The following is a 60,948-nucleotide window of genomic DNA, read 5'->3' as shown; positions in this document are numbered from 1 at the left end:
GAGACGGAGGCCGGAGCCTGGAAGCTGTCAGAGGGATGGAGTGCTCAAGGGACGGCAAGTCCAGCCACGACGGTTCCTCGCCGGATGTGGAGGCCAAGAGGCGGCGGGGACGGCGAGTCTAGTCCGAATCCTACGTGGGGTGCAGCATCTCCAGGAACAGAGGCAAACCCAACAGGCTGGGAGGGAAGAAACCAGGAGGACGTTCTAGAGGCAGAAAATGTCCCCAGGGGGACGAGGCCCCAGAGGCAGGTGCGGAAAACAGAAAGAGTGAACATCTCCACAAGGATAAGACGCTATTTGTCTCCTCGAAAGCCTTTAAAATAACTAAATCCTGAAAGCAAAAACCAGAACATCGTCTGGGTGACCCCCCCCACCGTGTGCACATGTGGCACGGATGACAAATGGGGGGGTCCTGCACGGCTGTATGGGTTCTGGGTGTCACTGAAAGTGGTAAATCATTAACAGAGACTGTGCAAAATCAGGTATGTCTACTGTAATCCCTAGAGCAATCGTTAGAAGATTAATACAAATAAATATATTTTAAAGCTAACAAACTAAATAGAATACTAAAAAAGATTCAAATAACCTAAAAGAGGGCAGGAAAACAGGAGCAAATACCCCAACCAGAGGAGCAGACAGAAAGCAAATAAAGCTGTAGACCAGATCCAAACACCTTGATGACTTCATTAAACAAAAATATACTAATTAAAAGAGAGATTGTCACATCGGATAAAAATAATAAAAACAGAGAAACAAGACCCCAGGACATGCTATCTATAAGAAATCCACTTTAAATATAATGTTATATATGGCTTAAATGTTAAAAAAAAAAAATTCCCCAAAGAAACCAACAAGTCCAGATAGTTTAACAGGTAAGTTCTACCAAACTTTCAAGAAACAGGTGATCCAGTAAGAAAAAAGAACAGAGACTCCCCAAACCATCCTTGAGGCCAGTCTGACTCTGATGCCAAAACCAAGACACAAAGAGGAGAAGCCAACCCACTCCGTCTTGAGTGTAGCCAGAAACCCCTCAGCCAAACGCTGCCAGTCAAGTGGAGCAGACAATTTCAGGAAGAACACACTGATTACCCCACAAACACAGGATGGTGCAATTATAGAAAAATCCGGAAACGCAACTCACTTTACGGATTAACAGGAAAAGGGTGCTCATGGGTGTAGGTGGGTGGCAGGGGCAGGGCAGGCATCATCAGAGCAAGTGAAGTCTGAGCAGCGCCCCGAAAACTACCCGGAGTGGGGGCTGCATCTCGCATGGGGAGGGGGTCGGGGGGCAGGCTCTCTGGCCCGTCCTGTCCTCCAGTGACCGGGAGCCCTCCAGTTTCATAGCACAGGGGCCGCAGGACTCAGCTTCTGCTTTGAAAGACGAGTGATCTGGGGGGAGCTTTGCTTTCCCTGCGGCGACTGGCAGCCCCACTCCGGGTCCCCTTGGCCCTGGGTGGCAGCGTGATGAACACCCAGCGGGCACCTCACCGTACTCATCCACCCTGATTGCACGTCCACAGCGGGGAGTGCTGACGCGACGGGGTGGCCCCGGCCGATGGGGGCGAGAGGAGACCCAGAGATCTGCGCTGAAGGGCAGGCTGCGTTCTCCCCAGAGGTGTTCCAAAGACCCCCCGGGGCCCTGGCCCAAGTACACACTGTGACCACTCTCTCGACCACCCACGGGTCCCAGCCCAGAAGAAGGCCGGCCCCGAGGCCCCCCTGCGCGCCCCACCTGCAGGGTGCGCTGAGCCCCAGGACCCGGCCCACCCCTCCTCCCTCTGCTACCCTGGCTCAGGCTCTGCCCTCGGGGGCCTTGGGCCAGGTTTGGCCGAGGGAAGCTCCAGCATGTGCCCGTGGCCCGGAGGAGAGGGGACAGATGGAGGATTCACTCCCACCCTCCCCCGTTGCTGGGCCCTGGTTGGCAGGGGCTGGGCCCTGGCTGGCGGCCGGTCACAACCCGGTGACCTCAGCTCCGGCGCAGCAGCAGGGCTAGGACGCCCTCCATCTCTCGCCCAGGCCTCAGGGTCCCTGTAGGACTGCCGGGCTCCTGGCGGTGCCCAGGGGCTGCAGGGGCGGGACGTGAAGGCCGAGCTCCACCCCCCGCCCCACACGGCCGGACCTCGGGTGGTCTCATCCCCCCTGGACACCGAGGCTGCAGTGTGGGCACACGTGGCGGTGGGGGGGGGGCACCGGCCTTAAGCAGACAGGGCCGGCTGGGCAAGGTAGTGCCCAGGTCTGTGGGTGGGACCTCCCTGCCACCCGCCGCCCCGGGGAGCTGCTCCACGGGCGGGAACTAGTCCAGGAGGGAGACCCCGGTGAGAGCCCCCAAGTCGGCTCTGCCCTGAAGCTGCAAGTGTGTCCTGTGGTTCCAACGCGTTTAGTACATCACCCAGGATTTCCAAAAGCCACCGGCAAAATATCCTCGGTCTCTCATCTCCACCGGGTCGGTTCCAGCGTCAGGTCCTCTGCCGGGAAGGTAAGTCCATACGTGCGCACACGCTCACGCCCGCTTGAGAGGGACGTGTCGCCACCGTTCCCTGGAGCGAGCACGAGTCACAGGGACGTCCAGTCGCTCACACACAGCTCCGCCAAGCCGCGTGGGGTGGGGACAGGCCCAGTCCACGGCCCCCACTCAGCAGGCCCGGGCGCCCTCCCAGTGGTGCTGCCAGGGCCCAGTGGGAGCCACTCAGACAGGGCAGCCCACAGCCACGACCTGCGCGGAGGGATGGAGGCGATGCGGTCTCACCGCCACCCACCGCCATCCCCACCAGACCGTCCCCCGCAGCCTGCGCCCCTCCACGGGCCGAGCTCAGCTCCGTGCAGGGCTGGATGCCCAGGCCTGGGGCTCATGAACACGTCCACCCTTCTCTGGGTCGCTGAAAGGAGATGACACCACCAAGACGCGCTGGGACTCAAGGGAGGACCTCCACCGCGCAGCTGCGCCCCTGCTGGCTCCGCGAGCGCCCCTCGGTGTCACAGCAGACACTCCCCGCCCCGGGGACCTCTCCCTTCCATGCTCCGTGCGTTTTACACGTCGTCCTTCACTTGGCAAGTGTAGTCAGCAGAGAAGGTGAGGCCAAGGACGCCCCACGTGTCGTGTCCGAAGGGCTGCAGGTCGACTTGCCCCAGCAACGCTGCGTCCGTGGGGACACAGCGGAACACGCCCCATGGGAGCCACGCCCCACGGGAGCCACGGCTGTTCAGATGAGGAGCCCGGGGCGGCGGGGGCCTGCCAGCTCACCGGGCTGATGAGGGCCGCCGGGACGCAGGCCGCAGTGGGCTCCGGGGCCCCACCCTGGCACGGAAGGAGGGGAGCAGCCGGGCGGAGGACGGAGCACCGCTCCCCCGAGGCTGGCGGCGGCGCAGACCGCTGCGGGGAGCCTGCGCCCAGGGCACGCGCGGCGGCCCCAGCAGGGCAGGCGCTGTGGAGAGAGAGGCTCAGGGTGACAGGGCTGGGGGCCCAGGCCGATGGCGCTGAGGGGAGGCTGGAGGGGCGGCCTCGGTGACCCGGCCGGGCTGGCATCCTCAGGAGCTGGGCTTTGCTCGAGCGGGGAGGTGGTGGGCCCGGGGTGAGGCCACACCCAGGACACAGGCCAGATGCCGCGGGGCCCGGGCAGCGGGGGCAGGGCTCGGGGACTCGGTCAGGGGTGGGGAAGGCAGACTTCTGCCTCTGCGGGGACTGGACCGTGGTTCTGTGCCCTCTACAAAGGCCAGTCCAGTGCCCTGCTGTGCTCTGAGCTGACTTCCAGGGCCGGGGCATAGACTTCTGGCCACATGGCCTGCAGTCAGGCCTTGGGGGGCGCGGGGGAAGTGGCAGCAGGCGATCCTGAGCCTCCCCCATGTAACCAGGGTGGGTTCTGTATTCCACCCAGGAGCCCTGACTGATGCACAGGACGAATGCATCACACCAGCACGACCTCTGAAAAATCAGCAACCTGACCTGTACAGAAACCAGACGGAAGGCAGCCACAGCCACACGTGGGAGGGGAGGGCAGAGTGGGCCCCGCGGGCCCCGTGCTTCCAGTCATCCGGGGCCGCAGAGCCGGCAGGGACGCGCCCCTCCCCCAGGACACGCCCGGACACCGCAGTGGGGCTCCCGTACCCAGAAGATCAAACCCCAGAACACCCCCTTTGTGCGCAGAACCAGACTGGCAAACAGGAAAACAAGGGTGGACATTCGCCTCAAATATCCAAACACCTGCAGAAGACCAGTGCCACGGAGAAGGGGCACCAAACGCATGAAAAATGAAACACAGAAAACCTAACGGAGCAAACCAACCTTCTCAGGTAAACCTACTCAACATCCCCAAAGGGGAAAAGTTCAGGAGACCTGGGCAAGAAAGAGCACGGCTGGCCTGGGACGGCCGTCCTCAGGCAGCTGGGGATGTGCGCTTGGGGAGGGGGTCCCACGTGGTGGGACGGGAGCGCCTCACTGGCCTAAACGATCTGCACCACGGTGTGGCGTGCACTGCACACCTGCTCTCCCTCGGGGGGGCTGGAGTCTTGGTGCCAGGCAGAGGGTGCCCACGTGACCAGCCCCTGATAAAAACCCTGGGCGCTGGTCCCCCAGGAGCTCCCTGCTGGGGAGTCAAGCGCACGCCGTGTGGCTCCGCTGGGGGGTGCTCGGGAGGCCTATGCCTGGTGCCCCCCGACCCCTCCCCACACCACGTTCCCTGTGGCGCTCGAGTCCCTGGGCCTTTGGCTGTAATAGATCTCAGCCGTGAGGCCTCCCAGGGAACCACTGAACATGGGGGTGGTATCGGGGACCCCAACTCACGATCACGTTGGAGATCTTCAATAGTAAGAAGTATGCTGGAAACTCCTGGGCAAAAGGCAGAATGAAGGCTGCTGGAGGGCGGGCCGAGCCCCTGGCCCGGACACGGCACAGAGGGCGCTGGGGGAGAGGAGGCCGAGGGACATAAGCAGACTCACGTCAGCAGCCGTGACGAGACTGGAGACTCGAGAGCAGGACAGAAGCGCCACCTCCGCACCTGCTGGTCTCTCCTCACCCGACGGCCATCTGCTGCCAACACTCACAGCTCAAGGAAAGGCCGAGGGTCAGTCGAGGCTGGTGAAGACGTCTGCCGACCCCGACAGGGACACCCGGGAATTCCAGGGGAGACCAGCGGGCGGAAGGAAGAGAGAAGAGCGAAGCTTCCCAAAGCTCAGGTGTCTCGGGAAGGAGGCGGTAGTGGGAGTCCTGGCGGCTGTGCCACCTGTTGGGGGGCGCCCCCGCCGGCCACGGGGTTCCCATACGATTGTATTAAAACACGACAGAGAAAACACTGCTCGGGACAGGGGGAAAATATAGCTTTATTTTACCATAGGAATTAATAAACTCCGTCACAGAATAAGGACACCATGGGACTCCTTCTCTTTTGTTTCATTTAATAAATACAAATGAATAAAAATACTTTCTTTTGCAAAAAGACTGCCTTTCTTCCTTCTCCAGATTTCCTGAGCCCCCATGGCCACCTGCTGACGTGGTCACAGGCCCACACTCCACCACACCCACCTTTTCCTCTCTATGGAGAGGGCTACGTCTCATCCAACACGCCCGCAGATACTATGTAGGTACAATACCTCTCCTTTCCCCATCCCCTTCCGAATACAAGTCCTCGTACTGAATTTCAACTTCTAAATGATTCCCTTCTGAGAAGGCAAGTCTGGTTTCCACAGAAGCCCTTTAGCCAGTACCACTTAACACCAAGAAATGAGCGAGGTTTCAGTAAATCAGACTCCTGCCCGCGGGCACATTGTGAAAGGGAAAGGATAACGTGAAGTAAAATGTATTGTACGCCTTGTAGACCGTCCCTTATTTCAAAAATAGAAACTCCTGTTTAAATTTAACCTGTTCAAAACAGGCCAAATATTTAACTGCATGCAACAGATCTGTTATTGCTTGAAACGGAGCCCTGGCCCCACGGCTGAGCTACCCACGCCGGAGGAATCCAGACCACCTCAAAACCACGAGCCGCAGCTGAGTGCCCCCCACCGACCCCGAGACCCCGGGGACCCCGTGTGCCACGCTCCCACGAGCGCTGGTCAGGTCTGGGATGAAGCACACCTCTGTGCTCTGCGCTAAGACGGGAGGGAGCGTCCCTTCCCAAGCTGTGAAGAACGGTTCTGTCCCGATAGTCGAAGGTCCTGCTGCAGGCACCACGTACAAACGCTTAGCACTTTCCCGTTTTCAGACTGGAAAAGCAAAGCTCCGACACACCCAGAAGACACTCTAACATCTCAGTCTCACGTGCCCCTGCTCTGGTAAATGCACTAGGAACTGAGACACAAGCGTGAACTGTGATCAACACCAGCAGGGAAATCGCCGGTCTTCACGGCCAGGAGAAAACTTCTTTTCTGTGTGCCCAATTTTTCATTAGTCCACATTTTAAAAAAGTATTTATTTCCTGAAGTATTTCTAAATGTGATTATTTGTAACATACAACAAATGAAAAATGTGACTAGATTGCAAGAAAAAAATCTGCTTGTAAAACAAAGTCCTGAAACAAAGTCATGTCCTCCTCACGGGGGACAAGGGAACCAGGAGGGGCCCCCAGAGACATCGGCCGCCACCCTCCTCCTGGTCTGCAAGGCCCCACGTCTTCGGAAGGAGCGCCACTGGTTCTAGTCCCTGGGGGCCGGCGCGTACGCCCCTCCGCGCTGCGCACTAAGCGCTGGGTCCGCAGGCACGTCAGCCGGAGAGCTAGCGGTGACAGCTCTCATCGCCCCCCTGGGCCACCGCGGCAAGGACGAGGGGCGTGTCCCTCAGCTGCACCCAGCTGTCACCGTCCGACAGAAACCGTCACTGCAGAAGAGAAGGCTGTTTGGGGTGGGAAAGGTAGAAGAGAAACAGATGCTGTGGTTCTGCAAGCTTGCCTTTTTTGGTACCAGCACAGAGTGTCACTGTCACTAAGTGTTTTGGGGGAGAAACTCCAAAAACTGCTCGGTGGTGTGCCTGCACGCACGCGCAGGCACACGGCTGTGCACACGTGGGCAAGGCTCAGAGCCCCAGCGACTTCTGCACGATCTGCTTGGCGATCTTGTAAAACTGTTCGCGGTCATCCCGCCACATTTTGGAGGCATCCACGTTGGCCCCACTTTCATCGTTGGGCTCTGAAAGAGAAGGAGAACCTCCAAGTGAAAGGGGCTCAAGAAGGAAGGACCTGGCAAGGCCACCCACCCCCTGTAAGAACATCACTGATCTTCCCAGAGAGGTAACCACAGACAAACCAGAAGCGCCGAGGGATGTGGAACTCCGGGCAAGGACATCAGTTCTGTGGAGACGAGAGCCTTCTCCTGAGGGACGGGGCTGAGCAGCGACGAGAGGGCAGCGGACAGACCCACCCTCAGGGCTCCTCCACCCGAGCCTCCCAAGGGCCCACACCAGCCAACTCGGCTTCACTCAGGAGGCACCAGCCGAGCCGATCAAGCGGCCATTGTGGGCCTCCCCCTCGGGCCTCCTGTTTCGCCACCAGCTCTCTCCGTTCGAGGCTCCTCCGTTTCATGGGCGCTCTCTTCCCCCAGGGCTGCCGGGCTGTTCCTCCCTCGGCTCCCTCCCACCACGAGCCCTGTCTACCTGGACAGGGCACACACCCTCACCTCCACGGCCAGTCCCCGGAGAGCCCCCGTCAAGGTGGCCACTTACACAACACCCCGAACTCTTCTCTCCCCCAAATCCTGCTCCCTCTGGAGTCCTGTCCCCAAAGTCAGCACCCCTCCACCCAGCAGTGAGGGCAGGAGCCCCCCCCAGGACGCTGAGCCCTAGAGCCGGAGTCTCCAAGGTCCCCCCAACCTCCCCCATCCTCTTGGCCTGGGACCCACCCCGCCTGTTTCAAGCACGTGGGCTGCAAGGGCGATCCGTGGTCTAACAGCCCCACGAGCGAGCGTCAGCTCCAGGCCAGTGCAGGTCCACAGGGCGCCCCGCCCCCAGCCGGGCTCCAGCCATACCTATAGTCCTGGCGACGCCGCCAGAGGGTCCGTGCCCCCCCCCCAGCCTTGTTAACTCCCACGTGTTCTAAACTCACCTCGGGAAGTGGCCCCTGTACCCTGATCTCAGGATTTATCACAGTGGCCTGCAATAGTTGGTGGCTGTGAAAGTTCCCTTAGAACGTGGGGCCTTAAGGCTGGGGTGTCACCTGAGCTTTACACCCCAGGACACGGTGTCTGCAATATAGTGCCCACTGAATGAATGAAATGCCCACGGATACTCATGGCCAACAATGTGATACACACAAGACATCTTTACATCCGTAATTATAAAAAGCAGCTTACACTTGGAAAAGTGTGCATGAATAACATTACATGAAAAAGCACAAAAGAAAACAGTATATATCGACTCCTCACGGTGGACAGGGAGTTATAAGACAAGGGTTAACGAGGAAAGAGAAGCAGCACCGAGTGTCGGGTCTCCCCGTCTGGACGTGAACCTGCAGCGTGCCAGGAGCTGGCGGGGCGGGCGTTACCTGCCAGCATGCTCACCACCGACAGGAGGATCTTCTCCACGCTCTGCACGGGGCTCCACCGCTCGGCACTGCTCTCGTAGCCCATGGGGTCGTCACCGGGAGCGTGCAGGATGGAGATGCAGACTCTGCCGTCAGGGTAGACTGCGGGGTCAGAGCACACCCGGTGAGCCGAGGGAATGGGCCCGCGATAGGGCGCTCGGTCAGGCCCACAGAGAAAAGGCAGCAAGCGGCGCAGACACCGAGACGGAGCTGTCTGCACGCGGCACCACCTGCGGCCCCAGCGCCGCGTTCACGGCCATGCTCACGTCCACGCGCTCCCCGCAGGCCCGGCCGGGCTCCCAGGGCACCGCTCACGCACCGACAGGGTGCTGGGCCGGTCTGAACGGCTCTAGTATCATGGGGTGATTCCACCTTCATATGGATTTTAAAAGCATTATATCCAAAGGGGATAAATGAAAGGCTACCTGGCAGCCAGATATTCCACCAAAATATCTCATGTAATTAGACTCTTCACAACACTTTTCATAAAAAGTTTCCTAGATATCCCTCGTTCTGCCATTAAATCCCTAAAATGGACTGTGTAAAATATACGTTGCCATAGCTGGGAAAAACGCTACAGGAATTACTTAAATATCCGGAGAAAGACAGATACCGAGATTTCTCTTGGTAACTTACTGTAACAGAAAAACGACCGCCTGTCTTCTCTGGAAATCAGCTATGCCTGAATCTAAATGCATCTCCCATCAACAGCATCACTAACAAGACCCTCAAGATCTGATTCAAGAAAAATAAATTTTTAATTCAAAGTCTAGGGTTGGTCCTGTCAGGAAGGTCAAAAGCATCTGTTATCTTTCTTTTACACATACTTGGGGAAATTCTCAGATGATTTAGTATATGCTCAGATATCCAGGAACCACTTGTAAAACTGTAAGGCTATTAAGTTATAATAATAAGAATACCAGACAATTTTAAATGAAGTTATTTAATTCACCCTCACTCATGAACTCCGCATCTCGTGACCATTTGGCAATGTGAGTCGTTATAAACAGCCTTTCTTTTACACCTGGTCCCTCATTTTCCCCATGCATCCCTTGTTCTAGTGGTTTCTGCGCTTTGAAAGTGTAACGCACACTCTCACTGAAGGGTTAGGAAACCACGTGCGACCTGTCTCAGACACCAGGATGTCCGTCTGAAGTCCACACACACGGGACCAGGGCGCCCAGAACGCTTTGAACAGTTCTCTCTGCCACGGACAGAGAAGAGGTGTTGCAGAGCTTTCAACTTCGGTGTCACTTCCTCAAGGTGACACACCACGTGATGACACCATTGTCCCCAGAAACATCAAAAAGCAGCTGTGTCCCTGTCACCCCCCCCACCACACCACAGCAGCGTCATTTCCTAACCCTCCCAAGTCCCCGCCCAGCCACAGCGCTTCAGCGCCAACAACTCCCGCCGGTGCCAGGCCGGCGGTCTCCCCTCCAGGCCACGGCAGCGGCCCAGCACGCGCTCCGCTCCACCTCCAGCCTGCACCACAGTCACCCTTCAAAGGCCATGCTGGTCATGCCGCCCCTCACGCTCACTCCCAGCCCCTCAGTGGGCCTCCACTGCTCCTCGGATAAACATCAAAATCCTTAATGTTGACCAAAAGGCCTGAACTGGGTTGGCCCCTCCCCCTCCCCTCCCCCTCCCTCCTCACACTGGGCCTCTGCACCTGCTAGACCCCCTCCCCGCCCCAAACAGACCCCTGGGTAACTCCTACAGCTCCTCCTGCAGGTGGTGGGTTCAACCACCACCCCTGCAGGGGCCTCCCTGGCCTCCCACGTGGTTTCACATCTCTCTGTATGATTCCTTCATCAGAGTCCATCGCTGCCCTCAGATTGGGAGCTCCTGACCGTCCAGCCCCCCACCTCTGACGGTCTGCTCACCACCCCATCCCAGCAACTCTCAGTGAATCTGCTGGATTATTTTTTTAAGTATTTATGGACCGACCAATTTTTATGACATTGGTAGACCTACTGAATAGCTCTTCTCAAAAATAATTTTTACAAAATAAAAGTAACACATACCCACTACAGTAAGGCCAAATTTAAAAACTATTTGCTTTGGGGCTTCCCTGGTGGCACAGTGGTTGAGAGTCCGCCTGCCGATGCAGGGGACACGGGTTCATGCCCCGGTCCGGGAAGATCCCACATGCCGCGGAGCAGCTGGGCCCGTGAGCCATGGCCGCTGAGCCTGCGCATCCGGAGCCTGTGCTCCGCAATGGGAGAGGCCACAACAGTGAGAGGCCCGCGTACCGCAAAAAGAACAAAAAAAACAAAAAACCAAAACTATTTGCATTGATTACCTGAACATCAAAAATAATATTATCAGGCTATTCTTAGTACACACATAATTCAGTCAGTTTATTGGCCGTATTTGTCTTTAAACCACATCACAGGTATCGTTCTAAAGAATGTATTTATCTTCAATATAATCTTATTATTTACTTATTTATTTTTGCCGCGTTGGGTCTTCGTTGCTGCGTGTGGGCTTTCTCTAGTTGCTGCAAGCGGGGGCTACTCTTCATTGTGGTGTGCGGGATTCTCACTGTGGTGGCTTCTCCTGTTGCGGAGCACGGGCTCTAGGCACTCGAGCTTCAGCAGTTGTGGCATGTGGGCTCACTAGTTGTGGCACGTGGGCTCAGTAGTTGTGGCACACGGGCTTAGTTGCTCCGTGGCAATGTGGGATCTTCCTGGACCAGGGCTCAAACCCATGTCCCCTGCATTGGCAGGCGGATTCCTAACCACTGCACCACTAATGAGGCCCTTATCATTCATTTTTTAATTACCCACAATCCTCTTCATAGTCATATTTCATGGTTAATCGCCTTGAACTTGTTGACTTCCTCAATCAACTCTTCTGACCATAATGAATTTTTAAACTTTGTATTATGGAAAATTCCAAACACAGAGCAAAACAGCAGTATACCATGAATGCCCACATGCGCACAATCTCTAGGCCTCTCCTGGAACCATCGAAACTACTTCAAAAGCACTTACTGTTGGGATGAAACATCTCACAGGTAAATCTCATCTTTGGAGGACTTAACGGGTAATCAAGTGGGAAACTCAGGATGGCAGGAAAAACCCCAAACTCAAAACAGGTGTCTTCTGGGCCCCTAAAAGATACAAAATACAGAGACAGAACTTCAAGGTAGATTTTTTTCAATGTCTACCACACTTCAGAAACGAGTTAAGGAAATATCTATTGCTTTACAAATGTGCATGAAAAGACTTATCTAAATATTATAATAACGATAAATTGGTATTTTTTTATGGTTGGAAAGTAACGTGTCATTGTTCCGTTCCAATGAGGTTTACATCACAAAGAGCGGATCACAGGCAGTTTTCACATTAATAAGGTTGCGGGTGGGGCAGCAGGGATTCTGTTTTCTCTGTGGTACAATTACACGTCAAGATAAAGATACAGATCCTGGTACCTGTTAGAGCAGGACTCTATTGTACTAATGAATGAGGGGTTCAGAGTTGTTACTTCAAAGGCTACTTTTAATTTTTAAATGTGCCTGAGAAGTGGTTTCGTAACCTTCAAGAAACAGATACAGAGAACAGACAGATCACTGATGATGCTCGTGCGCACGTGCGTCAGCCGCAAGCCCTGACCTGCAGGCCTGGGCTCGTGCCACATCCTGGGACGACGTGGTCACCTGAGTCCTCACCGTCACCAGGCACATGCCTGCCTGCCTGCCTGCCTTCCTGAGTTCGCGTCCTCCTCATGTGGAAAATGGTAGAAACGGGCCAAACCACTTCCAAAGTCCTGTCAAATTTTAAAGCTCTGTGTGTATAAATTAACACTATCTTGACCAACAGACAAGACGTGAAGGCCAGCCAGAGAGGGAGAGGGAGAGGGAGAGCAGCTCGCAGCTTAACAGAGAGGGGAACGCCTCCTCCCCTTACAAACGTCCTTTATAAAACACGCACAACAGCAGTTTAAAATCTCGTTTAAACTCGAAGACCATCTTTCCTCCGTACATCTTTATCAGGAGGGCAGAGCTGCTGAATGACAGCTACATACAGCGACGCCAGACAAGCACTCTGGGAAGACCGGTCAGTTCAACAACGAAGAGGAATCCCGTTCTCTTTCTGGGCGCGGAGAGGGCAAGGCCCCAAGCGCGTAACACACGAGCCCCGACGACCGGCACAGGGGCCGAGACCCCGCGCTACAGCAGCAGTTCAAGTAGACAAAAACTTCTCAAAGAAACTGTGCAGGCGGCTTCACTTCCACCTGGTGACAACGCCTAGGGATTTCGATGGCACCTGTGCAGTGGAGGCCAGGACTGCATCATGGGGTGGGGAGGGGCTGGTAAAATGGCCAAAACAAGAACAAGGCAGCAAGTGTTTGGTGGAGCCACAGTTTTTTCAATTGAAGACACACATCTGGATTCTGAAAACTGTGTCCTCGCCACTTCTGGGGAAACCAAGAGTGGAAAGCTAGGACTCTGTCGTGGACGGATGAGCGTCCCCGGACAGCGGCACCAGAGCCCCGGCAGGAAGCAGGGACAGGACGGCCACACGGAGAGGCGGGCTCGGGGGCCGGGGCTCCCCGACAGCCGCCCTCCCCTCTGGAGGGGGTCAGCGCCGACGGCAGGGGACAGCCTGCGCCCCCCGCCCCTCTTCCAGCCTACAACTCACAGGAGAGGACAAACCCCTGCGCCGGCTCTCACACGGCCTCCCGAGGGAAGGTGCCAGGAAGCAGCGCTGTCACCTCCGCGAGGGTCACCTGACTCAGGCCAGGTCCCAGATCGGGTGGCTCAGCGGAGGGCAGAGGGCAGCTCAGGCTGCTAACCCAGGAGCCTGTAAATCAGGGCTGCGGCCACACCAGGAATGCTCGCAGCGCCTCGGTATTCCTGGCACCTCCAAGTTAGAACAGAAAAGAATGTCTGGGTAGTTAAGTGTTTTTGGACTGAGCCAAATGGTATTTTCTCAAGACTTTGATATTTGCTCAGATCTTTGTTTCTCATAACAGAGCTTTCTTTAAAAAAAAAAAAAAAAAACAACCCACTAGGTCGTCCACAGCTTCAGAAGCAAGATCAAACATTTCCTAAAGTGCTCGCACACCTGAAATATCAAAGCCATTTTCAAATGCTCTGGTTTGCTACTAGTTTGAAACAGGGGCTTCTTTCTCTTCCATAATGCCCAGTGCCTTGGCCCAGCACACAGGTGCGCCCACGTGCACGGGGGCCTGTCCGCTGGCTTCATGGAAAACGCTATCGAGTAAATTCCTGGACCGAGACGGGAGACATAATTCCTGTTATTTTTGGACAAGCTTTCCTGTCATACTCAGGACAGCCTCACTCCTCTTTCACCAAAGAAGGCCTCACCTCAAAATCAAATTTATCTGAGGCAAATACAAACTCTTCAAAGCCTGCAAGTTATTTTCTATCTTAATTGATTAAAATAACAGCCTGAATTATTTCAGAGCTCTGAGGTAAGTGTTTTATTTCTTTTCTGAGACTCGTATTAAGAATAAAGCAGAACGCCCTTGCTCTCCTCTGTAAAGGCAATAGTGCACTCTGACTTCCCGGCTTTAGGGCAACGAGAGGCCAGGAAGCCACTGGGAGAGCTGCACCCACGGTCCAAGCCCAACCAGGACCCAGCAACGCTCACTCTCCCCAAAGGACAGCGCTGGCTCAACACCTGCAGCCACGCGCCATCACTGGTGACCGGTCGGTCACTTGCAGAGCAAATAAAAACTGGAGACACGCTTGGTTAGTCTTTCAACATTAAACTCGAGTGAAGCACCGTTCTTTGCCTTTCATCTCTAAAACTGTACGGAGATGACAAAAGAAGCCCACGGCCTGCATACGGAAGTCGGCAGGGAAGCCAGGGTGCTCCACCGTGGAAGCTGGGTGTGTCTGGGCGTCAGTGAGCCATCTGCCCGCCAGGCATGTTCCAGGACCGCAGCCTGCACGTCACTCCAGCTGCAGCAGGTGTGGAAGAAGCTGTTTTTGCGCTGTTCTTTTTCAAGTTTGTCATAGCACACAGACAAAATTCTCAGACATACATACGAGGCTTGAAATAATGGAGACCGTAAACCCATTCACTGGCGCACACTTGAACTGGATTACCAAGGGACAAGTATCCTCCAAAGCCATGACCACCTGAAGCATAACAAAGCAGGGCCCACAGCTTCACAAACGCCCTCCACTCCAGGCGAGGGTGCCACTGCCCTCGCTCTCTCGCTGCGGAACCCACACAGAGCACCCGGTGGTGGCATGAGGGCGCCTGGCGTCAGAGCAGGGGCGCCGCCTCCTTCCTGCGCCCCTGGCTCCGCAGCTCGGCCGAAGCTTCTTGCCAAAGCCCCCACCTCCCCAGTGCAGGTGGGCTGCAAGCACAGCCCCCAGGCCAGGGGCTCTAGAAGCCACGACTCCAGCTCCAGGGTGCCCTGCTGTGCCTCTAAGCCCCCAAGTCACTGAAGGAGCGCCTGCTGCGTGAGGGTCACCCCGCCAGCAGCGAGGCTGCACAGAAACTGACCAGAAGTTCCCGCTCACAGGACCTTCACACCTGCAGGAAAGCCAGGACGAGCTGCAGGGAGCTGTCGTCCCCGAGACAGTGCCCTCACTGCCTGTCTCCCTGGGAGCCTGGTGGTCTCGGCCGGACTATGTGTCTACACCCATCTGGCACCAGCCCTGACTCAGCGCACAGTCTCTGGGGATGGACCCAAGAGCCGCTTTCCTCTTTTGTTGTGTGCTAAGCACCCTAGCGATCCTGATGTAGAGAACCAGCGCTGGTTTAATTGTGAGGGAGGAGAAGGACAGGGCCTTCCATCTCAGGAACGCACGTGGTGACAAATACAGGCTTCCTTCCATATAATTATTTTCGCGATTAAATCCGTCTGAAAGGAGCCTACGGTCATCCCCTAATTTTTGCTTGCAACAGAAATTTCTGAAAACTTTAACTCAAATATATTTGAACTATATTTAAAGTTCACTAAGTAAGTTCGTCAATTACAAGAACTTCGTAGTGAATTCTGACATGGACAATAACTTCTGCAACATAAACTTTGACTCTAACTAGAAAAAATATGTGTGTTAGAAAATACTCAAATACATAAGTAAATAAAGTAAAAAGCAAATGCCTCCTTGCCCCCTTCCTGAATCAGCTCTGAGGCAGCCACTACGGAGTCTGGTCACCCTCCCAGGCTTCCCCTCCGAATGCATCCACTCACATACCTTCATCAGCAAAAACTGGATCTTTTTTTTTTTTTTTTTTTTGCGGTACGCGGGTCTCTCACTGCTGTGGCCTCTCCCGTTGCGGAGCACAGGCTCCGGACGCGCAGGCTCAGCGGCCATGGCTCACGGGCCCAGCCACTCCGCGGCATGTGGGATCCTCCCAGACCGGGGTACGAACCCGTGTCCCCTGCATCGGCAGGTGGACTCCCAACCACTGCACCACCAGGGAAGCCCCTGGATCATTTTTTATTAAAAATGTATCATGGCATCGCTGAGAGGAATTTTTAAAGGCCTGAATAAGTGGAGAGACACTCCATGTACATGGATTGGAACACTCAAGATTGTTAAACTGTCAACATTCCTCAAACTGACCTAAAACCTCAAAACAATCCCTGTATAAGTGGAGAGACACTCCATGTACATGGATTGGAACACTCAAGATTGTTAAACTGTCAACATTCCTCAAACTGACCTAAAACCTCAAAACAATCCCTGTATAAGTGGAGAGACACTCCATGTACATGGATTGGAACACTCAAGATTGTTAAACTGTCAACATTCCTCAAACTGACCTAAAGCCTCAACACAATCCCTGTCAAATCCCAGCTGGTTTCTTCACAGAAAATGACAAGCTGATCCCCAGATTCCAATGGAGACGCAAGGGACCCAGAATAGGTAAGACATCTTGAAAGAGGAGAACAAAACACCTCCCAATTTCAAAACTTACTATTGAGCTGCCATGACGGAGTGTATGGTGCTCATGGAGGGTCAAGCACAGGTCAACAGAACAGGATTCAGAGTCCACAATGAACCTTCACACTTAGGGAACTGATTCCGACAAAGGTCCAAGGCGATTCAATGCAGGAAGAATTTTCTTTTCAACAAACGGTGCAAGACAACTGCACAGCCACACGCCAAATAATGAGCCTGGCTCCTACCTAATGCTATACTCCAAAATTATCCAAAATGGGCCAAAAACCTAAATTTAAGAGCTATAAGTATAAAACTTATAGAAGAAAACACAGGAGAAAATCTTTTCAACCTTGGGTTATATGACATCAAAGGCATAATCTATACAAGAAAAAACTGCTGAACTGCATTTCATTGGAAATGAAAACCTTTGCGTTTCAGAAGACCCCATTAAGAAAATGAAAAGGAGGGACTTCTCTAGTGGTCCAGTGGTTAAGACTACACGCTCCCAATGCAGGGGGCATGGGTTTGATCTCTGCTCAGGGAACTAAGATCCCGCATTCCGCACAGCTCGGCCTAAAACGTAAAAAAGAAAAGAAGGGCTTCCTTGGTGGCGCAGTGGTTGAGAGTCCGCCTGCCGATGCAGGGGACACGGGTTCATGCCACGGTCCAGGAAGATCCCACATGCCGTGGAGCGGCTGGGCCCGTGAGCCATGGCCGCTGAGCCTGGACGTCCGGAGCCTGTGCTCCGCAGCAGGAGAGGCCACAACAGTGAGAGGCCCGCGTACCACAAAAAAAAAAAAAAAAAGAAAGAAAGAAAAAAACAAATGAAAAGGAAAAGGAAAGCTTCAGACTGGGAGAAAATATCTGAAAATCATATTGATACATCTGATAAAGGACTTTGTATCCAAAATCTATAAAGAACTCTTAGGACCAAATAAGAAGACAACCCAATTAAAAAATGGGCAAAAGTTCTTAAGTTCACTAAAAAAGATAGGTGACTGGCTCATAAGCCCATGAAAAGATGCTCAACAGCATCAGTTACTAGGGCAATGCAGTCCAAACCCACAATGAGACCCACCTCACACTCAGCAGGACAGCTGGCATTAGATACCACCAAGAGGGTGAGGAAATGGAGAGCCAAGAACTCAGCACTGCGGGTGGGAGTGTAAAATGGTGACACTATACGCCGGGAGGCCCACTCCTGTGCATCCAGCCGAGGGAGGTGGAAACCCGGCTGCACAGACTTAGGCCCCGTGTTCGCAGCTGCACCGTCACAACAGCTGAAGAGGGAAGCAGCCAAATGCCCATCAACGGGTGAGTGGGTCCATTCACGGTGGACAGAGCTCAGTGGTGACGGGAAGGGGCCGCTCCCGCAGGCTGCGCCGGGAACCTCGGAGACACCACGCCCAGAGAAAGGAGCCAGACACCGAAGATGCTGCATCGTGTGACCCCACTTGCAGCAGAAGCCCAGAAAAGGCAAATCAACAGAGTCAGAGGGCAGATCAGAGGGTGCCCGTGGCGGAGGGGGAGTGGGGACTGAGTGCACAGGGGCATGAGCACGTGTTTGGAAATGCTCTAAAAGTGAAGTGTGATGACTGCAAACTCTATAAATTTAATTTACTAAAAATCATTGACCTGTGCACCTAATACAGGTGAAACTCTGCCTGTAACTTCTACCTCAATGAAAGTATTGAATGCGCCCGGCCACGCCGGGGTCTCTCGGCCCAGCAGCACTGCCACCTCGGGCGTCCTGGGCACGGCGGGGCGCTCAGCGCTCTCCCACCCGGGGCCGGTAGAGAGCTCCTCCTGCTACCCAGCGTGACAGCCACAATGTCTGCAGACACGGCCCGAAGTCCCTGGGGGTGAGGCCACACGTGGTGACAGGAGTGGTCTAGACGCGTCGTCCAGCGTCTGCCTGAACCACGGCCGCGCTGCCGGCATCCTGCTGATTGGACGCCCGTAACCTGTACTGGACAATGATGTTTCCACTTTCTTGTATGAGTGCAGTGAATGTTGTAATAAACTTCCTCACACAGAGGTTTTCCTAACAGAATGTCTGATGAAGACATTCCCAGGGTGGGAACCGCTGGGTCAGAGAACATACAGTGCAAATCATAAACATCTATTGCAATATCTCAGGTTTATCTGAGCAGGCACAATCCTGACAGGAGCCAGGCTGCTGTAAAGAAGAAAGCCTGGTGTAGAGGGTGGTGCCGTGACCGTGGCCTGGGCACCCAGCATGAGCCAGGCACAGCCTAGGAGGAGCCGCAGCCGGGGGAATCCTCCCCGCCGCAGGTGTGAACCAGCTGGGACCCAAGTGCGCCAGCAGAGATGCGGGGATGGGGTCAGCCAAGGGCCCCCAACCATTGGGGAAGGGAAGGGCCTTCTCATCTCACCACAGCCTCGGGGCCCTGATCTGGAGACGGGACAGCGGCTCGGCCACAGACCAGGCAGGGAGGTCACCATGCGGCTGCTTGAAGAAACCTGGGGCAGGACAGAAACGGGGCAGCAAGACGCCAAGGGCTTCACACCTCTTCCAGCCACGGAGGATAAACCGCCGTCCTGCACGGCAGGGCTCCTCCTGTCCTGCAGAAGCTCGCGTCGACCCTCCACAGCTGCCACGCCGCAGCCAAGGGCCAACGAGGTTGCACAGGCCAGAGACCCCGGAGCTGGAAGAGGTGGAAGTGAAGCCACTGGTCTAAAAAGGTGTCGAGGCTCTGTACTGATCCAAATAAGTGAAGGTCAGAGAGGCAGAGTGACTGCCCAAGACCATAGAGCCAGGCCAGCCACACACAGCTCAGGGGCCCGCAGCCGTCACTGTCACTGACCGGAAGCCCCAGCCCTCTCCCACTGGGTCACAGGTCAAACTCTGCCCTAAGCTCGGCCGGGAGTCACTACAGTTCTGTCTCCTTTTAATCAGAGAACAGGCTGTGGTGATTTTATTACTGTTGGTTAATTTGTTGTGTTCCCCAGCCTAGTCCCTTATTCTTGTTCTTTCAGGGCAGAGATTTGGGGTCACCTAGGACACGCCTGTATCCTCAGACGAGGGCCCTAATATATAACAGGCACTCAGTATTTGTTGCCTGAACATCTGAAAAGATGTTCTCTTCATTGCACAGCTGAGGCTCCGTAGGTAAGCACTACTGCAACAGCAGCGGACTCCCAGAAACGGAGGCAAGTGTGGTGTTTAGAAGCACTAGGGTACGGAAGAAACTCTGGAAACAATCAGAGAATAAAATGAGAGAAGAGAAAACCTATCACTAAGGAGTGAAACTCAGCCAGCTGGCTGCCAAAACAGCGGAGTGAGACAAATCAATAGGAGGACAGTTAATTCCTTAATAGATGTTTTAAGTACATTTGTAAACAAACGGCCTCTTGTTTGTGAAAGGATCTGGAACAGGACCAAAACCCACAAACTCACCAGATCGTGAAGCAGGGGAATTCCATACTAACGCAAAAGCCTTATTCAAACATAAAAGTGTTCTACATAAAAACAGTTCTAATTACTTTTTAAAATAAGTTTTCAAAATATTGGTTTAATTTTACTTTATTTATCTATAATTAGTAATATTTATCCTAACAGATTCTTAAGAATAAACCCTTAAAAGGAAACCGTACTGGAAGGCTCAAGTGTCCCTGGAAGGGCTTCTCAGTCGTCTCCTGTGGGTGCGCACCAGCCACATCTTCCAAAGACAGAAAAACCGTCAGGGGCCCGCTGACCTGTGCCCTCACAGAGGCCTTCCAATCATCTGTGCACCCCAGCCAGGACAGCTGCCCTGGGGTGTACTGTTTCCCTAAAGATAAAAAGCTATAGCTGACCCGAGCGCACAATGCCCTGTTACATGAAACGAAGGACACCGCTGACCAGGAGACCCACCACGCAATTTCTAAGTGCTTTAGCGGGTGAAAGACACAACACCAAAGTAGATACAAACACAGACTGTCATCATCATGACAGAAACATTTAAACACAGGAAAAAAAATGGGTATCACAGGCCCAAGCAATTAGGGTATAACAAATGATCAGGAAATGTTAGGTGCACTGTACTTTCTCTGGATAGTGTTTATTAATGATTTTTAAAACAATTTGCTTATGAAAGAAACTCATTTTCACACCAATTTTCATGTATTAATCTAAGCTCCACAGACAACGTTGAGCAGCAATTTGTTTTTCAGACTAAATGGGAAACAAGCACAGGGCAAATGCAGAAGGTCTGATGAGGCTGACACTACATACCCCTCACACATCTTCCAGGCCCACCCCACTAGAGCACGCCTCAGCCCAACGAAATCCCACCTGAAAACTTTCTAGCTAATTTCTCATTTTACTAACGAGACTACTGAAATGGATTATAAATTTCAACTTCCTGAAGTCTACCTAACCACATTTTGTTAAAAGTACAGTCTAAGAATGGCCAAGAATTGTACATCTAAGGTAGAAAGATGAGAAAAAAAGGGCCTGGGTCATAGGGCCAAAGAATACTCTGGAATCAGGGGTCCATTTGGCTCTTTCCAAGCAACATCACTGTAAGTGAAATATGAAATCCAGTCAGGATCTTTCTAAAGTGAGGTCAGGAACCACACTGCTCACCTCAGAACGAAGCCAAATGTCTAAGTCAGGGACAAGGGAAGGCCAGACAAGGTACACAGAAAAGGAGCAGCAGCAGACGAGCTGAAGAACTGGGAAGGGAAGGGGAGGGGGAGGAGGAGGGGGACGAATCCTGGGCAGGGCCCAGGCTGCACCGATAGGCCTGGGGCGTCACCCGCACCCTGAGAACCCCTCCGCAGCGTCAGAGCCCCAGGCTCACAGGGACTCCTTGAAGCCAAAGCCCATTCTGTTTGACGCTCTAACCCAACACGCAAACTTCATGATTTCGAAACTCTACAAATACGAACACTTACAACTAAACCTTTTACTGGTGCTAAGGAAGTACTTTCATTTCTTCTGGACGAACGCACGTGTTCTCTGCTTTCAGATCAGCAGACACAGAAAAGCTCAGCGCAAGAGGCGCACTTGGCCTTTTCTCCCCATTGACGCTCCTGATCACTCACAGTGCAGCATGGGATTCATGGCTCTAATTTCCAATAAAGGCTTAAAACCAAACAACACATATGATTAACTTACATGATCAATGCCTCCCATTCAAAAAAATTCTCTTCATTCATGGGGCCTGCAGGAAAAGAAGAAATTCCACAACTTTACTTTGAAGGAAACTTGGCAATCAGGAGTAAATGATAAAGAGGCGAACTTCACACTACCTTACCTGCCACAATTCCTTCCGGAGGATTCAGTGTCAATTCTGCAAGGTTAAAAAGTAAAACCATTATGAAAAAGAATGAATATTGTGTTGCATTTTAACAAAAAAACATTAAAACGTATACAAGGCTATAAATTATATGGCATACATATTAGCAGATGAAAATTAAAATTCTGCTTGTCCCAAGTGAACACCTGCTGCAGTTCCATTTCTGATCAAGACTATGTCAACTGTTCTTTACACCAGCAAAAAGCAGAATTCCAGAACTGCCAACACATTCAACTCACAATGCAGAAACAAACAAAAGGTGTTGTTAACTCTCTTTCCAAAATACTCCTGCTGGTTATTTTGATTAAAGCTCATAAATCAAACACGGTATATTATTTCCTAACTGAAGGGATTTCCTGTCATTTTGAGAGTGGGCACAAAGCTTTCTGAATGCCACAAGGTAGAGCTATGAGCCCGCGCCGAGGTTTCAAAAGGCTGGTATTATCGAGTCCGTCAGCACCGTACAGGCTGGCTGTCGACCTCCGACACCACGCTACAAGATCCATGAGCCCCCTCACGTGCGAGGTCCCACAGAAGAGCAGACTGCGAGCAGAAACAGGAAGAAAGCATCAGCAGCAGCATTCCTCAGCAACTGAAGGCTAGTAGTTGTTCTAAGGCTTTGCCAACCCGGAAGCTGTCCTTTGCACTCCTGGCCTCCTCACTTTGTATGATACCCGGGAGGCTACAGAACGAAACCACACCTGTGGGCAAATCTGGCAAATCTGGCAAGGCGAACACGGGGAGATGGAGGAGGACTCGGCAAGAAGGCCGGCCGAGGGAGCAGGGGGTCAGGTGGCAAGGGCACCCTCGCTGGGCCGAGTGCAGGGCTGGGACGTGACTGAAACAGTGAGACACACACAGAAGATCAACAAAACAAAAGCTAGTTCTCTGAAGAGACATAGAACTAACAATTCCCTGCCAAGTAAACATAAAGCGTAAGGACTGAAAAGGAAAAAATAATCATTATTCACAGATGCTCTGCTTACCTACATAAAGTCCAAAAGAGTCAAAAGATAAATTATAATAAAAAGTGAGTTTGCCAAAGTTGCTGAATACAAGGTCAATACATACAACTGAACTGTGCTTCTACATATCAGCAAGTTAGAAAAGTCTAAAAAAGACACCAATTATAATGGGAAACATGCAGAAATTAGCTTTTCAAAGATGTGCAAGATCTGTAACAGAATAGAAAACATTAACAAAAAATTTTAAGAGACCTTAATAAACGGAGATTATATCACGTTCATAGACTAAAAATTCAACATTATCAAGTGATCAATCCTCCTCAAACTGAACCTACGGATCGAGCACAACCTCAGCCAAAACCCCACCAGGTTTTCTTGTCTGACTCTGACTAGGTGAACATACATGAACATGTGAACGACCAGAACAGCCAAGGCATTCTTTAAAAAGGGTAAACTGAGAACCATCCATGGGCCAGCAAAACTCATTACAAAGCTGCAGTAAGCAGGCAGTAGACACTGGCACAAAGTTCAATAGACGATGGAACAGAAGTGAGCACGCCCAGCGCAGGCCAGGCAAAGAGAGGTCCTCCATCTGCTAGGAAGGTCGCCCCACAGGAAAGAGGGGAAAGAACAGAGGTGAAAAAAGAAAACCCTTTTCCCTATCTCAAACCACATACAAAAATAAAAGTATACAAGGAAAAGGGGAGAAGGGGCATGAGAACTAGTAGAAAATATACACATGGGCCTCTGCCCCAGTTCCCAGCAAAGCTCCTAAGTCCCTCGTGAATTCCCAAGCGACAAGAGCACCAGGAGCATCTCCCACTCTGGGTGGCTGCCGGCCCCAAGACCGAGCCATGGTTAGAAGGTTGCAGGCCCACCCCCCATTCTCCAGCGTGCGAGGGGCTGGAGGTGGAGTTACTGGCGAGTCAGGCCCCCGTGAGGAAGCCTCCACACAATCCCACCAGCGTAAGGTCAGGGAGCTCCCGGGTTGGTGAGCACGCGGGCGGGGCTGGGGGGGAGAGGCGCCCAGAGAGGAGGAACCTCGGCCTCCTCGCCGCCCCTGCCCCCGGCTTCTCCTCCAGCCGGCTGTGCCCGAGTTCCACCCTTCTACAATAGACTGGATGTCACGCATGTAAAATGCTTCTCTGGGTTCTGTGAGCTGCTCTGGCAGGTTGACCAACCCCGAGGAGGGGGTCACGGAAACCTCCAATTTATAGCCGATCAGTCAGAAGCACAGGCAACACCCTGGATTTGCAACGGGTGGGGGAGGGGGAGCAGTCTCGTGGGACTGGGCCCTCAGGCTGTGGGATCTGACACACTAACTCCAGGTAGGTAGTGTCAGAACTGAGTGCAATCGTAGGACACCCAGCTGGGGTCACAGAAGTGCCAGGTGTGGGAAAACCCCCATGCGTCTGTCGTCAGCAGTGCTGTGAGTGTGGCAGTTGAAAGAACGTACAGGAGAAATGCAGGACAAGCGAGGTTTTCTAAACAGGGCAAGAGAATGCAACAGACCCATCACCAAAGAGGGCACGGAGGCAAAGGAGCACATGAGAAGATGCTCGACATGGTGAGTCAGAGGGAAATGGAATTAAGACACTAACACACACCGCTATACAGCCCTATCGGTGAGAGTGTCTTCACTCAGTACAGAAGAGCTAACATTTAAAAGCCTGCTAATACCAGCGTTGGTAAGTTCGGCAGCTGGGTCTCTCACGCTTCACCAGTGGGAATGCAAAATGCTTGCTGCCCCTGGCAAACAGTTTAAACGTGTACTCACCCTGAGACCCCCGCAACTCTACTACTGACTGCCTACCCAAGAGAAATGAAAACTTGTTTTCTGGACTACTTTGTGCACACACAGGAGCCCTGTCTTAGTGGTCAGTGAGCCCCTTCACAGCAGCGAGCAGAGCTCCTGGCATGAAGTGGGTGTTCAGGAAATACTTGACTGACTACGCTGTTTACAGAAGAGGTTTACACTGTACTTTCATTTGCTTGCTTTGGTGCTGTAAATCTGTAATATTTTCTTATTCTTGATTCCCAGGGATTAAAGACTGTGGACAAAGCAAAGTACCTCCTTCCCCTTCCCCAACAGAAACGTGTATTATTTATCTTAACACAAAATGCATACGTTCAGTTAATAAAAATGATACAAATAATAGTTTTATCACCAAAATGGTACTGCTGCATTAAGGATCCTGAGATCTCTTGCATTCCTCTCTGGGATCTGACCCCCGGCTGCACCAGACCCAGTGTTCAACACCTGCCGCTAAGGTAGATCCTGCCACACTGCTCCTACCGCGGAGCCAGCGAGCACGAAGCCCGAAGAAATCCTGGAGCCTTGATACCAGCTGCACGGCTGCAACCAGACATAACAGACAGCGCGTGCCGAACTCTGTAGGCAGCTAAGGACCAGGAGTCAGGGATGCAGCTGCGCGTCTAACTTGAACCACAGGGAGAACGCGTGCTAATGAGTTGGAAAACCCCACCAGAGAAGCATGTTTCAGAGGGAAGAAAAGAGTCTAGTTCTGAAAACATCAAGTTAAAGATGCTGGTAAGTCATCTAAGTGCGGACGGTCAAAGAGGAAACTGGACGTGAGACTAGAGCCCTAAACAGTAGTCCAGGCTGGACACATAAATCAGGGTTCCTGAAACAGGATGGTACCTGAAAATAGGAATGGAATACAAACAAATAAAATTCAAACTTTTGTCCCCACGGACTCGTATGTGAATGTTCCCAGCAACTTTACTCACAACAGCCCCACAGTGGAAGCAACCCAAATATCCATCCACTGATAAATGAATGAGGGGTGACCCTTCCACACCAGGAACATTAGGCAGCAACAGACAGGAGCAAACCACCAGCACACGTGACAACAAGGGTGACTCTCAAAGCACTGGGCTGGGTGAAAGAACCTGACACACAGGCTACACGCTGCGTCTATTTATACCAAATTCTAAAAGAAGCAAGCTATAGTAATAGAAAGCAAATCCAACATTGCCAGAGACCAGGGGCCAGTCCCTAGGGAACTTTCCAGGGCAATGGAAACAGTCTGCCACGATTGTGTTGACAACTATACACAGCATACACGTGTCAAAGCTCAAAGAATGGTATACTTGGGACTTCCCTGGTGGCGCAGTGGTTAAGAATCCACCTGCCAATGCGGGGGACATGGGTTTGAGCCCTGGTCCGGGAAGAGCCCATGCCGTGGAGCAACTAAGCCCGTGCGCCACAACTACTGAGCCTGTGCTCTAGAGCCCGTGAACCACAACTACTGAGCCCATGTGCCACAACTACTGAAGCCCACACACCTACAGCCCGTGCTCCACAATAAGGGAAGCCACCGCGATGAGAAGCCCACGCACTGCAACGAACAGTAGCCCCTGCTCGCCGCAACTAGAGAAAGCCCAGGCACAGCAACAAAGACCCAACACAGCCAAAGATAAATTAATTGAAAAAAAATGGTATACTTGAAACTGACACATTTTATAGTGTGTAAATTTTATCTCAATAAAGCTGACCGCTCCAAATTAATATTTTTTTATGAACTATAAAACAGTAAGTCTCCTAGAGAATAATGCAGAAGAATCTCTTCGTGCTCTTGGTGTAAAGACTTCTTAAACAGAACTAACTGTGAAGTTAATAACCAAAAAGCATGAACATAAAGGAAAAGACTGATAAAATTAACAGGACTAAAATTAAGAACTTCTGGGAATTCCCTGGCGGTCTCGGGGGAGGGAGGGAGGCAGGCATGGGTTCCATCCCTCGTCCGCAAGCCGAGCAGCGCAGCCAAAAACAAAAGAAACAAACAAAAAGTCTGACGTCAAAAGATATTTTTGTTTTTAACATTCAAAAAAGACAAGGCAAGGCCACCCCCCGCCCAGGGCACAGTCACAGAGCCTCGCTGGAGACATGGGAGTGGATCAGCACTCCCGGGCCTGGGCCTCCTGCAGCCTGACATCCCCCTTGAGTCCTGAGAGCCAAGGCCCGGCCACCACCTCCTCCTGACACTCGAACCCACAGTTCTTTTTACCCAGCTGACCCCTGCTCTACCCCTGCCTGAGTCACTGGCACCGACCGCCAGGCCAGCTCCCTCCACTCCAGCCAGGGGCTGCCAAGCCCCAGAGCCACCTCTCCTACCTGCAGAGCCCACCCTGAGGAAGCACTGCTGACGTCCAAGCCTGCACTCCCTCCTGCCCACCCACGCTTCCTGCCTTTTCCCCTGAGAAGACCCTTCTCGGAGGACCCTTCTCAGGAAGGCGTGCTTCTCCCCTATTGCCCACTTTATACAGTTTAAAGCTTGTTCTTATTTTAAATAATATTAAAATAGCTTCATTATCCTAAAAAAACCCCAAAAAACAAAATAAAACCCACCTCTAAGAGAATGCAAAGGTAAGCCTCGGAGAGGAAGAAGACATCTGTAACAGATACAGCCAACAAAGAGCTACTATCTGAACTTCGAAAGAATGCCTTACAAATCAATACAAATATATAAACAACCCAAAAGAAAATCAAGCACAAGCAAGCCTTGAACAGGCACTTCACACACACACACACACACACACACACACACACGACATCTAAGTGGCCAATAAACCTAAGACAAGGTGTTCAACGTCATTAATTGGGGGAAATGCGAACCAAGCCCACAATCAGAGCACCCCCCCAGCCAGAATCACCCAGTGACCACAGCTGAGAGCGCTGATCCTACGAAGTGTCCACGCAGAAAGGAGCCACAGAAATAGAATGCCGGAAGGAGTGTGAATCGGTACAGCCACTTTGAAAATGAGGTTGCTCTCACCTCCTATGACCTAGAAATTCCTCTCCAGAGTGCAAACTCACAGATACATGTGCACATGTGCACCAAGAAACATGTCAAAGAATTTTTTTTTTTTTTTTACTGTTGATGGCATGACTTAGAAGACTAGCTTCAGAATCTAGGTAGCAACCAACATGCAGAGCAACTTAAAACAAATTACAACAATCCCCGTATGTGTCAACTTCTGAAAACATGGGGAAACAGCAGGTGAAATGTCACTGGATGTGATTAAGGAGTTTTATATTGTAACATGTGGCAATTCTCCCAAAAGGGACAGAGAATGGGCTCTGACCAAGGATAGTAGCTTAAGCAAGAGTAAGGAGGAGAATTCGCCAGTACCACTGCTGAAGAGTCTCGATGAATCTACATCTTGTAAGACAAAGGACAATCTAAGTATTTCTCCACTGTCATGAAAATATTGTTCTCACTGGTGGTTTAAAGGTTGGTAGTGTGTCTCTATTTTGCTATATAATGTTTTTTTGTTTTTATTTATTTATTTATTTTTGGCTGTGTTGGGTCTTCGTTGCTGCGCACGGGCTTTCTCTAGTTGCAGCGAGCAGGGGCTACTCTTTGTTGTGGTGCGTGGGCTTCTCATTGCGGTGGCCCCGCCCGTTGCAGAGCACAGGCTCTAGAGTACAGGCTCAGTAGGTGTGGCGCTCGGGCTTAGTTGCTCTGCGGCATGTGGGATCTTCCCGACCAGGGCTCGAACCCGTGTCCCCTGCATTGGCAGGCGGATTCTTAACCACTGTGCCACCAGGGAAGCCCCTATATAATGTTTTAGTTACAATTCTAATCACAGAATCATTCAACTCCAGGTGGTATTTTTCTCTTTACGCTTGCTTTGTGGTGATGATATCTGAAGCTCTGAGGAGCTAGACAAGGCACAGGGCAATGGCTTGAGCACCCACACTTGGCCAATACGATCAGAAGTAGCCAACCACTCATCACATATCAACTAACAAATATCAACGACACTTCCTCTCTGCAAAGCTATTCCCGGCAGCGGGGGTGTCGTGGTGAATGAGACGGACAAGGTCCTGCCTCCAGTGAGCTTCAGTTCTAGGGGCAGGGGCGGAAGACAGGCAGTGAACACGGAGACGTAGAAACACAAAGAGTGTTTCAGATACTGACGCGTGCAGTGAGGAACACAATGAAGTGACAGCAAGACGTGGCCAGGTGGTCAGGAAAGGCCTGCTGGCAGGTGGTATTGAAGGTGGGCTCTTTTGTTTAAACTGAGGTATAACTGACATTGAACATTATATTAATTTCAGGTGTGCAACAAAGCGATTCCATACTTGTATCTATTGTGAAATGATCCGCACAGTGTGTCTAGCTGACGTCCATCACCACAGAGAGTTACAGATTTTTTTCTCGTGGTGAGAACTCTTAAGACCTACTCTCTTAACAACTGTCAAACACACAACACAGAGTTAGTTACCACAGCCCCATGCTGTACACGGCATCCCCAGCACCTCTCATCTTCTAGCGCCAGATCCGGGCGGATGAATTGCAAAGGGCTCAAGAGGGGCGGAGGATAGAATGTCAGTGGGAAAGGGCGCGGGGCCCCGGGAGCCTCGAGGAGGAGCTTACACCACACAGAGCTGGCCTTACTTCTCCCGTGCGGCGGTCCCCTGGGCACGCCCCCCCATGACACCCTCCCTTCACGGTCACAACTGCCACCTCCAGCAGCCTGCCCACCTGCGTCCTGGTCAACAGCGGCGTCTACCGGTCAGCAAAGAATGACAGCAACCGAGCTCTCCAGATGGAGGGAATGTTTCTGGATTACACTGTTTCCTTGTTTTCTGTTTTTAAAACACACACCCACAACCATATAGTTTCATGTTTAATGATAAAAACAACTTCAAAAACAGAAACAAAATCTTAACAATATCAGAGAAATGTGCAATGACCATTCTTTGCCACTGATTCCTTGAGAACGTTAATTGGTTAATAAAAACACTGCTTTAGGGCCTCCCTGGTGGCGCAAGTGGTTGAGAGTCCGCCTGCCGATGCAGGGGATACGGGTTCGTGCCCCGGTCTGGGAGGATCCCATATGCCGCGGAGCGGCTGGGCCCGTGAGCCATGGCCGCTGGGCCTGCGCATCCGGAGCCTGTGCTCCGCAACGGGAGAGGCCACAACAGTGAGAGGCCCGCATAACGCAAAAAGGAAAAAAATAAATAAATAAATAAAAAATAAAAATAGATACCATGCAAAATAAAATGTAAATATAAACTTTGACCAGTAGTCCTACTTCTCAGAATCCATCCCTCGGCAAGAAAAGACACATGCGTAAAGTTATTCATTTCAGGACTTTCTGTAATAGCAAAAAAAAAAAAAACACAAAAAACTGGAAACAACCCAAATGTCTTTCAATAGGGGACCAGTCAAATGATGGTACGTCTACTGATGGGACACTTTGCAGCTGTAAAAGGGAATGTTGAACACCTCTGTGTCCTAGTACAGAATGAACTCCAGGACATAGTAAATGACAAAAAGTGCAGAAGAGTGTATAACTAGGGTCTTTAAAAAAGAAGTAATTAAATGAGGTCATCGGGTGGGCCCTAATCCAGTCTAACAGATGTCCTTATAAGAAGGAGATTAGGGCACAGACACGGACAGAGGGACAAACGCTGTAAGGACACACGGAGGGGGTGGCTGTCTACACGCCCAGGAGAGAGGCTTCAGGAGGGACCAGCCCTGCTGCAACTGTATCTCTGACTGCAAGGAAATAATTTCTATGGTTTAAGCTCCTTAGCCTGTGGTACTTTGTTACAGCAGCCCAAGCAAACTAATACAGTGCCCAAACAACTGGACGGCCAGTTGCAAATCATCTGCAAATAAACCTTGACCTTTATCTCATACCACATACAAAACTTTACTTGACGTGGATCACAGATTGAAACGTAAGAGCTGAGAGTATAAGGAAATCATAGGAGAAAACCTTAGTGATCTTATGTGAGGCAATGATTTTCTAAACACAACACAGAAAGCAAGAAATGTTTTAAAAGTCAATCAATTGGATGTCACTGAAAATTTTAAAACCTTTGCTCTTTTAAAGGCAATGTTATGAAAATTACAAGGCAAACCACAGGAGCTGTCGTTCACGGGACAGAGCCTTTCCGTCCAGCCTAGTGACGGAGCTGCAGAGCCCTGCCACACAGCCACACGCACAGAGCTCAAAACACTGCACTGTACACTTCAGATGGCAGCAAGACAACAGTATGTGCTTCTTACCACAATTTTTTAAAAGGCAAGCTACAGTCTAAGTGAAAATATTTACAAAATATCCAACAAAACACCTGTACCTGCATTATATAAAGAATTCTTACAACTTAATAAGGATTAAAAAACTCGACTAAAACCTGAGGAAAAGGGCTTCCCTGGTGGCGCAGTGGTTGAGAGTACACCTGCCGATGCAGGGGACACGGGTTCATGCTCCGGTCCGGGAAGATCCCACGTGCCGCGGAGCGGCTGGGCCCGTGAGCCATGGCCGCTGAGCCTGCGCGTCCGGAGCCTGTGCTCCGCAACGGGAGAGGCCACAACAGTGAGAGGCCCGCGTACCACACACGAAAAAAAAAAAAAACTGAGGAAAAGATTCAATACACATTATCAGAAAAGATATATGGATGGCATATAAAAACATAAACTAAAACCACAATAACATGTCACTACACACCCAACAGAATGACTAAAAACTTTAAAACTGACTACACAAGTGTCGGCAAGGAAGTGGAACTCTTGATACACTGCTGGTGGGGATGTAAAACGGTACAAACCACTTGGGAAAACAGTTTGGCTACTTCTTTTTTTTTTTTTTTTTTTTTTTTTTTTTTTTTTTGTTTTTTGCTGTACGCGGGCCTCTCACTGCTGTGGCCTCTCCCGTTGCGGAGCACAGGCTCCGGACACACAGGCTCCGCGGCCATGGCTCGCGGGCCCAGCCGCTCCGCGGCATGTGGGATCCTCCGGGATCGGGGCACGAACCCGTGTCCCCTGCATCGGCAGGCGGACTCTCAACCACTGCGCCACCAGGGAGGCCCCAGTTTGGCTACTTCTTAAAAATTAAACACACACCTCACATATGACCCAGGAATTTACTCAAAAGAAACAAAAGCATATGTCCACGGAAAGAAAGGTTTAACCCTAACCCTAACCCAAACGTTCACAGCAGGTTTATATGTAATAGCCAAGAACTGGAAACAATCCAAAGGTCCACCAACAGGTGAATGCAGCAACAAGTTGTGTGGTCTTGAAGGGACTACGGACCCAAGCAACAACCTGGACGAACTGCAACATGGTTAGGCTGAGTGAAGGGCCTCTGACAAAGAAAGTACAAAACAACCACAGGAGCGACCAAAGGCAGCTCAGTCACTGCCTGGGACCTGGGGGCGCAGGCGAGAGAAGGCCGAGCCAGATTACAAAGAGGCAGGAGGAGACCAGGGGGCGGTGGTTACTCAGCATCCTGACTGTGGCAATGGCTTCACAGGTGTGTGCACGTACATCCAAACTCATCAAATGTACGCTTAAATACATCAGCTTACTGTATGTCAATTATACCTCAATAAAACTGTTTTAAAAGGGTGGCTAGAAAAAAAGACACCACAAAGGTTGAAAAGACAAAGCACAAACTGGGATAAAATACTTGTAACATATATAACCAACAAAGGATTAGGAATATAAAAAGGGATAAGGAATTTATAAAGGACTCCTACAAATCAGTAAGAAAAAGAAACCACACTACGGAAATGTGGTAAAAGATACGGACATTTCACAAAGGGAAAACACAACAGGATGCTCACCTTCATTCATTAGTCATGATCTACAAATTAAAACCACAAGGAATCACATCACACCCACCGGGTGGGAGGAAACAGACCCCGCACAACACCAAGGTGTCGGTGAACATCCACAGCAATGCACGTGGAACATGCACACAGGGAAGCCTCATCCATAAGGCCGACCCGTGAGCGCTCCAGGGCTGCGTCACACTGCACACAGGCACCAGAAATGTCCACAGCAACCAATCTGTATAATAAGCAAAGGCTGGAAATAACCTACATGCCCAGCAGTAAAGGACAAATTGTGGCTTATTCATGAAATGAAATACTATGCAGCAGTGAAAAGAGACACAGCTATATGTTTCAACATAAATGAATCTCAGAAAGAGTGCTGAGCAAAGATTCCATCTGCAGAATACATACTGTGCAATCCTATTTCCACTAAGTGCAAACACAGGCAAAAGTAAATAAAATGTTGTGTAGGAGGATATTAAGTGACAGAACTATAAAGAAAAAGAAAAGAACAAGTCACACAAAATTCGGTGGCGGTAACTCCTGGTGGGGGTGGGAAGCAGCACGAACCAGACTGCTCAGTTCCTGCTAACGTCCTACTTCTTAAGCTGGTGTCACGGGTACAGGTGTTCATTTCACTATTTCATCTGAAAGTACACCTTTTATATCCTTTTCATACGTAACATACTTCACAATAAAGGATGCTTTAAAAAACTAAAACGGGTTCATGACAGTGATGGGAAGGACAGGCTGAGTCTGGTGGCTCAGAGAAGGCGTCTCCAGGGGAGCAGGGCAAGGAAGGGCCCACACCCCAAGAGGAGTACGCTGCTGCAGCCGCCAAGTGGGGCTGGGGAGACGCGCCGGGGCGCAGGCGTCAGGGAGGTCAGAGGCGAGAGAAGGGCCGGAGCACACAGAGCCTGAGAAGTCACTGCAAGGGCTTCTGGACAGGGCGACCCGATCTGACGTTGCTGTGCTGAGAACAGAGCCAAGCGGGGCAAGAGAGAAGCAGACCGCCGTCAGGACTGGGCTGCAGTTACGCCGGCCGGAGGTGAGTGGCCTGAGCCAGCAGTGGACTCCGGATAAATGAATAACGTCTGAAGGCAGGTCAACAGGTTACACCTGGATACAGAAGAGAGTGAGTCCTCAGAAGACCAATCTAAGGTTTTGAGCCCAAACAGCTGGAAGAATAAGGCCGCCACCGAGACGGGTAAGGCTGTGGGACAACAACGGTGCAGGAGCACAGCGGCTCGGCGCCACGTGTGTAAGTTTGGGGTTCCTACTAGACACCGTCCTGGGTTGAACAGTGTCCCCCAGAACCTGTGAAAGTAACCTTATTTGGAAACGGGGGCCGTGCAGATGTGATCGAGTTAAAACGAGATCTCGCTGGATTAGGATGAGCCTAAACCAGTGACTGGTGTCTTTAAAAGAGGGAAGACGACCACGGGAAGACAGGGGCAGAGACGGGGGTTCTGCTACCACTAGCCAAGGAGCGCCGTGGGCTGCCAGCAATGCCCAGAAGCCAACAGAGGCAAGGAAGGATCCTTCCTAGAGCCTCTGCGGGGAGCCTGGCCCTGCTGGCACCTTGATTTGGGACTTCCGGCCTCCAGAGCTGTGAGAGGACACACTTCTGTTGTGTTAAGCCCCTAGATCGTGCAACTCTGTTACGGGAACCCTGGCAACTAATACCTAAGTCCATCTCTGATACTCCTAGAAAAAGCTAGACGATGCACGAAGATAAAACATCGAGAAGGGCTTCCCTGGTGGCACAGTGGTTGGGAGTCCGCCTGCCGATGCAGGGGACGCGGGTTCGTGCCCCGGCCTGGGGGGATCCCACGTGCAGCGGAGCGGCTGGGCCTGTGGACCGTGGCCACTGGGCCTGCGCGTCCGAAGCCTGTGCTCCGCAGCGGGAGAGGCCACAACAGTGAGAGGCCCACATACCGCAAAAAAAAAAAAAAAACATCGAGAAAAGATATCAGTTTAAGACACCTTGTTTCTTTTCCCATCTTTCTTTTTTTCTGGTTATAAGAACCTGGGCAAATCATTTTGTCTGTTATTCAAACTCCTATAAATTTGTAAAATTAGGGGCCTGAATGGAATCATATCCAAGGTCCTACCACCTCTGAGTTTCTGCAGCTCTGTGACTATTCCAAATACAAGACAGGGGGCCTGAACCCCATCCAAATCTACCTAAACCCATTCCGCACAGAAGTTGCTTCTGTAAAGCCTACCTTTCTACTGGATGTGCCACCTTAAAATGCGGTAGGAGGGCAAACCAGATGCTAAGACACAAAAGACAAGAATCACTAAGTGGGATTTTATCATGTTCCTAAGATACCGCATCAACAACCCCCGTCCCCAGCAACACACTGGAGTCATTTTCTACGGCTGATGTGACGATGACAACAAACTCAGTGGCTAAAAACAACACCCACTGATGATCTCGCGGTTTCTGTGTGTCAGAGCCTGGGCACCGCACAGGCCACCTGGTTCTCTGCCGAGAGCCTCACCAGGCTGCCACCCCAAGTTCATTCAGAGGGTTGGTAGAACCCTGCTCCCTGCGGCTGCAAGACCGGGGCTCTAGGGCCCTCACCACTGTCAGCCGGGGTCATTCGCAGATTCTAGAAGCCACCGTGGTCCTCAGCTCCTGGCCCAGCCACGGCAGGGGGTCCTCCTCCTGCTCTGGGTCTCCTGCCTCCCCTATCCTGTCTCCTCTCCCGTCTGGGGGCCTCACATGACAATGGGGTTCCACCTCCATAACCCAGGACACTCTCCCCATCTTAATGTCAGCTCGTTAGTTACCTGTAACCAACATCTCCAAAGTCCCTTCACACGGTGCCCAGGTCAGTGTCTGACTGAGTAACCAGGGGACGGGAGTCTTAGGGAGACACCCGTAGAGCTCTGTCTGCGACACACTCCAAAATGTCGTATATTTACACATAAAAACACACACGATACACTTCTGTGATACAGCTTTGGAAGTCAACTGCTATGTACGTTTTATTACTACAAATTGACAACATGGTTGAGATACTGGATGGGACTTTTATAAGCACAGAAAAGGGGAAAATATTAGGAAATACAAGCTCAACAACGCAAAGACTGGGCTGAAGCAGCCACCTAAATTCCCCATGCAGGGGTTTAACAGAGTCCTTCTCTACAGAAATGAGAAAATAGTACCTGCTGGCAGTCTAGAAACGGGGCCAAATAAACTAAAACAGATGCAGCGACACAGACCAGGATGGCAGGAAGTGGCACGTGTTCCCAGACATCTGACCCCCAGCCAGGTTTCCCATGAGGAGACAAAGGCAACGGCCCCCATCTCCAACCCTCTGTTCAGGGGGAACCATCTCTTCCCCCACTCTGCCCCCCCAGAGTCTCCTCTAAATATACATTCTTACTTTAGAGAACACCAGATGGTTATCTAGTGTTATCTAACCATTTATTTTAACGAGCCTGCATTTGCAACTCTGTGGTTTGCTCTAGCCAAACACTGACACCCGCTGCGCAGGGCCGCCAAGCTGGTTTAGGAAACTCAGCTGCGTGCGTATTTACCAGTTAGCTTTACGACATGAGTTATTTTAGTTTATGTTCAAGTTTCTTCGGAAAGTGTCCTCAGTGTAATGACAACAGGAACAGCTCACGCTGCGGACAGCCAGCTGTCAGGTACCTGGCTAAGCACCATCTTCACAGACGGGGAAAGGCAGAGGGCGACGTCCGAGGTCAAGGTCCACAACTAACAAGCAGAGGCAGGTGTGAACCCCCAGCAGGCTCCCTCCCACCTTGCGCCCAGCAAACACAACGGCATCCATCCCCGGCTTCTCACAGCGACTCCTCCAAGGAAGCCTCCACTGTAAAAGGGAGAACACGCTTCTCGCTTCTCCCTTTGCTCTCCCCAAACATCAGAAAATTCTGCGGGCTAAGAAAGCACGAAGGAGGCTTTTGCAACGCTACCCGGGAAGAATGGCAGGTGGCATTGTCCAAAAACCCTGTTCCCTCGTTAAAGAGAAAACCCAAATCTGACCTTTCGCCTCCGCCTCATCAGTACGTGATTACCCTACTAGGACGCTTCCCGCAACTTCTCACTAGGCCGGTGAGCTGTCCCTCCGCCCGGCCCACCGGCGTCCGCGAGGCTGGGTCGGGGAGCCCTCCGGTTACCGGCAGAGCCGGAGCCCAGGGTCCCCAGACCAGCGCCGCGCCGGCTTCTCCCCGCCCGGGATCGCGGGCGGCCGCCGGCGACCACACGAAACCCGCCCCGACGGCGCACAGACGGGCCGGGCTCGGCGGCAGACCGAGTCCACGCCCCGCACCCGGACGTCGGGGTGGCCGCCAGCAGCGGGCGGGCGGGCGGGGGCGCGGGGCCCGGCAGGGGGCCGAAGGACGGTGCGCGGCCCCGAACTCACGTTTGTACTCGGCCATCAACCTCTTGAGCGCCGTCCCCGCCATCTTCCGGGCAACAGCTGCGCCGTCGGCCTCGCCTCCTCAGCGCTCCTCCCTCCCGCCCGACGACCAGGCCGCTTCCGGGTCGCCGCGGGGGCACAGGAGCCCTTCCGGGACGCGAGGCGCTTGCGCGGGGCGGGGCGCGTGCGCGGTGGGGCGGGCCAGGCCGGGCCGGGCCGGGCCCTAAAACGCTTTGTGGGATCAGCGCCGCTTCCAGGGGGACCCGGGTTCCAGTAGGGAACGCTGCAGAAGATCCCGGAGCAGCGAGCGCCCGCAGAGTGTGTGTGAACCGCCTGTTCCGTCCTCATGGCCTCAGGGCGGCCCCGACGCCGGGGACGGGGATGGAGGATCGTGGACAGAGGATGGAGACGGCGGGGAGGGCGGACGAGGGGGGCGGTGGGCAGGGCTGGCCACTCGCGGGCCGGATGAGCAGATGTCGTTCAGACTATTTGCTGAAGGTACACCGTGGACCGTGTCGGGGCTCCCTCCTGTCACCCGTGCAGTTCAGAGGAGGCGACTTTCAGGCCCAGCTGCAGTCCGAGCGAGAATCCACGCAGAACACATTTGGTGCCCCGGTGGCTACCCTCACACCGCTTTAGGTTTGAGAAAGTGAGATTGGCGATTGTGGCGGTTTTTTTTTTTTTTGGTACGCGGGCCTCTCACTGTTGTGGCCTCTCCCGCTGCGGAGCACAGGCTCCGGACGCGCAGGCTCAGCAGCCATGGCTCACGGGCCCAGCCGCTCCGCGGCATGTGGGATCCTCCCGGACCGGGGCACGAACCCGCGTCCCCTGCATCGGCAGGCGGACTCTCAACCACTGCGCCACCAGGGAAGCCAGATTGTGGCGGTTTTATGCCGTGTCGGTGTGGTTCTGGATTCCACTCGGCCAAGAGAGGAGCTTTGGGAGCTCGAGGAGGGAACAGAGCAGCGGCCAGACCCCTCCCCCACCCCAGGTGTGGCTGGGCTCCCCTCCCAACCGCCAGCCTGGGGACCAGCAGCTCCCAGAGGCAGCGGGTCCAGACTTTCCCACGGCGCCCTTGGCAGTCCCCCAGGCCACTGCTTCAGGAGGCCAGCAAGGGGCTGTCATCTTCCTCAGGCCATTCACCGCCCCCCCCCCGCCCCCGCTGCTGCTCTGGCTTCTCCACTGAGTAATGTGCTTCGGACAACTAGACGGGCGAGTCTTTTTTTTTCCGAAACATTCATGGTGGTTCTACTGACTGGCCCACTGATCTATCTGTTGATCTGTTTATGCCTCTTAGAACCCCATTCTTACTTCAGAGAAAGTCAGCACCTTTAGTGCTTTGTGGCAAGGATATATGCACCTTTTAAAAAAGAAAAGCTTTCATCTTCGCAACACATATCCAACGTACTCCTCTACAGAATTTCTATGTAACGTCCTGTATAATTTTCTAGCGCAGTGCACAACTTATCTGCCTCCTGTGACCAGAAACATGTCCCATGAGGGCAGGGTGTTCTCTTCTCGTGTGTTCCCGGATGCAGCCTCAGTACCTGGACGTGGCAGGAGGTCTCTGTCGAGTTGAATAAAATGAAACAATTCGCACAAACCTCACAACGGTGCATATTTTGCGGTAGAGGTGTCACAAAAATTCAGTCTGACACTGTCTTTTCAAATGACCATGGTGATTTATAAAACAACACAGTACTTTTAGATAGTTCCAAAGAGTCATGGATTTGCACAAATACTCATGTTCTTCTGTTCAAATAGCTGCCCTCTCTGCAATCAAACCACACCCCATCCCCGCAAGCCTGTCAGGGGTCAGAGGGTGTGGTTCCCATGGAGACTAAAGGAAAACTCCACTTGGTCACCTAAAGGAAGTGTGGGTGATGAAAAGCATTGTCGTCAACATCATGACGCTCAGACAACAGCACCTGTCAGATGCTGGGTATTTTCTGAGCTGCGTCCACGTCTCTGTCACTGCTGTCTTTGTCACATCATTTTCCTGTTGTAGAGCAGTGTGTGAATTCACAGCTTGTACCAGGATTAGTTTCAAGTGACAAAACCCCAAAATATGAGGTGCTCAACATAACAGAAGGCTCTCACCTCACTGTGGCTGGTGGGACAGCCTCGCCTTCAGGGAAGCAGGCCCCCTCCACACGTCGTCTCTGAGATTCAGGTGTAACTGGGCACCCTGTATTTTATTCACTCAATCTGGCAACTCTCTGCTCGGTCAGTCGGTCCTGGTATCCCCAGGCTTCTGAGTAGCAGGTGTGTGATATCAATACTTAGAGGCTTTGGCCCACTGGACAGGCCAGCAAGTTCAGAATAAACTAGTTTCTTTGGGAACTGAAGTTCTGAGGTACAAAAAGGATCTGCTTTTTTGCAGTTCCTTTCCATGGAAGCTGTGTCTCGTGGCAGAGCCAATATTAACGCATGCTTCCCCACCTGTGCTGTTCAGCACAGCCAGGCTGGCATCGCCCGTGTGCCTGGAACTGAGGGGTCCTGGGACATGGGACTTGCAGTACCGAAACTGAGAAAGTGCCAGCTGGGACCCAGGGCACCAATAACAGCATCAATAGGGCCTGTCTCCGACTGAAGCATCAATTTAACCCAGAGATTCTGGGAGTTGGGTTTAGCTAACAATATTTTAAAAACATTGATATCAACAGATTATTCCGAATGCACAATCTGCACACATTTCTAAGATAAAAGACAACCTCCAGGACACTGCCTGCTCTCCGGTCAGGCAGCACTGATCTCAGGCTCCCAAGGAAACAGCGCTGCTCCTAACCTAAGGCCCTCCGACGTGTCCCTCTCGGCACAAGTACAGGGGCTGCCCTGTTGGCCTTCACCACCCGCCGCGGCATCTGGCAAACGACCCAATCCCTGTGCTGTGCCTTGATCCACCTCCTGCTGCTGCTGTAAGTGAATCAAGGGCTCCATTGCCCGGATGCCCTTGACCTTTCAACTTGTGCTTACCTCACCTGATGCCCCCTGGTGCTGTCACAGCGCGGCATGCAGGGAAGTTCTCAAATTAGTGCCAACTTGCTTCCGTTTCAAACAGATGAGTGAGAAGGTTGTCAGCTGCACCAAGGAGAAGCCTTAAACACCAGAAATGTCAAGAAGCCCAGAGGAACAGCGCCCCTCCACCCAGGACGCCCAGGAGAGGACGGAGGAGGGTTCTGAGGGTGAGGGGGTGTCCTCGGCAGGAGACGCCACCCGCCTGGGAAGCCTGCGCGGGCGCAGGAGGGGGGCAGCGGTGAACCGGCCTTTAGATCGAAGTCTGAGTGGCCTCGCTGGAGGGTCGCTGCAAATACTGAACGGGACCCAATGCCCAAGCTCCAAACGCAGTACTGAATACAAGCCGAGAGACCGAATACCAAACTATGTTTACTGTTGACAGTAGTAAAGAACAACAGATAATGTACAAACGGGAATAAACACAACAGAGCCGGCAGACGCCCCACCCGCGCCCGAAGAGCGAAACACAAAGGAAAAGCAGACACCTTCAGCGAGACGCCAGCCAGACGAGATGACGGCGGTCGCGCTGCCCAGGTGATCCGCACAAGCAGTGCCGGGCCATCCGGTGGCAGTGGGTCCACACACGAGAGCAACAGGACAACTATCGGAGTTTAACCAGGACAGACCCCGGTGCTTCACAGAACTGAAATCACGTGTAACACGTAAACTCCACAGCAACGCGGGGAGCAGAACACAGTCCACGGGGAGAGCCCGGAGCCGTCTCACTCGTCACCACACTGGGAAGCAGCTCTTTTACACAAAAACGTGAATTGCAAAATCAGCAATACTCCATCTTCCTTTTTATATACAGACTATCATTATTCATCAGAAGCAAATACTGGAAGAAATCTGAGGCCCCGGCAGTATTACCAGGTGAGACGTGTGGGAATTACTTTTTTCTCTGTTAAGGAAAGGGGAAAAGCCAACTTTCACTGCCCCTGAACAGCATCACCCGCCATGGGTGGCGATGGGTCCTGGCTCCTAGGCCCCAGGCCCCATCCGGGACCACGTTATTGAAGAACTTCTTAAGAAACATTCCAGTATTTTCCCTTCAACTTTACTATATTCTGACAAAGCTTACACTTGTAATATTTAGCATTAAAAAAAAACTGTGCCAGCAAGAAACAATAAGTGCAAGTTCGTCTCCCATCTCGACTGTGTCCCCAAAACTCGCCCCACAGAAACACCCCCAGAGCAGTGACGTGAGTTCTCTACATGACTGGAATGGGTAGGGGCCAATGCCTGGGGTAAGAGCCCCACCTGGACGGAAAGTGGGCACTCGGGCCACAAGTTTGGGGGAAATGTCATAGGAGGGAGAAAAAACAACAATGAAAGTAAAACCAAAACCAAAACCCCTCGCCGTGCATTTTACCCAAACAGAGGTACTGGGGTGATGGGCTGGGGGAAGCCGTGGACGTCCCCGCGGCCGCACTGAAGTGCATCAGAGAGCAGGGTCCTTCTGGGGAATGTCCTCGGTGTCTGAGCGTCCCTGGTGTGGGCACGGTCACACCTTCACTGTTCAATAGCGAACACAAGTGCAGTGACACGAGGGGACGGTGGCTCTAGAGGCTGCACCCAAGAGGCAGCTGGCCTTTCCGGACCCCCCCGTCTGCTGCTGGAACACATCAATGGTGTCTTCGTCCTCCATCTCCAGCTGCAGGCACAGAGCGGGCAGTGAGTATCCTCACGTCACAGGAAGGGGTCCCACCCCGCTGAGCACCAGGGTCTTGGAGCTGCCCCCGCCCACGCCAGGGACACCACTCTGAGGTGCCTGAGCCCCGAGCCTGCCCTCGGTGGGCACCCGGGGACAGAGGCTGAGCTGTGGATTTCCAACAAGCCCGCTTATTCCCCAAGCTTCCCCTAACAAAGGAACGGTCAACATTGGGGACTTGACCTGATAGAAACACTAAGTCCTGTTACAAACAAGGACTATAAACAAGTCTCTATAAAGTTTTACTGAAAAGTACAAACTGGCTAACGTTGCAGACCCAGTATCCAGGCCACAAGTGGGTGGTGACCGCATGTGCCCGGCTCGCCCGGAGCCTGCAGACGGCGGCGGGCATGGGCAGGCCCAGGCCTCGTCCCTGTCTCTGGACCACCTCTGCCGGGCACCCAGCCCTCCTGGTCCTTCTCCCAACACAGAAGAGGCTGACAAAGGACAGCTTCCTCATTCGAAAACTGAACCTCAAAATTACAAAGTCAAATGATCTAATAATTAAAGCCATTAAGAAAATGTAGGGACTTCCCTGGAGGTCCAGTGGTTAGGACTCCACGCTTCCACTGCAGGGGGCACAGGTTCGATCCCTGCTCAGGGAACTGAGACCCCACATGCCACAGAGCACAGCCAAAAAAAAATTTTTTTTCGACAAATAAAGAAGATAAAAGGTAAGGTGGGTATTCCCTGGTGGTCCAGTGGCTAGGACTCTGCATTTCCACTGCCGAGGGCCCAGGTCTGGGGAACTAGGATCCCGCAAGCCACTTGGTGCGGCCGAAAAAAAAGAAAGAGAGAAAATGTAAGATATTCTTTCTATGTGAGAAGCAATCGGTGACTCTCAAATGCAAGTATTCCAAATGGCAGTTATGAAATGCAGATCGGAAGAAGCCCTCAAGTATAGACAGGGTTGGCTTTCCTACCTGTGCTGGGGTGTCTGTTTCATTAATTGGTTGTCCATCAAACCTGAATCGAATCTGTCTCATTGACAAGCCCTGAAAAGAAAAAGCAATCATCATTAAACATTTTCAGCTAACACATTAATTCAAAAAGAATCACACATTTGGGGCTTCCCTGGCGGCACAGTGGTTGGGAGTCCGCCTGCCGATGCAGGGGACACGGGTTCGTGCCCCGGTCCGGGAAGATCCCACATGCCGCAGAGCGGCTGGGCCCGTGAGCCATGGCCGCTGAGCCTGTGCGTCCGGAGCCTGTGCTCCGCAATGGGAGAGGCCACAACAGTGAGAGGCCCGTGTACCGCAAAAAAAAAAAAAAAAGAAAAAAAAAAAGAATCACACATTTATGTGGAAACACCAGATTTCTGAATATACAGATTTACGATGCAGTTGACTACGAAGCCTCACCAGTGGGGCTGCAACCTAGTTCATGTGATGCACCCAGAACCACCTTTCAGACATTGCTGTTCTAGCACCTTCTAGCTCCTGGGGCTCCGCCCTCATCCATCTCTCTCGCTTCCCTCCAGGCGCTGAGCAGAATTTCGACACGTTGGCACCATCACTTCCTCCCCTTTAAACAATTCTCAGAAATAGGTCAGGCGACCCTGAGGCATGTGATGAGCCGCCAGCCTGAAGCTGGGAAGAGGCCCTTCTGCCTCCTGAGGGAACAGCTGGACGTGGTCGGGGGCACAGCCAGTTCATCAGGACAGACGGGATTAAAACACCCATCTCTGCTCCCTCCTGAAACCTACTGATGTGACATAAAGAAACAAAGAAAACAGGAGAGGGGCCAGGCCAGCAGACAAAGGGCGTCACCTCCGGGCTGGAAGCTACAGGGCTGTGGACCCTAGACCCCAAGGTCCGGATGCGGTGCGCTGGGGGGCCGCAGGGCGGACCACAAGAGCCCCGAGAGGGGCAGGGGCCAGGCACACAGGTGTAAGAGGCAGCGATGCAGCTGATCTGGGATGACTGCGGGAAAGTCCATATCCGACTCCCAAAGCAGGGCCCCCAACCCCAAGGTCGGGCACTGTCCCTCCCACGGGCAGAAGGTCCCCGTTCTGGAGAGGTGGACTCAGAGCCCTGGGCTGGGGACACAGGTACAAACGGGGCAGTGACAGGTGGCCAGCGGAGGCAGGCGAGTGACGCCCAGTACACCCGGAGCCCCGCCGAGCTGCTCCTCCCGGCCGCCGCGCTCCCAGGGCACAGGCGGGAGCCTGGGGGCCACTCCGGGGAGACTTAAAGACTCACAGATTGCAACACTGGGACCCCCACAGAACACCCACCCGGGCAGGCCACCCTGGGACAACATGCGGGCCCCGCCCACACACCAGGTATGCAGCTTTCCACCAGCTTTTTAGTGCTTCGTGCTTAAACACAAGCCGTCACCCAGGGAGAGAGGACAGTTAAGGAAAGACCAATGTGTGAGGAGTCAAAGCAAAGAAGAAAGAAAAAGGGGTGAGGAGGGCACAGGGGGAGGAAGGATCAGAGGACGCCGGGACGCGGGCGCACACACACGCACTCAAAGATGTGCACAGAGACACAGCCGCGCGCACACGCACACATACACGTGCACACACACACGTGCACACACGCGCACACAGATGCATACACACACCCGAAGCTTTTAGGGAGAAAGAAAACAACAGAAAGTTCCCCTGGGGAAAAGGGAGCCTCAGAAAACAGGAAAGAAAAAGAACTTTTTTTTTTTTTTTTTTGCAGTACGCGGGCCCCTCACTGTCGTGGCCTCTCCCGCTGCGGAGCACAGGCTCCAGACGCGCAGGCTCAGCAGCCATGGCTCACGGGCCCAGCCGCTCCGCGGCACGTGGGATCTTCCCAGACCGGGGCACGAACCCATGTCCCCTGCATCAGCAGGCGGACTCTCAACCACTGCGCCACCAGGGAGGCCCAGAACAAGAATTTTAAAAATCAGAAATCATGACAGAAACAAGACTGTCCATAAAAAGTGGGAACATGAAGTTGAGAAAACCTCCCAGAACAGAGACCAATAGCAACAAAACCCAATGCACGATGGGAGGAAATGATCCAAATGAACACACCTGGAGCAGGTAACTGGAAGCCAGATGGGCATTCCAGTGAAGAAGGACACAAATTACCAAAGAACTAACAGAAGGTCTAGTTCCTGAACTAAAATGAGTTTCTAGACCGAAAAGGCCCAGAATGTGCCCAGAAGAGTAAAGGGTAACACTGCCTTAAAGCACGAGAACAAAGTCCCAAAAGCTATCAGAGATAAAGCAAGCCGCAAACAGAGGAGAGAGAATCAGAATGCCATTGAACTTTCCACACCAGCGTTGGAAACTAGACGGAAATGATGCAATAGCTCCAAGAAAAGAAAATGAACGGCAACCTATGTGCACTCAAACATTCAAGCGTGAAAGTTTATAAAGCAAATCACTTTCCGACGTGCAGTATTTTTCATACCCTTTCTGAGCAAGATACTGGAAGATATGCTCCATCAAAACAGGGGAAGAAGACTAATCCAGAAAATACACAGGAGGCGGCTCTGGGATGATGGCTGAGCAGCAGTCCAGGTGGGGCAGGGAGGGCGGGGCCCTGGGAGGGACGGTGGGAAAGCAAAAGACCCAGGAACACGGGGGACGGTGCAGCACGGCGGGAAATTCAGGGCATAAATTAACAATGGGCCCCCAGAAAATGACACACACAACCACCACCAGACCAGGAGAAACAGGACTCAGACAAGAGCCAGAAATCTTCACAGGCCACTGTGGGGCTCAGGGCTGGCGCTGCCCCAGTCAGGACAGAAGCAGGAGATTCCAGAGCGATTGTCTGGAGCCCAGGGAAGGAGCCATGTGCCAGCGCGGGCGGTGGATGTGCGGACAGCGGGCCAGAGCTGAAGTCCCACCTTTCACAGGCGAAAAAAATCTCCAAAATCAAAAAACGTGAAGAAATAGAAGCGCAAGCATATTTATCAAAGAAAAGTGAAAAAAAAGTTGGAGTTGAAAGTGATCTCCTCTGAGGAGCAAGCTCTGAAAAGTGGGTTTTTTGCGGTATGCGGGCCTCTCACTGTTGTGGCCTCTCCCGTTGTGGAGCACAGGCTCCGGACGCACAGGCTTGGCGGCCATGGCCCACGGGCCCAGCCGTTCCACGGCATGTGGGATCTTCCCAGACCAGGGCACGAACCCGTGTCCCCTGCATCGGCAGGCAGACTCTCAACCACTGCGCCACCAGGGAAGCCCTAGGGTGTTTTTAATAATAACAACAAAAAGCGCAAGGCAAGGATTTATCAAAGCCAAGAACGGAAACTAACGAAGGTCCAGTATTTCCGAAGTATCCTGAGAAAAGCTGCCTCACCTGAAAGGACAGGCTCAGGGGGAGAGACTGGGGAGGAGCATCAGAGAGCACAGGGGACCGAGGGGACCGAGGGCACAGTCACGCTCACACGTAACACACACTCCACACTCCACGCGGTCAGTCTCTCTGGTCACCGTGGGAGAGCATACGAGCATCGGCTCCTTATTTTGAAATGTAGTAAACAAAGGGCAAGAATCAAGCATCGTCTGGAAACTGAACTGTGTCAAGGGCAGTGGCCCCACAGACGCAAAGGTGGAAGGATGGAATCCCAGGCGAAGCCACCACTCCGATTCCAGCAGCACCACGAAGACATCACCAGACATCCACCCCTGACCGGGGACAACCGGGTGGCTGAAGAGGGAGTGACCGGCCAGCCTGGAGGGGACAGGTGGAGGGGAGCACCTCTGGGGGAGGTGTGCACACACAGGCACGCGCGAACACACACAGGCACACGCGCACACACTCCGGGACCCCTCCCCACACCTGGCGCTCGCAGTAGGCCTTCATCAGCTTGCTGAGCGGCGTGTGCCTCTTGATCTTGAACTGGACGACGGAGCCGTCCTGCCCGGCCACCTTCAGGTTGATGTGGTCGTTCTCCGTCTTCACTCCCTCCTGCAAAGAGACATGAATCTCGGCCTCCAGCCCGTCGCCCCGCAAACACCACTTTAAAGGCAAGTGTTTGCGTGGCTGCTGGTCTTTTTTGAAGTCATTAAAACCAAGCTACTTCTTAAAATTCCCCAGCAATTCAGTCACTGGAGTGATTGTTTGATTTCTACACAAAACTTATTTTTAACTTCTACTTGCTGAGTCAGGAAATGCCCTGCCAGTCTAGTGTTTCCACAGACTGTCAATTCAAGGGGGAAAATCTGCTCAATAGATCCAGAAAACAATGGAGAGAAGATCCATCTTTGTTCTAAGATCGTTCTCATAAGACTAGGAGCCGCACGTATGCACAGGTGAGTTATACATACTTACGCACGTGGATGAATGAGACCAAACGACAGACGTTTCCGGCTGGGAAAGCGGGGTGCGAGTGGCTTGGGGTCCAGATGGCCCACAGCTTCCCTGCTCGCCACCCAGGGAGGGCCACCCTCAAGTCCGTTCTGTGCCACCAGTCCCACCTGGACAGGGTCACCGCCATACTCTATCCTGACATGATCCCGTAGTGGGGGTCTCTGGCCCCTGGAAACTACTGGAAGTTGATGCAAGAAGCTCGTGTTCAGAGCAGAGGCTCAGCCTGAGAGGACCGTTAGGGAAGACAGGAGTTGTTTATTTTTTAACAAAATGATGAAGCTGACCCCTGAGTCAATCTGCAGACGAGTTGGGATGGAGACCAAAGCGGGTTTGTACGCTGTCCAGCCACACGCTCTCGTCCTCCTCCTGAGGCTCCAGCAGGTCCGGCCGCCGCAGGCTCTCTGCTCCTTCCCTGCTGCTTCCCCTTCCTCCCCCGGGACCCACTCCCCGCCGTTTCCCCACCGCCTCCCTGCCTCACGGAGGGGGAGACGAAAGGAGGCCACTCAGCACTCTGGCCCCTGGAGGCCCCAGTAGGTGAGCTCGGGCTGGCCCGAGAAGTGGCCCCAGGAGGTGAGACTCCGGCCAGGAGCCTCCTCTGATGGAGCTGGGGCCCCAGGACCACTCCCCAGAGACTGAGGATGCAGTTGCTTTTCCATTTTTTCAAATAAAGGTTTTATTTTGGAATAATCTTACATTTCCAGAGAAGTTGCAATACCGAGGCACAGTGCACTCCTACACCAGCCCCGCCCCTGTTAACATCTCACGTACTGCAGTGCCCATCACACCCGAGAAACCAACACTGGCACACCGCTGACAACGGAAATGCAAGCTCTTTTGTATTTCACCAGGTTTTCCACTAATACCCTTTTCTGTTCCAGGATCCAATCCGGGGTACCACCTTGCATTTACAGATAAGGTTTCTTTTCCATTTATTCATCGTGTTAAAATGCACATAAAATTTACCACCTTCACCATTTGCAAGCGTACCGTTCAGTATAAAATACAACCATTGCCGCCATCCACCTCCACACCTCTTTTCATCCTGTAAACCCGAAACTCTGTCCCCACTGAACACTAGCTCCTCCCCCTCCAGCCCCTGGCCCCCACTGTTCTTCTGCCCCTATGAATCTGACTCCCCCAGGGACCTCCTGTAAGTGGAATCACACAGTATTTGTCCTTTTGTGACTGGCTTACGTCACTCAGCGTAATAATGTCTTCAAGGTTCATCCCTGTTGTAGCATGTGTTTAGGAAATCCTAAAAGGATTTCCTTCCTTTTCAGGCCTGAATAATATGCCGTCGTATGCATAGACCAAGTTTTGCTTATCCATTCATCCACGGACCAACTGACACTTCCGTTCTTCCACAATTTTACCTATTGTCAGTAATGCTGCTATGAACATGGGCGCACAAATCTCTCTTTGAGGCCCTGCTTTCAATCACTTTGGGTCTATATCCAGAAGCAGGGCTGCTGGATCCCATGGTAATTCTACTTGTAACTTTTGAGGAATTCCCAGACTCTCTTCCACAGCAGCTGCACCATTCTACACTCCCACCACCAGTTCCAACTTCTCCTCGCCAACACTTCTTGTTTTCTCTTGTTTTTTGAAAGCAGCAATCCTAATGGGTGAGGTGGTATCTCACTGTAGTTTTGATGTGCATTTCCCTGATAATCAGTGATGTTGAGCATCTTTGCATGGGCTTCTCGGCCATTTGTACGTCTTCTTCGGAGAAATGTCTATTCACGTTTTTTTGCCCATTTCTGAATCAGGTTGCTTATTTCTTGTTGTTGAGCTTTAGGAGTTCTCTATATATTCTGGATACTGATCCTTTATTAGATATACGATGTGGAAGGAAAATCAAAATGGAGTCAGTGTTGCTCAGAGAGCCTCTCAAACAGAGCCAGGAGGCCACTGAGGACGGACCTTACGCTCATCTCAGCCCAGACGGAATCTGACCCTGTGACCACGTCCTGTCCTGATGAAGGCATCCAGGACACCTGCCAGAAACCCAAGATACCTGTGGGACCCAGACCCTAAAACAACTCGTGACAGCCATCCCTTAAGGACAAATATTTCCTTCCTTGAGTCAGAACTCAGCCTCGTGGCTTTCACCTTTATTATAAAGCCCCTGATTCTTTCTCTTCCTCGGAAAGCTCTTACGGTTTGACCCAAATCTGTGTCTCCCAAACTGCAATTCTTTTTTTTTTTTTTTTTTTTTGTGGTATGCGGGCCTCTCACTGTTGTGGCCTCTCCCGCTGCGGAGCACAGGCTCCGGACGCGCCCGCTCAGCGGCCATGGCTCACGGGCCCAGCCGCTCCGCGGCATGTGGGATCCTCCCAGACCGGGGCACGAACCCGTGTCCCCTGCATTGGCAGGCGGACTCTCAACCACTGCGCCACCAGGGAAGCCCCCAAACTGCAATTCTTAACACCCCAAATAAATTACTTTCTTATCTGCAGCCTTCTGCGGTTCTTGTTTTGGTTGATAGTGATTTGAAAATATCTTCTCCCCTTCGGTGGGTTGCCTGTTCCCTGTGTCCACAGTGTCTTTTGATGCACAGAATTTTCAGTTTCATGGTCTAGTTTTTGTTTTTCATGTTACCTGTGCCTTTGGTGTCATATCCGAGAAATCGTCACCAAGTCCAATGTCATGGAGCTTTTGTCCTATGTTTTCTCCTAAAAGTTTTATTGTTTTAGGTCTTACGTTTAAGTCCTCCAACCATCTTGACTTAATTTTTGCATGCCGCGTTAAAAAAGGTCCAACTTCATTCTTTTGCACGTGGATAGAGAATGCATTTGCTTTTTTAATGAAACAATATGGGTGTGTTCAAAACAAAGAGATTGCAAGGGCCAGAACACAAAACAAACAGAAAGAGGGCAGACCAGGCAGAGAAAGACACCAAGAACAAATGGCCTGTCCCAGGCCCCCGGTGAATCCCTAATAAACAAAGGAACTTAGAGGAGGGGAGGGGAGGGGAGGGGAGGGGAGGGGAGCCTAAAAACCAGAACCACACTTCACACTATCAGTCCCCTGCTTGGGCTCTGGAGGGGAGGCAAACTGTCTTTCCCAACTGATCCACAAGGTTTTCTTTCTGCCAAGATGGCCTGGGAGTGTACCTCCTACCCTGTCCTCTCCAGGCCCAGAGGAAAGAGTGGCTCCAGGTAGGGAGCAGTGCCCGGCAGGCACAGTGAGCACTGGTGGGGCATGAGGCACAACCATCCAGTAGCCTTGGAAGTAGTTAAAACAAGTTTATTCTACTGAATTGGGCCTTGGACGTTGACCACGTGGGAGAGTTAAGTTTAAACACACTGAAGGGATGGTACTGTGTGTATTTCGTTGCCTATAAACTACAGTAAGAGGAGGCCACCTAGAAATCATAAAAGGGCATTTACATTTGGCCTCCCCAAGCGTGAAAAGCAAAGGCAGTTCCAACTGCACCTGGAGGGAGGACCCTCCTGGAGGGTGACTTTTTCTCACAGGAGAGGGCAGCGTCCACCGGAGCCCCACCGTGTGATCCCGACCGGAGGGGGGGGGCGCTCCGTGACCAGGGGCCCCAACTTCAGCTCAACCTCCAGCATCAGCGGGGTCAGCGGGAGCCTACACGCAAAGCACTCAATGCGCAGCAGATGGTCCACTTCAAAAAGGCAGACCCCAAGAGTGCAGATGAAGAGCTCCAGAAACCTGTTTTTAAAACTAGTTAGCACAACCGCGGGCCTTCGCGAGGACTGCCGTCCAGGGCACCAGAGTGCGGAGTGCGCACCAGAGAGCCCGGTGCGCGGGGCGTGGCGCACACCGGGTGACAGCGACGGGAGGTGGGCGCACACCCTGGGGGCGGCAGTGCGTCCAGACAGGTCCGGCCTCTCAGAGCCCCTGCCCAGCCTGCGCCCTCTCGGCGCTCCGCAGTGAGGACTGAAGAGGGGGCCCCACGCACGCGGGACAATAGGGCCCAGGCCGGCCCGGACCGTGGGTCCCCGCGTAAGAGGCGTAGTGGGGGTGGGTCCCGGCGAGGGAAGAGGTCCTGGGGAGAGGCGGTCCCAGACAGGGACTGGGGACGGGGTTGGGGGGGCGATGCAGAGGGAGTGGGTCGCAGGCAGGAGGGCCCGGGCTAGAGGCGGCCGCTCTTCGGGACTCGGCCCACTGGAGGGGTGGAGCTCGGACCGCGGAGGAGGAGTCTGGGCGAAGGAGGCCGGGGGGCGGGGCCCGGGCAGGGGGAGCTCGAGGGCGGGGCGGCCCCGTGGGGCGGGGCCTGGGCGGGGGGCGGGACGTGCGGTGGGGCGGGACGTGCGGGGGAGGGGAGACCAGCGGAGCCGGGCGGTGCGGTGAGGGGGGGCGGCGGGTGGAGAGGGGAGGAGGGAGGAAGGCGGGAAGGCCTGGCGGCGCCGCTGGGCCTCGGCCCCGGAGGCCGGCGGCGGAGGGCGGCGGGGCCCGGGGCACGGGGGCGACGCGGGCGGGGGTCCGAGTCCGGGGCCCGGCCCGCGCCCGCCGGCCCTTACCTTGGGCTTCTCCTCGGACATGGCTGCGCGCGGCGGGCGGCGGGCAGTGGGCGGCGGGGCAGCAGGCAGCGCCGAGCGGGCGACTGACGCTCTCGGCCCGCCGCTCTCCCGCCGCAGCTGCTCGCGGGGCCGCGCTTTGCCCCCAAATCCCCGCGCGCAGGTTGGCCGGCGCGGGTCACGCGGTGGGGGCGCGCGTGCACGAGGCGCGCTCCCGGGGCGTGGGGCGCGTGCCCGGCCGGCCGAGGTTCTTGGCGATTCCAAATGCGTCAGCCGGCGGGGCTCGCGCGGTCCGGCGTCCGTACTTCGGGGGGCGCGCTGGGAGCCGCGGGAACACAGGGCAGCTAGGGTCGTGGGGGAAGGGGGGAGCTGTGTGGGTGGGGCGCGCTGGGACCCCAAGGGTGCACGGAGAGCCAGGCCATCAGCCCTACAGGTGCGGAGTCGGGGGCAGGCCTGGCACATTATCTTGGCGCCTGAGAATGGCCCGCCCGTCCCCCGAACTGGCCCCTCACCTGCCGCTGCTCCGCCGGCTGAGACCGGGTGTGTCCACTGGCTTCCTCTGTGATGAGTGCGTCTCACAGGGAAACAAGGAAAATAAAGCCAGCCAGGTGAACTACCTCCAGTGGCCCCGGCGGGGACGACCCCAGGGCTAGGAAAGTCTCGGTTCACCTTCACAGAGGAGCCGAGTGTCAGGTCCTGAGGAAGTGGGGGTGAAGGAAGAAGGCCTACCAGGCTGACCCACCGGGCAGCTCCGTCCACTAAGGACACCCGGCACGTGTTCATTCAGCGAGGCCGCACAAGCTGCAGCTGCTTCCACCCAGAGCTCCCAGTGGACGGAGGCCTAAACGGGGCTTTTCTAGGAGGGGGTCAGGGAGGTGGAAAGTCTCTCACTCCGTCCACTTCTCACTGAGCGCTTAGCCAGGCTGACTCTGTGGCTCCTTTGTCTCCCCTTGTCCAGCCCCCTTTGGGGCCTTCTGAGCCCAGCCAGTGGAAGCTGAGCATCTGGGGGAGACAGCGACCTAGCCCCCTGGGTTCAGCTCATTTCCTGTTAACACTGAAAGGCCATAGAGCCAAGTTTTCACGGGCCTTAATTTCACAAACCAATTTTGACTCTTCTGAATTCATTTCCTGGGCTAGAGGCACCATTTAGGAGAGGGGAATGCCCCCCCCCCCCAGAATGGAGCTGCCGTGTCACAGGCTGACGAAGTCTGTCCGTTGAAAGTTCTGGTCAGAGCCGACCTCCATCTCAGCCAGGTCCAAGGGTTTGGTCCCTTTCACCCTGGACTGTGGTGCCTCTACCAGGGGATCCCCGGGCACAGTGGCCAGCTCGAGCTGTGCTTCCTGGAGAGGGGAATCTCCAGGAACTGGCCCCTTCCAGGACAGGTGGACAATGGGAACCAGACGCCCCCCCACCCCAGATTATTGGCTGTGGTGTAACTTCAGGTAGGCAGAGCTTGGACCCATCATCCATCATCGACTCTTAAGACATCAGCAATTATAAAACATTGTTTTATTTAACACACACATTAAACTATGACAGGTTATGGATGCAAGACACCCCAATTAGAATTGATGAAATACAGTATCTAAATGTGTTACAAGAAGGAATTAAACTATGGTTGATTCATATAATGAAAGGCTATGCCACTATTAAATGTGTAAAAAGAAAGAGTAGTTGAAAACAGTAAAAGATGCTCACACATTATGTGTTTTTTTTTAAAGCAAATTATAAAACCATTATGGTTTTGAACAACAAGAAAATCTGTATAAAATATTTTGAAAATCTGTTTGAAGACACCCGATAACTGCCAAAACAGAGAAGACTTTCTTGAGGAGCGAAGATCCCAGAAAGAAGGGACGTGGTTTTCCTTTTGAGATATTTAGCGATTAGTATGATGTTTCAGTCAGCTCAGCAGTCGTAACAAAATACCACAGACTGGGCAGCTTAAACAAATACTCTCTCACAGTTCTGGAGGCTGGAAGTCCAAGATCAAGGTGTGGACAGTATGGGTATCTCCTGAGGCCTCTCTCCTTGGCTTGTAGATGGCCGCCATCTCCCCATGTCCTCGCATGGCTTTCCTCTGTGTGTGCAGGGGAGGGGGAGAGGGAAAGGGAGGGAGGTAGACACACAATGCAGTCCCTAATATGTGCAGCACACAAGAAGTTGAGACACTGAGCACACTTTTGAGTCTCATAGGATGGGGGAGACAATAATTGGGCAGGACCTACTGCAAGATAAACTGGTCGGGGGGCTTTGATAATAACCTGGACCTGCAGCTGGAACACTGAAACCTACAACAAAGGAGTGAGGCTGAGGTGTAGATCAATCCTCACAGACTGAAACCCAGCATCCAAACGGCTCACTCCCAAATTGCACCAAGCTGATCTGCTCTCCTTCCCATTGCCAGCCTGAAGCCGAAGGAAACCTCTGGAGGACAGCAGCATCACCTGGGGCCTCAGGTGATCCAGAACAGAATAAAAATTCACAAAGAAAACCAGAAAACAAATGATCCAAAACCAAGGGAAGAAATATGTGTATATTAGTAATAAATCCACAGGAGAACAGTATATTGGCATTATTAGATAGATTTTTAAATAACTCTAGTATGTTCAAGGAAATAGACTATGAGATGGAAATTTTCAGCAGATAAGTGAAATCTATAAAGAAATGGAAATTTGAAAACAAATACAATCACTGAAACTATGAATTCAGTAGATGGGTTTAACAACAGATTAGACACAGTGGAAGAGAAGATTATGAACTGGAAGGTAGGTCAGAAGAAAACAGAAGCAGAGGGAGAGGATTGTCCCAAGGATAGGAGAAATAACTTTCAAACCACTGCAAGAACAATGCAACAAAACCAATCTGACAATGTCATAAAAACAGATAAAAGGAAACAATAGAAATAACAGAAGACATTTATGTAGCACTTATGTGACCTGCACTCTCATACCTTCATACACATTAATGGAATGAGGTAGGTACCATTATTGTACCATTTCACAGATATGGAAGCTGAGGCACAAGTTCACATCCAAGTTTACCTGGTTACTAAAAGCAGCAGAGCAAGGATTCAAGCAAAGGAAATTATACCAGCTCTACAACAAGAAAGTAGAATAGAGCATACAAAATAAGATAGTAAGAATAAGTAGGGCTTCCCTGGTGGTGCAGTGGCTAAGAATCTGCTTGCCAATGCAGGGGACACGGGTTCGAGCCCTGGTCTGGGAAGATCCCACATGCCGCGGAGCAACTAAGCCCGTGCACCACAACTACTGAGCCTGTGCTCTAGAGCCTGTGAGCCACAACTACTGAGCCCACGTGCCACAACTACTGAAGCCTGCAAGCCTAGAGCCCTTGCTCTGCAACAAGAGAAGCCACTGCAATGAGAAGCCCACGCACCACAATGAAGAGCAGCCCCCGCTCGCCACAACTAGAGAAAGCCCATGTGCAGCAACGAAGACCCAATGCAGCCAAAAATAAATCAATAAAAATAAATAAATTAAAAAAAAAAAGACTTTTGGGCTTCCCTGGTGGCGCAGTGGTTGAGAGTCCGCCTGCTGATGCAGGGGACACGGGTTCATGCCCCAGTCTGGGAAGATCCCACATGCCACGGAGCGGCTGGGCCCGTGAGCCATGGCCGCTGAGCCTGTGCGTCCGGAGCCTGTGCTCCGCAATGGGAGAGGCCACAACAGTGAGAGGCCCGCATACCGCAAAAAAAAAAAAAAAAGACTTTACCTTTAAAAAAAAAGAATAAGACCAGCAATCATACTAGATATGTATGGATTAAATTGATCTATTTAAGGACAGTGGCTCCCTACGTGGGTCAAAAAAATAACAACTATGTTTTCTTCTACTGTAGAGTAGAGAAAGGGTAAAAATAAAAGGCAAAAATGCTATAGCTTATAACAGTTTTCATATCAGATGAAATACATTTCAACCTGCAAAGCATTAAATGGACAATGAGAGATATATTACATTAGTAATGGGTCCATGCCACCAAGAAGCAGGTAGAAAAATGCAAATAGGGTCTGACTGTATTTTTGATGTTTAACAGCTGACATCTTTAAAGCCTCATCCCTGCCTCTTCTTTCTTCCCCACATCTTAGCACGCAGATAAAGACTGGGCGCTGCCTCCTTTGGTACCGGTGGGAAATTCAAACCACTCAAGCACCTGCCCAGGCAGAAACCCTCACCATGGCCCCGCCCTAGCACAATAGAAGCCCCAAGTGCATCTCCTTTCCTGTCTCTCAAGCCATTTTCAGGCCAGCTTGGGAGGCCTGCACTGCTCTCCCTAGAAAGCCTCCTTATGTGAGGGATGAACATTTCCATACCCTCTTGGGGGGGGGGGGGTGTTGTCACCAGTCTTGACAACTGGACCAAATTTTGGGTGAGGTTCCCTCTTCTTTCTGAAAGGTGTCACAATGACAAAGACTAAGTAAGCATATAGAAGATCTGAATAACATAATCAATAAACTCATGATAATGCATAGAGAAAGAATCTGGAAACCAATGAAAAATTTATGTAATATTTTTAATCACCTGTGGAATATTTACAAAGTTTGAGCAATGTTAGGTCTTTAAGAAAACCTCATTAAATTGTAAGAAGCAAAATCATACAGAGGGCGAGTTCTGCCTAGGATGTAGAAAGCTGGAATGATCATTACCCCCGTCTAAAAACAAGAAAAGCTGAACAAGCTCAAAATCGTAACTTTTCCTAAACCTCTCAAAAAGCTGGGATTTCGGCTTCCTTGTCTTTAAGTTTGGGGTCCTCTTCCTAATCTGCCTGCTATTATTAAGCTTTCATAGTCTCAGACAGTTGCTTACTTTGTCTTGTCCACGCCAGAACTCTCTCCATTTTTGAAGGTTAGTTTTCTGAGTATAGAAATCTGAGCTTAAGGACTTCCCTGGTGGTGCAGAGGTTAAGAATCTGCCTGCCAATGCAGGGGACATGGGTTTGATCCCTGGTCTGGGAAGATCCCACATGCCTCAGAGCTACTGAGCCCACGTGCTGCAACTACTGAAGCCTGCCTGCCAAGAGCCTGTGCTCCGCAACAAGAAAAGCCACCACGATGAGAAGCCCGCGTGCAGCAACGAAGACCCAACCCAGCCAAAAGTAAATAAAAAATTCGAAAAAAAAAAGAAAGAAATCTGAGCTTAACATATCATTAAGGTCTCTATACTCAGCAAACCAGCCTTCAGAAGCCAAGGAGAGACTTCTGGTGTGGACAGGACACAACCCTCTGAGGACTCTGAAAGGTCAGTAATAGCAGGCAGCTTGGAGAGCAGACCCAAAACTTAAAGGCCTGATGGGGTGACTTTCCAAGTGTTCCCCCTCTTTCATCGGCCAGCTTCGACCAGAGGTCGACCCCAGTGTGGGATTACATACCAGTGCAGGTGTCAAAACCTCCAAGAGAAAGCCTCTCTCTCTGGCCAGAGGAAGGGAGACCCTGCGAGCCAAAGCATGTGAGTGAACCCAGGTTTTGGTTGGTTGGTTGGTTGGCTGGTCTTGTGCTTTTTACTCACCGGATCCTGTCCTGAAGAGACCCCGATCCTGGAGCTGCACTGTGGCCGTAGACCAGGCACCCCACACCTCAGGAGAAAACCCATCCCTCTGGCCACAGAAACCGGGAAGAGGGGTCCTGTGGTCCAGGGAGCGGCGGGGATCCTTCATTTTATCCCTCTTCCCTCCCTGCCTGGCCCTCAGGCAGCCCCAGGCACATGACCCCACCGGCCCCTCCCCTAGGCAGGCGGGGCCCCTCCGCTGACCTCCTGCCGGCCCCAAAGAAGGGTCAGAGGTCCACACGTCTACCCGAAGGTTGTGGGCCCTCACCAGCTATATTGGCAGGGTCTAGGAACATCGTAGAACCAGAGCTCACACCTGTCAGACCAGGGAGATGATGCACAAGCCTGACTGGGCTGAAGGTACCTCCGTGAGAACCGCCCCAGGATGCGGGGATGGTGTCACCAGTCTGGCTAACGGAAACGTGGGCATCACCGGCATCCAACCGCTGAGAATAACAAATGTCCCTGGCATTCTAGAGCAATCTTCCCAACGTCCCTGGACCAGCAGCATCCACATCTGCTGGAAACGTGTTACAAGTGCACACTCTGGGGCCCCTCCCAGACCCGCTGGCTCGGTAATTCGGGGGCGGGGCCCCGCCATCTGGGTTTTATGAGCCTTCCAGAAGGTTCCGATGCAGCTCAAGCTTGAGAACCCCTGGTGGACAGCAGTGCTGCTCAGATGGGACACTGTAGACAAATCGTCAGGGAATCTTGGCGAAATGCAGGTTCTGACTCAGCAGGTCCTGGGTAGGGACTGATGTGCTGCAGGTCTATCGAGCTCCCAGGTGATGCCAGTCTACTAAAACTTGGGCCACATCATGAGGAGCAAGCCTCGAGGGCAGTGGTTCTCAGCCTCGGCTGTGCATTAGAATCACTTGGAGATGTTGGGAAAAAAACCACCTGTGAAATGAGACCTATGAGATGAGCGTGGCTGGGAGTGTGGCCTGGCACTGGCGAGCGCAGCGAACAGCCGAGGTGCAGGCCCGCTGCTGCGGAGGAAAGGCCTGGGCTCCCAGGAACGGGGGTGTCGGCGGGCCTATTACATGAGCCTGCGCACCTCCCCTCCAGCTGATCTCAGGACGCTCCCTGCACAGAGTCATGGAGAAATGCATGGGCAAAGTGCCCTCGGTGGCTGTCCTCTGCAGACCGGGGAGGCTGCCATGGAGCGGGGTCACCCGATCTCCCTGGGGATGAGGGGTCCTGGCATGGTGGTACCAGATGTCAGTGCTTAACACTAGAGACAGATGCAGAGCAAATAATCATGGAAGGAGAGGAATCAGAATTTTTTGAACCTATGGCAGGGACCCTGGGAATGAAACTGATGCACAGCTGCTAAACTAGCAGGCAGGATAATTCTACGTCTTTTGGTCAAGCCCCAAGCCGTCACTGTAACGGGGATGCCTGGCTCTTCCCAGCAGCTTCCAGGACTGGTGAGGAAGGACCCTGCAATTCAGCCACAGGTGAGACCAGCAAGTGGCTCTCAGGGCTTCCTCAGAAGGACCGATGACCATTTTCAAGGGTCACTGTGTCCTGGAGCAAAGGAAAGCCCCTGACCCTCAGGGGTTACTACACACCAGCTCTGAAGAGGCCCGGTCAGCAACTGAGGTCCACTGGCCAGAGTGGGCTTGTGGAGGCCGGATGAGAATGGGTCTCACCCCGAGTCTAGCTCACCGTGGGCCCGTGGGAACCATGGACCCAGAACGTGTAGCGGGGACAAGCACACCTAGCACCCTATGGAGTCTCCCCACTTGTGCTCGGGGCCGGAGCGGAGGCCATGCTGTAGAAAGGCCCCGTGGAAGCCCGCGGAGCCCTACCCCCTGCTGCGGGAGGTGGCCCAGAGGCGCCACATCCCCAGAGGGAGTGCTGCAGGTCAGGGCGCCCCCGAGGCTCGAACGCAAGGCTTCCTGCCTGTGACTAGCTGGACTGTGTCCCCCCAAGTTCACAAGCCAGAGCCCTAATCCCAGCACCTCAGAATGTGCAGAATCTGGAGAGAGGACCTTTAATGAGTTAATGAAGTTAAAACGAGGTCGCTGGGTGGGTCCTAATCCAACCTGACTGGGTCCTTACGAGGAGAGACGAGGACACAGACACACACGGGACGAGCACGCGGGGACACGGGGAGGGGACGGCTGTCCACAGGCCCAGGAGAGGCCTCGGGAGGGACAGCCCTGCGACCGCTGGGCCTCGGACTCCCAGCCTCCGGACTGTGAGACGATACATGTCTGTTGTTTAAGCCCCGAGTCTGCGGTGCTTGTCACAGTGACCTGAGCAGATAGCCCACGGCCCACTGAACCCCCTCTGTGGCTGTTACAGACCACGGGTCCTGAAGAACGGCTGTGGGTCACTGCCAGGGCCCTGGGGTCGCAGCTCCTGGCACCCGGGCTTTGCTACCTTCTGGTCCGGTCACCCGCGGCGCACTCCGACATCCCTGGAGGTGGTGGGCCTGGTGCACAGGAGGCGGCGGCAGCCCAGACGCTCAGCTAGGACCGGCGGGGGCCAGGGTGGGGGAGGAAGCGGCCCCGGCTCAGGACACGTGACCCTGGTGGCTCCCCAACTCAGGGAGAGGGGCGGGAACGTGGAGTCGGGGTCTCCGGGGCCTGAGGGAGCCTGAGCAGGGGGAGGGGAGGGAGCTGGCCCGGCTCTGAGGCCGGACCCTCGGCCACCATGCTCTGGAGCCCAGGACCGCGGGGTCAGAGTCGCCAAGCGGGCAGGCTCCTCACCGGCTGGCACAACCTCTCCATCCCTTGGGCAGGGGGCGCCTGGACCCTCCTGGGAAAGCGGCCGGCTCCCCCAAGCAGCCACCCAGGCTCGCTCCCACCATGGTTTCTCTTCCCAAGAAGCCGGGTCCTGGGGTGGGGCTTTGAGCCGCTCGGTTCCGGGTGTGGATCGTTCCACCTCCTCCCGGGGGAGGCCGGAAGGGCCCCCCTTCCAGTCACCGTCAGCAGCCCTGTCGCTGAAGGCAAGCTCCTGTGCCCAACGCACAGTGAGGCCAAGCCAAGCAAAACATTGCAGTTTGGAGCAGAGAAGGGCCCAGCAAGGAGACGGGGGGTGCTGGGGCTCAAAAAACCTCTGGGCGTTAGGGTGGGGGATGTCGGTTGCTGGTCACTTGCTTCAAACAGGAGAGCCAAGGACTCCGAGCTCAAAGGTACAGCTGCTTCCCCTGGAGCGCTCTGTACCTGATCCCAGCGCTGCAGGAGGAACACACGGCGGGGCCGATCCCCGCCGGCCGGGTGTTAGGAGCGGGGCTGCTCATTCACACCGATGGGTGCAGAAGCCCATCTTTACCCGGACAGTCCCACTGTCCTCACCCCCCAAGCAGTTACGTCCACACCGCCCAGAAATGAAACACAAGGAACGCAAAGCATCGTCAACAAAAGCGTGTATTAATCTGCTGATTGGAAACTGGTTAAAGATTAAGGCACTCAGGCTTACGGTCTCCGTGAGGTTACGGTTTTTGGCTGCTTGGTACCACTTCAGAAGCTCATGACTACAGCGACGCTCCCGGGGCGGGCTCCGTGCCCTGTGGGAGGACGGCGCCCGCCGTAACGCCTCACTCTAACCACTCGCGCTCACAACCCAGCTCTGCTTTCAGCTCGGCAGCCTCAGGTCAAGAGAGTGATTTTACATCCACACGAACTACCGTGTTAATACAAAGTTCACTGAAGTCTATCACAAAGTTTCTTTTATGAACAAACAGTAGAAAGTAAAAATTTGCAAAATGTTATAAAATACTTAGGAATGTTTCATAATACTTTCATTGCTATCAAATGCCCAAGAAACCAGAGAAATAAGACTAAAGAGTTTGTTAAAGGTTGTTTGTGAAACTTAAAGGTAGAATTGTTAAATCAAACAGATCTGTGTAGCTAACAAGGCGCGTGCAACCGTTTGATGACACGTCCTTTGATCGCTGGGTCCGCACGAACTCACTCACTTCATGTGCTTGTTCACCCGCCTCCCTGAAGCTCAATGATTTTCACATTCAAAGCAATTTGGCAACTAGGACTATTTTCAGATTTAAGAAAGGCCATTCACGGTGACTCCACGGTCTGCTGGCCCTGCCAGGAAGCGCTCAGACCATTTACTGCAGTCATGCATCTTGATCTAGAAGAAAAGGAACCACCACGTGTGGCCACTGAAGGAAGTTCCCAGAACACGGCCGAGACAAAGGAGCGGGCCGGAGCTCAGGTTGTTGGCCAAGCAGGAGAACCACCAGC

General features: G+C 52.9%; 3 protein-coding genes across 3 annotated transcripts in view; all 3 read right to left on the bottom strand.

Moving 5' to 3' along the window:
• Positions 1-5,289: 5,289 nt before the first annotated feature.
• UBE2G2 (ubiquitin conjugating enzyme E2 G2) lies at positions 5,290-36,770 on the bottom strand. Its single transcript, XM_060100381.1, has 6 exons — positions 36,659-36,770; positions 21,648-21,683; positions 21,509-21,554; positions 11,501-11,619; positions 8,463-8,603; positions 5,290-7,113 (listed from the first exon to the last, which is right to left on the bottom strand). The coding sequence occupies exons 1-6, from the start codon at positions 36,699-36,701 to the stop codon at positions 7,001-7,003; spliced, it is 498 nt and encodes a 165-aa protein (XP_059956364.1). The 5' UTR covers positions 36,702-36,770; the 3' UTR covers positions 5,290-7,000.
• A 3,241-nt stretch (positions 36,771-40,011) lies between these two features.
• Positions 40,012-51,292, bottom strand: SUMO3 (small ubiquitin like modifier 3). The gene is made up of 4 exons (XM_060100380.1): positions 51,175-51,292; positions 46,151-46,279; positions 42,308-42,379; positions 40,012-41,327 (listed from the first exon to the last, which is right to left on the bottom strand). The coding sequence occupies exons 1-4, from the start codon at positions 51,193-51,195 to the stop codon at positions 41,193-41,195; spliced, it is 357 nt and encodes a 118-aa protein (XP_059956363.1). The 5' UTR covers positions 51,196-51,292; the 3' UTR covers positions 40,012-41,192.
• Positions 51,293-60,096: 8,804 nt separating this feature from the next.
• PTTG1IP (PTTG1 interacting protein) overlaps positions 60,097-60,948 on the bottom strand; it is a 17,715-nt gene continuing 16,863 nt past the window's right edge. Inside the window, exon 6 of the mRNA XM_060100379.1 lies at positions 60,097-60,948. This exon is cut by the window's right edge and continues 942 nt beyond it. The gene's annotated coding sequence lies outside the window, so the exon portion shown is untranslated.

This window comes from Mesoplodon densirostris, chromosome 5, assembly GCF_025265405.1.
Source record: "Mesoplodon densirostris isolate mMesDen1 chromosome 5, mMesDen1 primary haplotype, whole genome shotgun sequence".
Taxonomy (NCBI): Eukaryota; Metazoa; Chordata; class Mammalia; order Artiodactyla; family Ziphiidae; genus Mesoplodon; species Mesoplodon densirostris.
This window is presented reverse-complemented; position numbering and strand designations above follow the sequence as displayed.

Excerpts from the sequence above, each read along its gene's own strand:
- SUMO3 (XM_060100380.1), bottom strand. The coding sequence starts at position 51,195 with ATGTCCGAGGAGAAGCCCAAG. Across the intron at positions 42,380-46,150 it reads AGGCCTACTGCGAGCGCCAG|GGCTTGTCAATGAGACAGAT; the intron begins GTGTGGGGAGGG and ends TTTTCTTTTCAG. Across the intron at positions 41,328-42,307 it reads AAACAGACACCCCAGCACAG|CTGGAGATGGAGGACGAAGA; the intron begins GTAGGAAAGCCA and ends CTGTGCCTGCAG.
- UBE2G2 (XM_060100381.1), bottom strand. The coding sequence starts at position 36,701 with ATGGCGGGGACGGCGCTCAAGAGGTTGATGGCCGAGTACAAAC. Across the intron at positions 11,620-21,508 it reads GAATGGGAGGCATTGATCAT|GGGCCCAGAAGACACCTGTT; the intron begins GTAAGTTAATCA and ends TGTATCTTTTAG. Across the intron at positions 8,604-11,500 it reads TGAGATGTTTCATCCCAACA|TCTACCCTGACGGCAGAGTC; the intron begins GTAAGTGCTTTT and ends CTGACCCCGCAG.